The sequence below is a fragment of the Ictidomys tridecemlineatus genome, chromosome X (assembly GCF_052094955.1).
Source record: "Ictidomys tridecemlineatus isolate mIctTri1 chromosome X, mIctTri1.hap1, whole genome shotgun sequence".
NCBI lineage: Eukaryota > Metazoa > Chordata > Mammalia > Rodentia > Sciuridae > Ictidomys > Ictidomys tridecemlineatus.
Window position 1 is genome coordinate 72,196,018 of NC_135493.1, and position 71,307 is coordinate 72,267,324.

The 71,307-nt window shown below is 48.2% G+C and overlaps 1 protein-coding gene across 1 annotated transcript; it reads left to right on the top strand.

Annotated features, from left to right (window-relative positions):
- Window positions 1-28,112: 28,112 nt before the first annotated feature.
- On the top strand, window positions 28,113-41,035 carry Efnb1 (ephrin B1). The gene is made up of 5 exons (XM_005340159.5): window positions 28,113-29,034; window positions 37,531-37,808; window positions 38,580-38,672; window positions 38,852-38,977; window positions 39,198-41,035. Exons 1-5 carry the CDS (start codon window positions 28,907-28,909, stop codon window positions 39,608-39,610), a joined length of 1,038 nt encoding a protein of 345 aa, XP_005340216.1. The 5' UTR covers window positions 28,113-28,906; the 3' UTR covers window positions 39,611-41,035.
- Window positions 41,036-71,307: the final 30,272 nt, after the last annotated feature.

Genomic DNA, 71,307 nt, shown 5'->3' on the forward strand with positions numbered 1-71,307 from the left:
AAGTTCTTTCCTCATTGGCAAAATGGGAGCTAATTAGACATGGTCATAGACTTATGAGAAGTCAATGACTTCTAGCCAGTCTGTTCAGCCATTTTTCAGATGTGGAAAGAGACTCAGCAAGGGGTACAGCTCCTGGTGGTGAACAGGGGGGTGCTTAGAGCCAGACTGCTCCCCTGACAATCGTACCTCGGCCACTTTCTAAACTCATGCAAGTTCCCAGGCTGTGCCTCAGTTTCTCTATTAATAGCATCCACCTTATAAGGTGAGGACTCGAGCTAATATGTTTTTTAAAAAAGGCTTCAAGGAAAGGTATTCACTATTATTACCATTCAAGGTGACCCAGCAAGCAAAGGGCACAGCAGGCCTCCAGGCCAAGGGCTCCTTCACTGTATGGCATTTTTTCTGTCATATGAGGAAGGAATGAGTGGGCAGGGACAGGGATCCTAGGTCCTGAGATTTGCTCAGAGTTGGCTTCTGACCTAGTGTATACAGAATGGGCCTGCATCAGGGCCTTTGGACCCATGGGGGCAGTCCAGCTGATACCTTTGGCATCAGGAAGTCCTCAGCATGTATTAGTCTGTGTTCTGTTGTTATAACAGAATACCTGAGGCTGTAATTTATAAAGTAAAGAGGTTTGTTTTAGTTTATAGTCCTACAGGCTGAGAAGCCCAACAGCACAGCAACTTAGCAAGACCTTATCTCAAAATAAAAATAAACACATAAATAAAAATAAACAGGGCTGCGGATGTAGCTCAGTGGTAGAGCACCCATGGGTTCAATCCCCAGCACCAAAACCAGGCAAGGACTCTGCCACCCACACAAGAAATGTATAAGAAATATACACTTAGGGCAGAGAGAGATTGCACGTGGCTCTTCTGTGCAGAATCCTTGCCAAGTTGTTTCTGGGGATCTCAGCACTGGTTCCAAAGTTGGAGCTGAAACCCATTTGCCAATCTCATCTGTCTCCCCAACCCCAGTGCATCTATAATAGGGGTGGGGCTCAAACCCGAGCTGCCTGCCCCATCATCTGATGTGCATCTGCTGGTACCAACACCATGCAAAACACTAGATTCTGCTGTCACCAATAGAGTCATTGTAAGAAGAAACTGTGTGACCTTACTCTCAAGCTACATGGAAATCATTGTTATGGTTTAGTTAGGAGGCATGCTCCAAGATCTCATGTGTAAGATGATGTAAGAGGTGAGATGATTAGATTATGAGAGTTGAGACCTAGTCAGTAGATTAATCCACTTATATGGAGTAACTGGGTGGTAACTGTAGGCAGGTAGGGTGTGGCTGGAGAAGCTCATCACTGGGGATGTGCCTTTTGAATTTTTCTTTTATCCATAGTGAGGAAAGTTTTTTCCTTGTTTCCTTGCCCTGAGCTGCTTTCCTCCACCATCCCCTTCTGCCATGATGTTCTGCCTCATCTCAGACCTAGAGGAATGGAGTCGGCCATCTATGGACTGAGACCTCTGAAGCCAGGAGCCCCAAATAAACTTTTCCTCCTCTATGTGATTCTTGTCACATCTTTTAGTCCCAAAGATGAAAAACTAGCTAAAACACATTGTTGAGAGCCACAGTCAAAGGGGCCCCAGCAAACTTCCAGCTGCCAGCTGATGATTGGCTCACAGTGGCCCCAGCAACATCTAGCTGATTGGCTCCTCTGCGGTGATGTTCATTGGGCTGTTTCCCTGCCCTTCAGAATGCCAGCTGATGATTGGCTCACAGCAGCCCCCAGCAACATCTAGCTGATTGGCTCCTCTGCTGTGATGCTCATTGGGCTGTTTCCTGCCCTTTCAGACCACGGAGCTGCTCATCGGGGGACTTTTTTTGGCTCCGCCCACGTGACCCAGCCAATTGGCCTCAAGAGCAGGAGGAGTGGGGGAGGTTGAGAGGCTTGTGGGAAGCCGGTGGTGGCAGTTGGGCTCTGAGGGTTTTTCCTGAGGAGCTGTGTGGTTTGGCGTTTGTAGTTCTAAAAATAAAGTTTGTTTCTTTTGACAAGTGGCTCCTGAATTGTGCCCAGCCAGACTGTGGCAACACATATTATCCCCTCTCTCCATGGAGCCTATTACCAGAGTCTGATCCTGAGAGATTCCCTTGAAAGTCTCCTCGTTGAGCATGCTTCCTGGGCTCACATCCCCTCTGAGCATTTCTCTCAGTGGCTCCATCCCCTTTCTTTCTTGTGAAGTTATGGTTGTTGCTGTTATTGTATTATTATTGTAGTCCTGGGGATTGAACCCAGGGCCTTGCAGGTGCTAGGCACAGACTCGGTCACTGAGCTACATCCCCAGCTCTCTCCTTAGTTCTTTTTGAAAGATTGCCCCTGCTGTCTTCCTCCACCAAGCACTGTGTGGATTCATCTCAGACTCCTGAACCTTGGCCGCTTGCCTCTCCATAATCTGTATTTCCCTCTGTGGCCATGGATTTGCTCACCCACCTCCAACTCCAGGCAGGACTGTAGCAGAGACTCTGGGCAAACAAAGCTCACTTGGCTCAAACATTAGCAGATGGGCATGGCTCTGTACCTTAGGGACCCCTGTGGTCACCCACATGAGGTATCATCTGAGAGGTGGACAGGCTGGATCCCAAATGTCACTCCCACCTGTCATTCCCACTGTCCCTACTGCCACCATTTGGGATAAGGTATTGGCTTGTGTTAAATTGCAAAGAGTGCAGGAAGCCTCCTGTCCCCAGCCATGTAGATGAATTGGGGTGGTATTCTCAAAGTCTGGTCTGAGGAACGCCTCATTGAAATCATCTGGGTGCATGCTAAATGTAGAGATTTCTGAGGTTGCTTTCCAGAGTTGGAGGTCTGTCATATTAGCAAAAGGGCTGCTCAGATCTTATCTACAGCATCTGCCCATGACAACCTGGCAGAGGTCTGATGTCAGACTATGTCCCCCTGAGTTTCTGTGTTTAAGTTAGAAGACAGTGGAGAGGCTTCATAAGATTCAGGGTTACAGTTAAGTGTTTGGAGGACACTATCTCCCACTTCAAACAATAGGGACTTCAAGAGGGTATGATAAGTCCACGGTGAAAGCAAGACTGCTGGTCAGGCAGTAGGAAGAATTTCTGCCAATAAAAGTTCCTCCCACCCAGTGTGGTGGGCATATCTGTAATCCCAGTGGCTCAGGAGGCTGAAGCAGGAGGATCGAAAGCTCAAAATCAGCCTCAGCAACTTAGCAAGGCCCTAAGCAAGTCAGTGAGATTCTGTCTCAAAATAATAAAAAAGAGACTGGGGATGTGGCTCAATGTTAAGGTGCCCTCATTCAATCCCTGGTACCAAACCAAACCAAACCAAACCAAAAAAATGAAAAAATAAAAAAACTTCCTCCCAACTGGACATAGTGATGCACACTTGTACTCCCAGTGACTCTGGAGGCTGGGGCAGGAGGATTTTCAATTTGAAAGCAGCCTCAGAAAGTTAGTGAGACCCTATTTCAAAATTATAGAAAAATAAATAAAAGGGCTGGGGATGAAATTTGGTTGTAAAGTGCCCCTGGGTTCAATCCCCAGTACCAAAAATAATAAATAAAACTCCCAGGCCAGGGCTGGGGTTGTGGCTCACTGGTAGACAGCTTGCCTAGTATTTGTGAGGTATTGGGTCTGATCCTCAGCACCGCATAAAAATATATAAATAGGGCTGGAGATGTGGCTCAAAAGGTAGCGTGCTCAGCTGGCATGCGCGGGGCACTGGGTTCGATCCTCAGCACCACATAAAAATAAAAAATAAAAGATGTTGTGCGAACCGAAAACTAAAAAATGAATATTAAAAATTCTCTCTCTTTATATATATATATACATATATATATCAACTAAAGATCCATGGACAACTAAAAATTTATTTAAAAAATAAAACTTTCATTTGCACGGTGGCTTACAATTTATACAACACTTTCACCTTCACACTCTTTTTAAGGATGCTCCATCACAGTGAGGTAGATACTAATTACTTCTGTTTCACATAATTGGTAATAGGGGTTCAGAGAGGTTAAGTAACTTGCCTGAGGTCACACAGCTGGTAAATAGTGGAGGAGAAATTTGACCCAAGTTTCCTATGCCTGTTGTCATTATGGGAGATTCGGCACTAGTTGGGTGAATCCTAGCAGAGATTTTATGCCTCCGAGATGGCATTCAACAAGTTGGGGACCTGAGAGAGTCCTTGTAATACTTTTTCCCTATGGAGGGTCTATAGGATATGGACTCTGGTCCTTATGGGTAATTAACCTTTATTGCTCTCCATAGGGTTCCCAGTTACCAGCAGGCACTGTTTGAAGAAGACTGTCATCCCAGGATAATCTCTAGGCAGGCTGATAAGGCAGCCATATCTATGCTTGACTGGAAGGTCATTGGAGTGGAAGGCACCTATCTCTATTCTCCTCCCCAGGGCTTCCAGGGAAGGTGGAAACATGATTGATTTACCATTTGTGAGGCGATAATTGCCTCTGTGAGAAAGCACAGGGAGCAGAGGTCAGCCCAATACAACCCTGATCTCGAAGCAGGAAAATCAGAGGCAGCTGTACAGTGACTGCACTGAAGGGGTTGGGTCTTCCCTGCAGGTGACCACCCTCTCCATCTGCTCAACATCTCAAGCACCCCTTTTGGGGTAGGAAGAACCCACTGTATGTGTTTGAGCCCAGCCTGGAAGTCAGAAAATCCATGGTATAATTCCCTGTCAGCTATTACCTCAAACTGTGACCTTGGCAACTCACTCCCCTCTCAGGGTGTTACATTCTAAGGGCACTTCTATTTAATGGCTTTAAAAATTCACAATATTCACAATAGGGAAGAAATTGACAGAAAAAGAATATATATAGGGCTGGGGATGTGGCTCAAGCGGTAGCGCGCTCGCCTGGCATGCGTGCGGCCCAGGTTCAATCCTCAGCACCACATACCAACAAAGATGTTGTGTCTGCCGAGAACTGAAAAATAAAATATTAAAAATTCTCTCTCTCTCTCTCTCTCTCTCTCTCTCTCTCTCTCTCTCTCTCTCCCCTCACTCTCTCTTTAAAAAAAAAAGAATATATATATATATATATATGAATATGTGTGTGTGTGTGTGTGTGTGTGTGTGTGTGTACTGAGGATTGAACTCAGGGACACTCAACCACTGAGCCACATCCCCAGCCCTATTTCCATTTTATTTACAGACATCTAATCTCTACATTTAGCATGCACCCAGATTATTTATTTAGAGATAGGGTCTCCTTGAATTGCTTAGCATCTCACTAAGTTGCTGAAGCTGGCTTTGAACTTGAGATCCTCCTGCCTTAGCGTCCCAAACTTCTGGGATTACAGGCATGTGCCACAGCACCCAGCTAGGAAGCAAGTATTTTTTGATGTTTCAGATGGCCCCCAATTTAGGATGGTTCAACTTATGATGGTTTGACTCTATCATGTTATGAAAGCTTACCCATACAAACTTTCCGTTTTCACTTTCAATACTGTATTCAATGAGTTACATGACACCTTTATCATCAAATTCATAACAAGTTATTATAACATTTTATTATCAAATAGGCTTGCTGTTGCATGATTTTGTTTTGTTTTGTCATGCAGTGCTGGGGATGGAACCCAGGGCCTCATGCATGCTAGGCAAGTACTCTTGTGTCAGATGATTTTGTTCAGATGTAGGCTAATATAAGTGTTGCATGCCCGTTTCAGGTAGACCAGGCTGAGCCATGATGCTCAGTAGTTTATGTGTATTAAGTGCCTTTTCAACTTATGATGTTTTCCTCTAGGATGGGTTCATCAGGACAGAACCCCACTGTAAGTTAAGGAGCGTCTTCATGCAGTTGTACTCAGGTACTTAGGGATCTCACTTGTGATGGATGGGAGAATAACATAATGGTCAGGAGGTGGACAGACAAGCTGATGACCTCAGAAAGAAGAGGGAAGAAGCCTAAATAAAGAGACTTGGTGGCCATGATGGGGAGGGCAAAGAAATGATGAAAAGAAAGAGAATCCAAAGATAAATAGGACTGAGCTACTGGAGGGATGTGTTAGCACTCAAAAGTCTACATGACTGCTGGGCATCCCCCCTCTTGGATGTCACATCAGCACCTCAAAGTCACATGGTCCCAACCCAACTTGGCCTTTTCCCCCTCCTGACCCAGGTTCTCCAGCTCATCTGTTCCCTGGTGCAATGTTTTTCCCCTCCTTCCTATTTCTCAAGTCCAACCCCTCCTCCATGTCAGCACTGCCACCACTGGGCCACTATCATCTTTTGTCACTTGCCTGGAATATCACAGTGCCTCCTAATTGCATGCTCCATGTCACTGACCATTGGCAGCTTCCTGTTGTTCTGCAGGTAACATCCAAGCTCCCCATTATGGACTCTGACTTCTGGTGTCTTCCTCAGTCTTATCTCTTGCCACTGCCTGTGTAGCTGGCAACAGTCCCATCTCACAAAATGACTGCCTCCTGCTCATCTCCAGACCTGCACCGCTACTTCCTCTGCCTGGAACATCTTCCCTTCTTCCTCCCTGATCACTTGGTAATCGCCTTCTCACACCTCCAGCCTCAGTGTCTCCAACCTCACCCTCTCTGCCACCCTGTCTGGGTTGTGGCTCAGTGTTTAAGTGCCCCTGGGTTCAATCCCCACTACTTCCCCAAAAGACACACACACACACACACACACACACACACACAGAAAGAGAGAGAGAGAGAGAGTCTGTCTATAGTTGACAAACAAGAAATACAAGTACAAATATATCATGTGAAGCTTTACCAAAAAGCAAGGAACTAAAGATAATGTATGTAGTGCAAAGACAGCGGAAGATCTATGTCTTCAACTGATAGATCAAGAAATAGTAGCTTATGCCTATTCACAGGGATAAATGAAAGAACTGATGACAAAGAAAAGCAACTAAAAGAGGAAAGGGTCAGGCCAAGTATGGTGGCACATGCCTATAATCCCAGTTACTTAGAAGCTGAGTCAGGAGGATTGCAAATATGAGGCCAGCCTGGGCAACTTAATGAGACCTGTCTCAAAATATTTTTTAAAAAAATTAGAAGGGTGGGGATGTTGCTCAGTGGTAGAGTGCCCTTGGGTTCAATCTCCAGTACCTATAAATAAATAAACAGGGAAATAAATATGGGGCAAAGCCCTGTTGGTTATCATAAAACATAAAATATATATCATATATCATAAACATATATCATAAACACTTTCGCTCTTTGGTTTATAGCCATATACCCATACTAATTTGATTTCAAAAGTACTTCTTGGCCTGGCACAGTGGTGCATGCCTGTAGTCCTGGTGATTCAGGAGGCTGAGGCAGGAGGATTGCCAGTTCAAGTCCAGCCTGGGCAACTTAGCAACAAGACCCTATCTCAGAGGGAAATAAAAGAACTCTGGGATGCAGTAGCTTAGTGGTAGAGCACTCCTGCTTTCAATCCCTAGTACAAAAAAAAAATTCTTAAGCTCTGTGATTCAAATCATACCATTATGGTTTAGATATGAGGTGTCTCACAACAGCTCATGTGAGACAATGCAAGAATGTTCAGAGGGGAAATGATTAGATTATGAGACTTTAACCTAATCAGTGGATTAATACACCAATGTGGATTCACTGGGTGGTAACTGCAAGCAGGTAGCATGTGCATGGAGAAAGTAAGTCACTGGGGATGAAAAAAAAAGGGAATGGTATTGATCGAATTATATTATGTGCATGTATGAAAGTGACATAATGAATCCCAATATTATGTATAGTTATAATGCATTGATAAAAATAAATAAAATATATTTTGAAATATACTTTGTCCTTGGTCAGTGGAGTTCTGTCTCTCTGCCTCTTGGTTGTCATATCCTGAGCTACTATCCTCTGCCACACTCTTCCACCATGATGTTCTGCCTGACCTCAGGACCACAGCCCTGGAGTCTGCCAACTGTGGACTGAACCTGTGAAACTGTGAGCTGAAATAAACGGTTTCTCCTCTTAAGTTGTTTTTCTTAGGTCTTTGGTCACAGGAACCAAAAGCTAACTAAAACCCATGTCCACTCCTGGAATGAAATGATTCTAAGTCTTGTTGATACAGGTTAAATTAGATTTTTTTTTTAAGAGGGATGTGTTAGCACTCAAAAGTTTACGTGACTGCTGGGCATCCCCCCTTGGATGTCACATCAGCACCTCAAAGTTACATGGCCCCAACCCAACCTGGCCTTTTCCCCTGAGGATTGAACCCAGGGCCTTATGCATGTTAGGCCATTGCTCCACCTCAAGTTGCAGCCCCAGTCCTAAATTATGAATTCTTTCAGTATCATTCAAAGCCATTCAAAATCTGGCCCTTGCACAGATTAGTGGCATCATAATTGACCTTCTGCTTAAGGTACCTGGAACTCTGGTCATGCCATTCTAACTGCAGCAGCACGGGTGCCATTGTGTTTTGAGCTTTTGCACATTTTGCTGCCTCTGCCTTCTCCTCCCCACCTCCCTGAAGAACCTACTCTCATCTTTCCAGGTTCTCTTAAGGTCACTCCCCAACTCGGGGAGAGTTTGTTCTTTCCTCTGTGCTCTCTGAACAGTGTGTCACCTCTCTACTATTACTCACATCACATAGAATCTAATTGGATGTGACAAGTCTGCTCTCCCTCCTGGATTGTGGGCACCTTGATGGCATTGACCTGCTTTTATTCATGTTTGTCGACCCAGGGCTCAGCCCAGGCTTTATTAAAGGAAATTTATTTTTGAAAGGATAATAAAAATAAAACATTTTTACTAAGAAACTAGGGTAAAACGGTAAATGAATTCTCAGAACTGGTCCGGTGCTGTACTATAATACAGTACAGCATCACCATAATTAGGAAGAAAGAAATATGGACAGTTTGTCTGTTCCTCAAAATATAAAACCCAGAATTACTGTATGACCTTGCAATTCCACTCCTAGGTACAAACATAAAAGAAATGAAAATGTTTGTGCCTACAAAAACATATATACACAAATGTTCATGACGGTTTATGACAGATTCATAAAAGCTAGGAGGAAACAATCCAAATGTCTATCAGTTGAAGACTGGTAAACAAAATATGGTATATCCATACAATAAAATATCATATCCATACAATAAAATATTATATCCATACAATAAAAAATATTATTTTGTGAATTACTAAATAAAACCACTGGAAATGTAATACTAATACATATTGCAATGTGGATAAGCTAAGGGAAGCCAGACACAAAACCCTACACATTGCATGATTCTATTTTGATGAACTATTCTGATTAGGCAAATCTATAGAGGCAGAAAGTAGATTAATAATCACTTGAAGGCTAGGGTAGAGTAAGGGAAATAGGAGTGACTGCTAATGAGTACAAAGTTTTCTTTTGAGGGGTATAAAATGTTCTAAACCTAGTTGTGGCCACACAATTTTGTGAATTACAAAAAAACCCCACTATATTATATACTTTAAAAGGATGGACTATAAGATATTTAAATTGTATCTCAATAAAGCTATTAAAAGTAAAGAAAGAAACTCTTAGAAAAAACATCTGGAAAGAAATCCACCAAAAGGTTGCCATGTGGTTAACTTTGTTTGGGCTATGGGATGTTGTCATTCTTTTATTTTACCTCACAGTGACTTCCATATATTCTTTTTTTTTTTTTTTGGTAGTAAGGATTGAACCCAGAGGTTCTTTATCACTTAAGCCATGTCTACATCTCTTTTTGTATTTTTATTTTAAGACAAGTTCTTGCTAAATGACCTAGGGCTTTGCTAAGTCACTGAGGCTGGCTTTCAGCTTGCAATTCTCCTGCCTCAGCCTCCTGCATAGCTGGGATTATAGATTACAGCTGGGATTATAGAAGTCACCCCCAGCTGACTTCCACATATTCTACTATGGATTTGCTTATTAAAAGGTACTTTGTATTTTAAAATATGAACAAGGGAAGGAAAGAGGAGACTTAAATGTTCTAGTACCTAGTATATACTAAATATCTTAGTCTGTTTTCTGCTGAAGTAAAATGATTAACACTGGTCGTTTGATTGGCTCATGGCTCTCTGGTGGCGGGGAAGATCAAAGAACCACATCTGACATGGGACTTCTTTCTGCACCATAATGTGGCAGAAGGGCTACCACGCACATGTAAGACAGAGGAGGCAAGAGGAGACCAACATTATAACAAACCCACTCTCAGAATAATGTCTTTAACCCATTCGTGAGGACAGAGCCCTCCTTGCCTAATCATGTTTTAAAGGGCGCACCTCTTAATACTGTCAAATGGCTGTTACATTTCAACAGGAATTTTGAAGGGGTCAAACCATAGCACTAGGTTAATCCCCATAGCATCCCTGGGAGGTCATTGTGTTCATTTCAACTTCATTTGTGTGACAGGGAAAAATGAGATGTCACCATTCACTGTCTTACCCTGACCCCCATTTTCTTCTCCCTTCTAAGCTGCTTGGTTTCTTTGCTTGATTTGGGCCTTCAGATTTGTTGACCTGGTCATAACTAAAGGAAAATTGAAAGAGGCCTTGAAAGTCTGGATTGATTTACCATAAAAGTAGTAGAGAGTGGCCAGAAGAAGAAAGAAAACATCCAAGGAAAGATCAGAGGTGGACAGAGGGGCAGAAGAGATAGCCAAGGTTCCCTGTAGGTGGAATTGGCCTTGTGGTGTGGAAAGTGAACTTCAGGATGGTGCCTGGCTCTTTTGATCATTCTGATCTCAGCTCAGACACAACCTCTTCAGGGCACCCTCTATATGCCTGGCTCGAAAGGAACCCTGTCCACCTCTGTCTCCACATCTTTCCATTCTATTTTCCTGTATGATTGTCTCCAGAATATTTATTACTATCTGTGAGTATCTGCATTCCTGACTCATTTCTTTATTTAGTCTCCTCTTGCTGGGCTCTGATACCATGTCACAGCCAGGAACTTCTCTGGCTTTTCCACTGCTGTGCAGGGCTGAGAAACAAGTCTGGCAGCAAAGTGGTTATCAAACAAGAATTATCACAGAATATGTGGAAGTCAGCCAGAGGTGATGGCACACACCTGGAATCTCAGCTATGCAGGAGGCTGAGGCAGGAGGATTGCAAGCTGAAGGCCAGCCTCAGCAACTTAGCAAAGCCCTAAGTAATTTAGGTCACTCATTTATTCCTCCCCCACCACTTGCCCCCTTTCTCAAATGCCACTCATCACTCAAAACCTTGTTCAGGAGGCTGCGGTTGTGGCTCAAGTGGTAGCGTGCTTGCTTAGCACCTGTGAGACATTGGGTTCGATCCTCAGCACTACATAAAAATAAAATAAAGATATTGTATTCACCTAAAAAACTAAAAAATAAATATTTAAACAAAATAATAATGTTAAAAAAAACAATCTTGTTCAATGCCCAGAAAATTCTAGAACTCATACTTCTTGGCTGAAATTGAGCTCCTGATTTTGACACAGGAGCCCTACATTACTCCCACACCTGTTTTACCTCTTCAATTAGATGATGAGTTCTTTGATTCCAAGGTCTGTTTCTTCTACTTTGCTTCAACAAATTAAACTGAGCTTTTCAGCCAGGTGTTGTGGTGCATGCCTATAATCCCAGCAGTTTGGAAGGCCGAGGTAGGAGGGTTGGGAGTTCAAAGCCAGCCTGAGCAACTTAGGAAGGCTCTAAGCAAGCTAATGAGACCCTACCTCAAAATAAAAAATAAAAATGGATGTGGGTGTGGCTCAGAGTGTTATGAAGAAAATAAAATAAGCTGGGTGTAGAGCATATGCCCATATTTGAGGCAGGAGGATTGCAAATTTGAGGCCAGCCTCAGCAACTCAGAAAGACCCTGTCTCAAATTAAAATAAAAATGACTCTGAATGTAGCACAGTGGTAGAGTGCTTGACTAGCATATGTGAGTACTGGGTTTGATCCCTAATGCTGAAAAAACAGATGGGGGACGTGGAGGAAGGTAGGAAGGAAGGAAGAAAACAAGAATGCAAATTAATGGCCTAAACAATGAGTAGGGGAGGTGGCATGGCACCAATTTAGCCTGGATGATTGGATAAGACCCCTTGAGGAAGAGGCAACTAAGCTGAAACCTGAACGATGAGATCTGATTATTCTCCCACAATGCCTTGCATATATAGTATGTAGTACACAGTATATATTTGCTGATTGATCTATCATGGTCTCAGCAAGGTTACATTCCTTAAATATTATCTAACCCAGGTACAATCCTACATAGGTTTAATCTTCTAAGGAGTAGTATACTGTTCTCAAGCAGGACAACCTGAGCCAGTCATGGTGGCGCACACCTGTAATCCCAGCAGCTCAGGAGGCTGAGGCAGGAGGATGGTGAGTTCAAAGCCAGCCTCAGCAAAAGCAAGGCACTAAGCAACTCAGTGAGACTCTGTCTCTAAATAAAATACAAAATAGGGCTGGGGGTGTGGCTTTGTGGCCAAGGGCCCCTGAGTTCAATCCCAGGTACCCCTACCTGCCCCAAAAAGATGATGCAAACTCAAAGAACTTGAGTAACTTCCTCAGGGCTACACTGCCAGCAGGCATGTAGCAAATATGCTTGACTCTAAGGCCGGTGCAGTTTGCTACAATTCTTTGTTCCCTTGATTCTGAAGTTTAAATGGCCTAATTCAGGCTTTTTGAAGCTGTTTGAGACTTCAAACCTCAGAGCTGACTTGATTCTTTCTCACTGGAGATATCAGCTCAGCCTTTGTCATACAATGACCCTGCAGAGACATGAAGTTTCACTGTCTTTATTTTTCATAATCCTAACATGAAGACTAAGATCTTGTATGACCCAAATTCCCCTGGCTGGACAATCCCACACTTTACTCAGGCTTCCTTCTTCAAATCTGGGACACACTCATATTTCCTGTGGAGGGGGATGTATAATAGTGTGATGATATATATTTGCCTTGTTTCCATACTAAGAAGTCATTTTATTCCCTTGCATTATGACTTAGTGGGGTCCTGGGGATGAAACCGGGGGTGCTCCACCATTGACCTATATTCCCACTCATTTTTATTTTTTGAGACAGGGTTTCGTGAAGTTGCCCAGGCTGACTTTGAATTTGCCATCCTCCTGCCTCAGCCCCTTGAACCACTGAGATGTACCTGGCTGCATTATGAACTCCCTCTCCCATTTACCCCCTAATCTGCCTGCCCTTTTACTCTCTCCCATGGGCCAAACAAGCTATCTGCATTTCCATATCCCACAGATGATTATTTTAATCTTATACACCTTCTCCCTCTCTTAGGCTCCTTCACAGTCACAGGGTATGTCTGCTGTCCCTCCAAAGGAGGACAAGACAGCAGTGGCCTGAGGTTTCTCTGAAGTCCCTGAGCCAGCTTGTTGTGAGGGGTGTGCGCCCTCATGTGTTCACCTTCTGTAAATTCAGGCTGAGGTTAGCACAGGGTGGGGGCGGGGGGGCGGGCTTGCTGTGGGAGCCTTCTCAGTGACCTGGCCTTTGCCTGCCTGTGTCATTAGCTCCCTGGCACTTGAATTAGTCTAAGTTTTAGGAACTTCATCTTGGTCTTACTCCAAACAATGTCTCGTGGTCTCCTGGTCACTCCTCCCTCCCCACCCTCAAAACTGCAACTGCAACAACAATAGTCATTGCTATGAGCTGGGGATGTGGCTCAGAGGTAGACCAGTTGCCTAGCATGTTCAAAGCCCTAGGTTCAATCCCAGTAGCACAAAAGAAAATGGCCAATATTTCTATCTTCACCGAGAATGTAGTACATGCCAAGAATATAGTATAAATTAGCTCATCTATTCTTTTTTTTTTTTTTTTTTTTGTACCAGGGATTGAACCTAGGGGCATTCGACCACTAAGCCACATCTCCAACCTTTTTTGTATTTTATTTAGAAACAGGGTCTTGCTAAGTTGCTTGGAGCCTTGGTAAGTTGCTGAGGCTAGCTTTCAATTCATGATCCTCCTGCCTCACCCTTGCTGGGATTACAGGTGTGTGCCACCAAGCCCGGCCATAGCTCATCCATTCTTCACAGTATTCTGACAGGCGTTGCCTTCTCAACACACAGTAGGAACTTAGTAAATAAATAGATTGTTTCTCCCCAGTTCATTATAGGACAAACAGAAGCCCAAGGTGGTCACATGGGTAAGAAGGGACAGAGAAAGAAGAGAAACCCAAGTCAATTTTTCCTCAAAGCCTAGGTTTCCAATGGCAGTATTAAGATGCTTGTAAAACCACTGCAGATTTGTGAAACCCTGTTTGAGAAGGAAGCTGAGGGTTGTGGTTATGGCCATTGGATTTGAAGTCCAATGCTGCTAGTAATCAAGCAGCACCACTTCCTGTCCTTGTGAATGTGGACAAGTTACTTAACCTCTCTGTACCATAGGTTTCTCATTGGCCAACGGCAGTAATAATAGTAACAATTTGAATGGTTGGTCCACTTAAATGAGATAATGTACATAAAGGTCTTAGCATGGGGCTTAGCACAAAGTAATCACTAGTTGAATATTTGTGAGGCAGTGATGGTGACTGACAAAAACATATCATGTACTGTGTCTGTTCCTTAATCTTCATGGAACCCAGGGCCTCACTCATGCTACGCAAGTGCTCTGCCTCAGAGCTACAACTCCAGCCATAGAAAAGCATTTTTTGCAGATATGATTAGGTTAATCATTTTGAGATTATCTGGGTTATCTGGGTATATACAAAGTCCAATGGCAAGTGTCCTTAGAAGAGAGAAGCAGAGCAAGATTTGATTTGAGTGCCATAAGTATTATACAAATATTGTTAACTTTGTAATGTTTAAGTGATTGCATATCAGGAGAAGAGTAAATACCACTCAAGGACTTTACTTCCTCTTCTAGGGAAGGGGCTACTACATTTTTGCTTGTATACAGGATAGTTGCATCATGTTAGTGGAATTATGATCTTGCTATTGTGTTTGGAGATTAAGTATGGTTTGAGATGATGCATGTGGGTACCAAGTTGAGAAGGGATGGATTTTTTAAAAAAATATATTTTTAGTTGTAGATGGACACAATATCTTTGTTTTATTTATTTATTTTTATGTGGTACTGAAGATCAAACCCAGTACCTCACACTCTACCACTGAGCTATAACCCCAGCTCAACAAGGGATGGATTTTTGATGGTTAATTTTTCATGTCAATTTGACTGGGCCATGAGGTGTTCCAATGTTTGGTTGAACATTATTCTGGTTACTTCTGTGAGGTTGCTTTTGAATGAGATTAACATTCAAATATACAGATTGAATAAAGCAGATTGTCCCTCCTAATGTGGACAGGATTTATCAAGTCGGTTCAAGGCCTGAAGAAAACAAAACAAAATGATAAAAGCTTATGCTTCCTGAGTAACACAGAATTCTCCTGCAGGGTGGCCTTCAAATTGGAACATTGGCCCTTTCTAGTTCTATAGCTGCCAGCTGGCTTTAGGACTCAATATAGGAGATAGGCTTTGCAGATTTTATTTTCTGTAAACACATGAGGTGACTTTTTAAATCATCTATCTATCTACTCCATCTCCTGTTGTTTCTCTGGAGAATGCTGACTTATACATGGAACTACTTCCTAATTCATTCTATGAAGTATTACCTGATTCCAAAATCAAACATCTAAATGTCAAAATTTACTATAAAAATACAGTATTCAAGAAGTATCATCGGGCATGATAGAGCATGCTTGTAATCCCAGTGGCCCAGGAGGCTAAGGCAGGAGGATTGTAAGTTCAAAGCCAGCCTCAGCAAATTAGCAAGGCCCTAAGCAACTTAAAAGAAAAAAAAAGGAAAAACATAAAAAGGACTGGGGATGTAGCTCAGTGTTTAAGGGCCCCTGGATTCACTCCCTGGTACACCCCCCCCCCAAAAAAAGTGGACCAAATACCTAAATGTAAGAACTAATATTATAAAACACGTAGAAAAAATCATGGGGGTAAATCCACATGACCTCAAATTTGGTAATGGATTTATACAAATTACACCAAAACACAAGAAGCAAAAGAGAAAATAAGTAAATTAAGTTTCAGGAAAAAAAATCTTCTGTACTTTAAAGCACATTATTAAGAAAGTGAAAAGATAGCTGGGCTCAGTGACACATGCTATAATCCTAGTGATTCAGGAGGCTGAATCAGGAGGATCACAAGTTTGAGGACAGTCTCAGCAATTTAAAGAGAACTTGTCTCAAGAAAAAAAAAGTTCAATCCCCAGTACAATAAACAAACAAAGAAAAAAATGGAGGGGGAGAAAATCTGCAGAATGAGAGAAAATATTTGCAAATCATATGTCTTACAAGAGACTTATATCCATAATATTCATAATACTTACAGCTCAACAAGAAAAATTAACTCAATTTAAATCTAGATAAAATACCTGAATAGACATTTCTCTAAGGTAGATTTATAAATGATCCATAAGCATGTAAAAATACTCTCAACATCTTTAACAATCAGGGAAGGCAAATTAAAACCATAATGAGAAACCAGTTCACACCCACTACAATAACTATAATCATAAAAACAGAAAATAATAAGTGTTTGGGAGAATGTGGAGATATTAGAACCCTCATACATTGCTGGTGGGAATATAAAATAATACAGCTGCTTTGTAAAATAGTCTGTAGTTCTTCCAAAAGTTAAACATAGAATTACCATATGACTCAGCAATCCCACTTCTAGGTAGGTAACCAAGTGAAATGTAAACATATAAGTCCAAACAAAAAAATTGTACATGAATGCTCATAGCAGCATTATTCATAATAGCCCCAAAGTGGAAATAATCCAAATACCCATTAAAAGAGATGCATACATAAAATTATGAAGCTGGAAAGTCACCGGACTGAAAAAGAATCACTGTATAAGGCTTTTTAGATGTTTGGCACATGCATTAATAATTGTGTGCAAAATGAAAATTGAAGTGACCCTCAACACAACGAACAAAATCTCAATTATACAAGAAAAAGTGCATGAAGTTAGGTGGTATCGCCATATAGCAAAACAGTATGTAACCTGTGATACATGCTGCAAAACCTGGGGAACCCCCAAAATAAATACTATGCAGAAGGATCAGGAGAATGAAGGGAATAGGGAAGGGATGTAGAAAGGGAAAGGTAAGTGCTGGGCCCTAAATTAGAGCCAATTATATTCTATGCCTTTATAATTATGTCAAAATGAACCCTAATGTTATGTATAACTAAAAAGAACCAAAGATTTTTTTAAAAGAAAAAAATACTACGTGAAAGAAGCTATTCACAAAAGACAATGTAGTATATGATTCCATTTATGTGAAATGTCAGAATAGGCAAATCCACTGAGAAAGGGTAGACTAGTGGTCTCCAGGGACTGCGGAGAGGAAGTAATGAGAATGGTGGCAATTGTTAATGGATATGGATTTGTCGGGGTGCTGGTGAAATGTTCTGAAATTAGATAATGATGATATTTGTATAACTATACAAATGTACTAAAACCTGCTGATCTCTATACTTCAAAGGGCTATATTTTATGGTATATCTTATATCTCAATAAAGTTTTTGTAAAACAAGGAATAATTTGAAATATGGTAACAGAATAAAAATAATTTTGGCTCCAAACCCCAGGAGTTCTGATAAAAATGAGCATTCTTAATATATGAATTAAATTGTTTCTATATATAATATAAATAACTATATTACTTATAATAATGTAAGAAAAATATGTAATGTATATTATTAGAAAAAAACATGGGCAAATTCCCATGACCTCAGATTTGGCAATGGATTTGCACACATGACTCCAGAGCACAAGAAACAAAAGAGAAAATAGGTAAACTGGGTTTCATGAAAATTTAAATTTTCTGTGCTTTAAAGCATAGAATAATAATCATATATTATTCTTACATAATATAATATATGTTATTCTTACAGATTAATAAGAAAAAAACACAAAGGCAAAGAAAACAAATATGCAAAGCAGAGATGAGATGCAAATAGGAAATAAATATTTGAAGAGGTCAAAAAGACAGCTAAGCCGGGTGTGTTGGTGCACCCCTGAAAATCCTAGCAACTTGGGAGGCTGAGGCAGGAGGATCACAAGTTCAAAACCAGCCTCAGCAACTTAGTGAGGCCCTAAGCAACTCAGTGAGACCCTGTCTCTAAATAAATTTTTAAAGAACTTAAAAAGAGCTGGGGATGTGGCTCCGTGGTTAAGCATCTCTGGGTTCAATTCATAGTATGGGGGCAAAAAGACAGCTAATAAAGGCACTTACTGTATAAATGCCCAACATAACTCATTTAACCTTCACAAGGACCCTATGAAACAAGCCCCCAGCTCCTCATAGTGAACACCACAACCTACTCAGGCCCCGGTGACAGCCCTGCCTTATCCATGGTCTCCACTCACCTGTGTGGGCTAGGATGTGCCCCCACAATGCCCATTTGTGACCTCACTGAATCCAGTGGCCTGACTTCATCCAGGGGGGTTGTTGGAGGTGTCAGGAGAGCATACTGGCCATCCAGCTTTTAGGCCAGGCTGCTGGAGACATTCTTTCCAGAAATGCAGATTTTGCTGTGTGCTAGGAGGCAGTGAGTGAGTTGTCAATCTATTTTTTTTTTGGGGGGGGGTACCAGGGATTGAACTCAGCGGCACTCGATCAGTGAGCCACATCCCCAGCCTTATTTTGTGTTTTATTTAGAGTCAGGGTCTCACTGAGTTGCTTAGTGCCTCACCATTGCTGAGGCTGACTTTGAACTTGACATCCTCCTGCTTCAGCCTCCCGAGTTGCTGGGACTACAGTGGCCACCATGCCCAGCAATTTATCTTCTTTGATGAGCTCCAGGAGATACTCTGGGTAACTGTACATGCACAGCCAGCAGCCTTAGCAATCAGCCAGGCTGGGAGGGGAGTTGTCAGTGGCTGAGTGGAACTTAAGTTGCCTGGCAAGGGCATTTCTGCTCCCTGGGGGAAGACCTCTACACACCTGCCCAGCAGTGGGCCCTGGGAAGCTCTGTTGGTAGGGTCAGCCAGGATTCCCTCTAGGAAGCACTTCTGTCCTACACCCAGGAATAATGGGAGATCCCAGCCACTGAGTACTGGGCCTCAATGCCTCAGGCTCTGGTAATTCCAGCCTGGTTGTTTTTAAAAGCAGGTGTTACCAATCATCTACTTTGGCCATAAAAACCCCTTAATAAACTGCCCATGGAAAGTCCAACGTGAAACCTACTAGCTTCACTCCTAGCAGGATATACCTGGGAGACTGAATAGGCTGCCTGCTCTCTGGGTTTGCCATCTCTGAGGCAGAGCCTTGTTGGAAGCCCAGTGGGAGGGACAGGAAGAGAATGGGGTTCCATCACCTCAGATCCTCCCAGTGGGCTCTCTTCCTCTCTAGCATGAACGGACACTGTTCACACCAATGACTAAGAGTAAGACTCAGGTTGGTGGCTCCTCTACTTGAAGGTACTTCCTGACTTGGAACTGGTGTCTAACTGGCCAGGACATGGAATGAAGGGAAGTCACTCAGGCATCTCTTTTGTCTTAAAGTCTCAGATTCCAGAATGTGCCAGGCTCCCAGGAGAGGCCCAGCAGTATTGTGAACTGAGCTGACTCTTATTGATTCCTGGGAGAGACTGGGAGGAATCTGGTGGAATCTCCCTCTTTGGCCCTGGATTCTTGACCTTTTCAGGTGTTCATTGACTTTAGGCATCTTCTACTTGACCATGGCCTCCTTATGTGAGAGGATTTAGGAGACTGCCTATCTGAGCTGGACAATCTGTCCTTCTGCTAATTGATCAAACTTACCCTGGGTTGAGGAGAGGGGAGAAAGAGGCATTGTAGGGCTAGCTCCTCCATGATATGTGGAATATACAACAGGTCTTCTCTGTGGCCCACATCACACCATGTGATCAGGAACTGAGTCACAGTCATCCGTGTCCCTTTCAGGAATAAAGGCAGTGTCTGGCACATGAGAAATGAAGATGCCTGTGACTTGGAGCCAGAAACACCTGCATCAAACCTCTGAGTCTGCATGTTTTATTAGCTAGGAGATTTTATTTGACATCTAAGAGCACCAGTTTCCTTGTGTTAGGATGGCCTTAGGCCTGAGCCTAAGCAACTACATTAAAAAAAAAAAATTAAAACACCTGCAGTTTCACTAGGCACATCCACAGTGCCCTCCAGTATGGCCTCAAACAAGTTACCTCCCCTCACCCTGATAAAGAGAGTGAAGCCCCTGGCAGGCTGTCCTCGCCTGATAAGAGGGAAAGGCAAGAAGATCATGGTGGAGACCACCAGACCAGATGTTTCTGACCCCAGGGTAAATGATGTCACTGAGAGATCCAGTGGTAGCTGATAAGGATTGAAAGGGGGGTCAAAAGCCCCCAAATGTTGTATAAATAATAGAGATTCAGGGATTCAGCCAACTGAAACAAAGATGCACTGGAGCTGGAGAGCCTAATAAGGACCTAGACTGAGGTCCCATCACTTGTCATCATTTTCCTGATCCTCTGCATAATCCTCACTGCTCTCAAACTCTACCCCCTCATCTGGACCCTGGCGAGAGCCACAACTTCTCCCTATGACCCCCTCCTCAACCAGTCGTCTGAGGAGAAGCCTGTCTTGGTTCTGGACCTGATCACAGTGGTCTGAGTGAGTGTGTATCTGCTGGACATAAAGCCTAAGGCTTGAGACTTTTGAACTTAGCAAGCAGAGGGAATGTCTGTCATTAGCCTGTCATGATAAAGTGTGTTTGCAGTGCTTAGAATTAATCTAGAATTGTCTGTTGTGAATTAATTAATCTAGAGTTGTTTGCTGTGAATTGATTATGTCTATTGCAGTGCCTAGCATTCAGGATTGTTATTTTCTTGATTAGGAACCTATAGAGTGGAACTGTATGGAGTAATTTGAGTGAATAAAGCATTGAAAGGGGCAATGCTTTATTTCTCCCATTGACTGCATACATTGCAATTTTGTCTCCTCCCAACACCTTGTCTGTATATAAAATGGATTTTGTATGAAAAAAAATTAATACAAAATACCTGGAATGTAGTAGATTCTCAATAAATGGTTAGGTACTACCATCCCCATCCCCATTAGCATGCATTCGGGGTTCCCTGTATGTCCATACCTATACTTAGCCTTAATGTAGAAGATAAAGGGTCAGTAGTTTCTGCCTCAGGTTAGTATATAGAGGGAGATCTAAGATGGACACAAATAATGAAAATCTGAGTAGCCATTTCAGGCAGTAATCTCAGGATATGAAGCTTGAAAGAGGGAACAGGCTTTATGACCTTCAAGGAAGACCACCCAGAAATAGATTCTGTAAAAACTAAAATTTGACTTTGGGGATGGAGGAGGAGAAGAAAGGAGGGCATTCCTGGCTTCCTTCTGCCCAAACCAGAACCAGAACTTGATAGCTGTCTTGTCTGTTGGCTCCCTGGGGGTCAGGCTCAGTGCTGGGTCAGCTTAGGGGCCGTAAGTACTAATTTGGCCACTAGAGGGAGACAGAGCTTGGGGAATAGGGAGGTGACTAGGGCGGGAACCCATTTCCTTAGGGACTCCACCTCTTCCATTGAATAACCAGCTTAAAGCCTCCCTTTCCCCACTTCAGAACGCCAACCTTCCCCTCCCTGATCTTGGGACCTTTAATCCCCTCAGTCACTCTTCATTCAGAAACTCCCAAACTTTCTGCTTGCTGTATCTCTGCCCAGGTCACCAAACCTAGAAAGAAAATTTGCTCTCTTTCTCCATGCCCCCCCACCCCCTCCTGCAAGGCCGAGCCATCCTAAGCTCTGCTTTTTGTCCTGGAGAGGGGTTGTGAAAGACAAACAAGCCAAGCCAAGAAGATTTATGTGCCTCTGAACAGCTGGCTTCCTGGTCAGGAAGACGCTGGGTGGTTTGTCAGGCCCTTATCCTCACCCCAAGACTTCCTTGGGCAAACCTGAGGAGGTGGAGCTCTGGGGGCAGGTGGGAAAGGGTTGGTGGGCAGGCTAAAGGCGTAGAAAGAAACTGGGCTCTCAAGGGACGGTACCTTGAACCTGGACACTGGGACTTTCCTGGACTAAATGGTGATGCAGAGCGGGGGTTTCAATGGCAGTGATTCCAGCTGAGTGGGCTCAAGGGTAGCTGGAGGGCTGTGGGCCTAGGTGTTATTTATCTGCCAGTAGTTATCCGACCTGTTGAGTCCAGTCCCTTATCTGTCCTTGGGATGTCCCCAGGGGCCCATGGCCTGTTTCTCAGTAGGCCTGAGGTTATCAGTGGAGAAAATGCAGAACCTGATCCTTTAGCCTTTGTGGCAGGGGGAAACTAGGAAGCCAGATTATAGGCTTGTGAGGGCTCAGAGCTAGTAGGGCTGGAGAGAGGAGGATGCAGCTTCTCCTTCCCTCTGTTCCAGTTGATCCAATGCTTTGCTCCATCTGGGTTTATGGGGTCTAGCATGCCCAGGGTGCTCCCAAAGAAGCCACGAGTAGCATTGGGCAAAGATGCCTCCTGGCCCTCTGAGAAGTAGACCTAGGCTGAGGTCAGTGACAGGTGGAGACAGCTGCTGCTCCCCTCCCCCAAATTCCTGAACTCCTGACAGAGATGAATGACCTGGCCCCTCCTTACACATTCTCCAGGTAACCAGAGCGAGGGAACGACAGGTGGCCTGGCCCAGCCTACAGCAGACGACCTCCTGCTGGGCCACAGAGAAGACCGGAAGGGGGAAACTTCCAGGGGAAGCTGAGCCTGGATCAGTGAGAAAGGGTGTCAGGGGTGTCCAGAGAGGAAAAAGAGCACAGCATCTGGCTACAGTTCCCAACCTCATTTACCCCATGTGCATGCTGAGCCACGCTCTGCTTCTCAGATGACCTGTCCCCTGGCTCCTTCCAGGAGCAGGAAGAAATTATTTGCATGTATGGGGCCTGAGGGATTGGGACAGATGTCTAGGATTCCAAGGTACGAATAAAAGGGTATGAGGAGGTGATAAAGAGAGACAGAGAGGGACCAGGCCCATCTCAGAGATCTGGGCTTCTCTCATTCCTGGTGTCAACCTGCAATCAGCCTGACACGGGGTCAAGCTGGCAACTGGGAGACTGTCGCCATATCAATACCTATAAAACAGGCATGTGGCTGAGGCAAAGAGGCAGAAGGGCGGGGGTAGAGAGAGGTTGAATTTTTGGCCTGTGGGACCAGCTTCTCCATCCCCAGCCACTGCAGTGAAAGAGCTGATCCACTTGGGACTAGATCTAATCTAGCCCCGGAGCCCAATACGGGCAGTAGCCGGGAGGAGGGAGAGAATCAGGACTCAGGCGCCACCCTGAGATAGCCCTGAGACTGACTTGGGGAAAAAACCGTGAGGTATTCTTGGAGGGAATGCAGCCCTGGGCTCAATATGGGGGCCAACGGGTCTCAACTAGAAGGCAAGTAGGGGCAGAGCAAAAGAGCAGAAGAGAAGCTGCTGGTGGGAATTAGCTGGCTAAGCAGTCATGGCCTTTGCAAACTGAGGTTGGTGAGGGCAGGGACACAGCCAGACTCAGCCTGGAACCTCGGTCTTCTCATCTCTAGAACAGGTCCATTAAAAATAACATTAGAGTGGGGAATGGTGGTCCAAGCCTGTAATCCCAGTGGCTCAGGAGGCTGAGGCAGGAGGATTGCAAGTTGAAGGCCAGCCTCAGCCCCAGCAATTTAGTGAAGCCCTAAGCAACTCAGCAAGACCCTGTCTCTAAATAAAATACAAAAAGGGCTGGGGATGGGGCTCAGTGGTTGACCACCCCTGGGTTCAATCCCCGGTAACAAACAAACAAACAACAAAACCCCTTAGAGATATTGTGAGGATTAAGCAAAGATGAAAGCACTCAGCCCGAATGCCCAACTTCCATGTTCAAGAAGAAATGGTAGCTCTTGGCATGGCTCAGTGGCACACACCTGTAATCCTAGCGAATCAAGAAGCTGATGCAGATGGATAGCAAGTTTGAAGCCAGCCTGTGCAACATAACAAGACCCTTTCTTAAAATTAATAGGGCTGGGGACATAGCTTAGTGGTAGAGCACCCCTGGCTTCAATCCCCAATACTGTTTAAAAAAATTTCACTTCCACTCCCTGGAGGGAATGGAGGCTTGTATCTGTGAGGAGGATGCAGGCAGAGGGAGGAGGTCTTCTAGGGGACAGAAAAGAGGCACAGGGCAGTGAGGGATGACAATAGAAAGGAGACACAGTTGCTAGCCTCACTGGGTTGAGTTGTCCTGGCTGGCACTGGCCCTCGGGTTAGGATTGTTGCTCTGTGGCCCTTCATTCAGTCTGCTTTTCCCAGTGTTGGCTCTGACGGTGCCTGGTAGCTCACCATGACTTCTTTCTAAATCCCAGGGATATCATTGTAGGATCACGATTAGAAGTTCAAGTTGTTTAGCCAGGTGACCTAGGTTTGAATTCTGACTTTTTGGCTTTCTGGCTGTGTGTCCTTGGGTGAGTTACTTCACCACTCTGTTTCTCAGCATATAAGGCAGGCAGGGAGAGGTGAAAGACAAGGGCCACAAAAAGAGAAAGGAGGTGTGTGACTGACATGAATAAAGAGGGGGGGTTAAATTCTAAGTTCCATGAGGGCAGAACCCAGTTTTGTCATCTAGTGCTGCATGATTGGGAGAGGTAAAAACGAATGAGAGCTCATGCATGAATCTGTACATACGTGTGAAAATAGGAGAGGAGCTGAAAACCTCATGTGTGGCACACAAAGCATGTGTGAACAGGTGCAAACGTGTGTAACTGGGAATGAGAGCGTACCTGTGGGAGGCTTTGTGGAAGAATAAGAGTTTCCATTTAGTAAGCAGCATGGTGGGCCAAGGCACGACGCTAAGCCCTTGTATGTGCATTATCTCATGCTGCTCTGTGAAGGAAGGATGGTCTCCAGGTAACGGAAGAGTACCGGAGGCACACCAGGATGAAGTGACTCGCCTGGGAACACACGACTGATAAGCAGTGAAATCCCTGGCTCTCAAGTGTAGCCCTCCCTACCTCCCATGGGTGTGGGCAGCTGAGCTCATGAGGCACTCCTCTGTAGTTTTCTGGGGGTGGGGGGCATACAACACCTGAGACTTCCTGCGGCTGCTGGATATTCTTTTGTATCCCTGGGCTCCACAAACTGATTTTGGAGCTGGGTGCTTCTTAGGTCAAAGCTTTCAGGGGCTTCTCTTTGGGAAATGATCACTGCTCCAGTTCAGAGTCCAGGACAGAGGAACCATCCATGGACTTGGATTCTGAGGGATCGGGTGGGGGTGGCATGGTGACACAGTGACTTGGCAGTCTCCGGTGGGGGATAACATGCTTGGATAAGAGAGTCCCCGCCATCCCTCATAGATTCTGACCGTCTCCCAGACTCCCCTGGTGAATAATTTTTCCCTACCTCAGGGGACTGAATCACTCTATCTGAGGCCTGACAAGGTGGAACAGGAGGTGGGAACTTGGAGTCACTGATCCTGCCTGTGGCAGGGAGTAGGTCTAAGCCCTGCTCCTGAGGCCCCTGTGGGCAGGTTGAGGCAGAAATGATGTGCCATGATCAGGGGTGACCAGCATGTGGAGCAGGCCTGGATATAAAGAGACCTCTCCTCACTTCCTCTTCTGCCCTCCCCACCCAGGATTACCTGTTGGCTCAGGAATTACTTCTGTCTTTCCTCCATTTTCCAAGTCTGGCAGCATAGCTTCATCTCCCCCAGCCCCTACCAGGTTTGGGGCCAACCTTTAGAGGGGCACCATGTTGGCTGTGGAGAGAAACAATCTGAGGCCAGTTCTGGGATTGGCGGTAGTGGTCTTAGCTGAGAATACCATTGGGCTGTGGCTAGGAACATAGACGGCCTTTCCCAAGCCTAGGAACATCTTGGAGGACTATGAGTGAAGAGTAGAGTCCCATCCTTTCTGAAAACTGTCGTTTTCCTTACATGATCCAGCCTTGAACTAGGAATGAACCCCAAAAGCAATTAAGCAGGAAGGGGCTAGAAATGTGGCAAATCAGAAAGGTGTAGGGGAATGGGATAGGCTTTGGGGACACATACACCAGGAGTCAAATCCTGCTTCCCTTAGTGACCAGTTCTGTGACCTTCAGTGAGTTACTTCTTCCCCTTGGGCATTCTCTCTTAAATAAAATGGAGACAGTGGAACTCATTTCAAAGATTGTGTTAGAAACATGTCTAACATGGCTCTTGACACATAGTAGGCATTTAGTACATGGCAGATTGCTTGCTCTTCCCTATCTAACTAGAGACATCTCACCATCAGGGCCTTGTCCCTGAAGGTGGAATGAGCTCAGCTTCTTCCTTTTTATTTTCCCCAAAATAGAGACCCACTCTACAGCCCCAGAGATCATTAGAGGATGCAGTAGCAACTCAGCAGCTCAGTGTCCCATTAAGTGAGATAATGGACATGAAACTGCATATAAATGATAGAGCATTTAGGGAATGTTGCTCACCTAATTATCCCCAAAAAGAAACAGCAGGGAGGGCTGAGGTTGTGGCTCAGCGGTAAAGTGCTTGCCTGGCTGTGCTGCGGCCCTGGGTTCAATCCTCAGCACCATATATAAATCAATAAAATAAAGGTATTGTGTCCAACTACAACTAAAAAGTAAATATTTTTAAAAAGAAGCAACAGGGAGACTATCTATCCTCGGAATTCCCAAGGCCAACTCCGAACCCAGATCTTTCTCACTCTCTTCACACCTGGCGTCAGTTCTTGCCAATGCCACGCCTGTCCACGACAGTCCTGGGTCTAGTATTCAAATGTGCCCCGTTTGTCCCAGGCGCCGGCAGTGCTGTGGAAGACCAGCAGGGGGAGACATTAGCACGTGAGTACCTCTCCTGGGGTCCCACGGAGGAGACTGGGTCGGACCAGGAGGGTCTGAGCTATGGGAATGAGCCAAGTTATAAGCAAAGAGGCAAGGAGGGGCGGCGAGAATGGGCTAGGGCTTAGAGACAAAGACCCAGATGGTGTGGTGAGGCCGGGAGAGGCTGGACTCCGGCATCTCAGGGCCAGCATGCCTGCTTTTGCTTTTTTCAAAAGGACCCTGCCCTGCGCCTTTGCCTCTCGAGCTGTCGTTTTCTAGTCTTGTCTTTCTGGGGGGGGGGGATCGAACCCAGGACTTTTATGCGTGCTAGGGAAGCGCTCTGCCACCGAACTATAATCCCCAGTCCCTGTGAGGTCTTTATTGAGGTGCCTTCTTATCCCCGCTTGCTTATTCTGGGGCCTCCCCGGCGCCTTCAGACAGAGCAGGATACTAATTCTGTGTCCAGGGACTCCACAAGGCTCCCCCTCAAAGCTAATGTTCTGAAGGCCTGGTATCCCGGTGCAAAAAACTCCCTTGCCCCTACGGACCTGGTACATTTCCTGAATCTTCACCACCCACTACGACCGCAAGCCGAGGGTGCATTTCCAGGGTGGAAGGAGGAAAGCTCACCAGAGCCCCACGTGAGACCTGTTGGAGGAGCAGACAGGCTGTCCTTGCTCACCCAGTACTTTTGTCCCACCACCCACTGTTATCGCTTTTGTTATGTTCAGAGCAGGCTCAAGGCGCACTTCTAGGACAGAAGGAAAGCCCACCCCAGCACAGAGCCCTTCGTGAGACTGGACAGGGAGCAAACAATCCTTGCCCACCCAGTACTTGAGCCTCCACCACCCACTGCTACCACTTTTGTTATGTTCAGTGCAGACACAGTGCATTTCAAGAGCAGAAGGAGGAAGGCCCACCAGAGCCCCTATGTGAGATGGGATGAGGAGCAAATAGGCAGTCCTTGCCATGGTGGTGGGCCCAGAGTAAGACTTCAGGACGTGTGTGTGTGTGTGTGTGTGTGTGTGTGTGTGTGTGCGCGCGCGCGCGCGCACGCGCGCGCGAATGTGTGTGTAAAGAAAATGATGGAAGTACTGTAGTTTCCTGGGGTACTTGGGATAGGGCTTGTCTGGCCTAGGTCAGTGGGTCAGGGTTTTGACTGGATGTGCAAGGAGGAGAACAGGCCGGCAGCTCTCGAGAAGCGCCAACTTCCCACGGGCAGAGCGCTCTGGGAACTGGGAACCGAGCTAAGCAGAACCCAACCCTAACCGCATGAGCCGCACATTCAGATTGGTGCCATCGGCAGCGCGGCGTCCTTAAGAGCTCCCTGAAACCCCGCCCCCTTCCTGCTAAGAGGGCGTGGCATAGGGCAAGGACCCCGCCACGGAGCTTGCTATTGGCTAGAAAGAGCAGGGTTGGCCTTGCGTTCGCCTGAGCAGGGGAGTAGACAGCTCAGCGGCAGCGGAGGGAGTCTATGCGCGCTGGACAGCAGTGGGAGGTGTGTGAGGCTCGCTCCGGCCGCAGACCCTAGGGCTTAATTGCCGGGGAGCAAGGACTCGGCGACCGGGCTGCCGGGCTACCCGGCTGAGGCTTCAAAGGCGCAAACTGATGGGACTGGCTCGCTCGGCAGCGTCTCCCCGCTCTTTTAAGTACACTGAGCGGGGCCCGCGCTGAAGTCGAAGCTGTCGGGGGGCGCGCAGCCCGGAGTCCCAGTGTGGCCCGGAGGAACGGAGCCCGTGTCAGGGCGACCCATTCGGGAGCCTGGGGACCGAGCTCATTTTGTGGGGATACCCCCACTTCTTCCCAGGGCCGCCAATCCCAGGACGGTCGAGGCGTCGGGGCAGGCTCCGGATCCTCCGCGGGGAGACCCCGTCGGGGAGAGGGCGCACAGTCCCAAACTCTCTCGGGGAGCCGAGCAGAACAAGGCGGAATCACCCGGGGGCGCAGAGCCCCCGTCACGCCTCGTGCGGCAGAGAGGCCAGGGGAGCTAGTCCTCGGAGGCCGCAGCCCATGCTCGGGTTGGGGGCGCCTTCCCAGTGAGTCCTCCTGGCCGGCCGGGCGGAGAAGAGCTACACCGAAGCCGGCGGGAGGGGAGCACTTCAAGGCCGGCGGCTGCGGAGGATGGGCGCCTGAGTGGCTCAAAGCACAGCGCAGCACGGGAAAGCGAGGCGAGCTTTGCTGAGGAGACGCCAGGGGATTCCGAAGTGCAGCCTGCCCCCGGGAAGATGGCCCGGCCTGGGCAGCGTTGGCTCGGCAAGTGGCTTGTGGCGATGGTCGTGTTGGCGCTGTGCCGGCTCGCCACGCCGCTGGCCAAGAACCTGGAGCCCGTATCCTGGAGCTCCCTCAACCCCAAGTGAGTAACTTATCTGCTCTGATCCCTGGGGGTTGGAGGCACTCTAGGGTGAGGCCGCGCGCCCCCGAGTGCGTGTGAGGAGGTGTTCGGAGGAGGAGCGGCGCCCCATTTTGTCTCCTGCTTTTTCTAGTGTTTTCTTGCAGGCAGGCGGGGCAGGGTGCGGCGGGGTGCGGTGGGGTGGGGGTACTTGTGACCCCTCGGCTTCCCAGCCTTCGCCTCCGCACGTCCCGGATCAAGAGGAGATGATCGCACCAGGCAGAACTGGGGAGTCCGGGCGCTCAAGAGCGCACCCGATGCTGGGTGGGAGAGAGAACGCAGTCCCCTCCAGGGCCCCTGGGAACGTGGTGGTTTTCTCCGAGAGCCGCTCCGGAGGCAAGCTTGACCTGGGTGGGGGATGAGGCCAGAACACAGGTTCCTCATTTGTTTAGCTGTGGGGGTAACGCGGCGCGGGACCCGGCGCCTGGGGCGAGTGGCAGCGCCTGTATCCCCACTCCAGCTTCTCCCATTTTCATTTCTTTCTTCCCTGTTTGCCTCCCTGGCTTTTTGCTTTGCCGTCTCTTCTTGTACCCCCCCTCCCTGCCGGGGCGGTAGAAAGGCGGGCGCCGCTCCCAGGCTCACAAAGGCGGCGGGTGGAGAGGGGCGGAGTGGGAGAGGGGTTGTTTGTTGGGGGGGGGGGTCGATCCAGCGCCCGTCGGGGGTCCAATGGAGCCGGCAGCAGAGCTTCTTCGAGGGCCCGCCGGGGCGAAGAGTGGCGGCCGAGTGGGCGAGGGAGGTGGGTGGGGAACGAGCGATTCCTGCCCAGGCAGGTTCCTTTGGTCCCCTACTCTGTGTCCCCGAGATTGGGGAGCTGCATTTAGCTTTTTTTAAGGGATTGGGGGGGGGATATAAAGGAGATCCTTTCTTTTCTTTCTTCTGCTTCCCTCCACAACTCTCTCTCACCTCCAAACAACACACACACACACACACCTTTCAGGGCGGTGGCTCAGTGGTTTCTGCGCTGTTAGTGGGGAGTCGCTGGGGCTGTTGTGGTGACCTCTGGACCTTTTTCTCTTTTGGCTTGCAGGACTTTCGTTGGAACCCGGGGTCAAAATCGCCCTCCAGTTTTCTGGAGGTCCTGGCAGTGTGTGGACAACCCCACACAAGGGAAAACTGGGGGCTTTGACCTGCCCCATCCCTCCTCTCCAACCCCTGTATCTGGAATTTTCACTGTCCACTATTGCGGGCTCCCAGCTAACTTCCCAGGCCCCTGTCTGCCGTGGCCTCTTGGTTTCCAGGGGCCGAGCATTTCTCAACCCTGGAGTGGGAGAAAGTGGCTTCTTTAGTTCTTTTCTTGGGTTAAGATAGGCTTCTTACTACTGGTCGGTGGGATGGCTAAACTAGGGTCAGGGTGGACAATTCTGCTTTGGTACAAGGAAAGAGACTGGCAAGAATTTCTCCCTACCTAGAAACCAAATGGAGTGCTGTGCTCTTCTAACCGCAGAGGCTCAAAGTGGTCTGGGGACCCTGGATTGCAGAGCCCAGGGGAAAAGGTTGTGTGAAGTGCTCAGTTACCCCCTGTAAGGATGGAAGCTGGAAATGCTCTCTGGAGCCTGGAGAGTTGAAATCTGCCTGGGGTAGCCCATCCTAGGGGCTCATGGGAGTGACCTAATTGCTCTCTCGGGTCTCTAACCAGAGATAGCATGCAGCTCCACAGCTGGAAAGGAGTCCTCCTGCAGAGTTGGGGGTGCTGGAAGAAACAAGATCTCTCCTGGAGCTTCCCCATTTTTTTGTGTGTTCTGAGCCTTTAGTGCTCTGGACCGGTTCACAGGTTTGGGGTGGGGATGGGGGGTGGTAGTGGACTCAGTAGAACCTGCCCGAATTCCATCCTGTAATTGAGCAGATCCTGGGAATGGTCGGGGACTGATCCTAGTGCGCTCCCCCCCCCCAGAGTTCCATGTACGCTCAGGGGTCTGGAATGTAGCCGCCGTCTGCGTGTGTTGGCGCGGGGTGGGGGGGGGCAAGAGCACAGGAGGGAGGCACTGCCCTGGGCTCCACTCAAGCTCTGGGGGCTGCTTCTGCCACCGCGCCCAACCCGCAGGCTGCCACAGCCTTTCAAATAAACAGTCTCTCTCTGTCTCTCCCTCTGTACCTCCTGCCCGAGTTCTCCCTCCCTGGCCCATGTCGGTCGTCCTCTCACACCCTCCATGAGCAGCGCTCACCTCCCCTCTCCAGCTCGGCTCGCCTGCTCTCCCTCTTTCTCACACTCCTTCTCACTCTTAGTCACTCTCTGCCTCTTTTTCTCAAGTCCTTTTGTTTCTCGCACATGCCCGTGCTCTCCCTCGCAGGCTCATTTTCTCTCTTCCCTCCTCTCTTCCTCTCCTGGCTTTTGGTCTCTCTCCTAAGCCCTGTCAGGAGCTGGCACCCCCCACCCCTCAACAAAAAAATCTCCCAGTGCCTATAAACCCTGCTTAATTGCTTCCTCATTGGGAAAAAATCAAAATAAAGAAGTGATGGGGCTGGGGGTCTGCTTTCAGGTTCCAGGGCGCACACATCCCCAGCCTGAACTGAAAAGGGGAGCTGGATGGGCTGGCTCGAGACTCCCAGCTTCTGTCCCAAATTGGTGCTGGAGACTTGGGGCGGGGGGTGGCAGTCCCTGGGTGGCAAGAGCTGCTACCTCCTGGGCCCCTTCTGTCAGATTTGCCCCAAGAGTACTGAGTGGGGAGATGGGTTTGGTCCTTCTCGAGTTTGGTAGAAATCAGAGTGTGTGTCTACACGCCTGAGTCCGGGGCTGTGATCTAAATGGTCCCAGAGCGGCCCCCTCCCCCAGCCTCTTCCCCCCCCCCCAGACCTTGGGGCAGCCGGCAGGCCTCACACTTGAGTCCTCAGCCAAGTCCAGCTGCTGCAGTTCAGTCTCTCAGTTCTGTTCTGACCCCTTCCTGCCCCCCACTCAGGTTCCCCCACTTCCAGGGAGGGGGGAATGTGCCTGAGATCACATTACAAACCTTCCCTATGTGGGGGTGGGGGTTCAGCTTGACATGTGGGACCCTTGACTCCAGCATGGGTGGGGGCAGCTGCAGACCCCAATTCTTGCTTGCCTGCTACAAGCCAAAGTGTTGGTCCCAGCCCCCTCACAGCTGTTGTAGCTCACAGTCCTGGGGAGGCCAGCTCAAGGGGCCCCTTTCCGGGGTGGCTAGAGACCTGACCTCTTCTACTCTGGCTGATTGGCCACAGGTGGGGGCCTAAGAGTGATGGGAACCCAGCAGTTTATTAAAGTTGCCAGTTGCTCTGCCTCTCTATCCCTACCCAGGGCAGCCAGGCAAGGGCAAGAAGGGCCTGTGAGGTGTGGGTGAGGGCTGAATTGAGGGTTCCTTTTCTTCCTTTGAGCTCTCTGTCGCATCCCCAGCTCAGGTAAATAGGTACTCCTGGATACTACTGTGCATCGCTGTTTTCTGGGGTTAGGAGTGTGGGGAGAACAGGCTAGTCAGGAGGCTGCTGGTTGCCATGGGAACTCCAGGTTTGGGGGAGGGTCCACCCTGTGATTATTAGTGGAGCTGAGGTGGGGGATGCTCACCAGCCTATTCTGGAATCTTGGCCCTGTGAACCTTCGAAGCCCCTACTGGGTGCGTTATTTTTGTCTTCTGTATTGTAGTGGTTTTGCATCTGGGAGCTAGCAGCCAGGGGTGTGAGCATTTTCTACTCCAAAACGACACTGGTTGGCATGCTATCTAACAGGCAGGCAGCACCTTGCTCCTTACCACATAGTCTCCTCTCTGTAATCTCATCGGATGCTCCCCACAGCCCCGGGGAGTAGGTATTGGTCCCATTTTCCAAATAAGGGGGCATATGCCCAGCAAAGCGAAGTGACTTGTCTGAGATCAGTTGGTGACTTGTCTAAGGGGACAGAGCTGTGCTGTATGCTATTCTTTCCACATCATCCTGCTGCCCCGGAATCTAGGAAACACAAGAATTTGAGGTAGGGCTCCGACAGAGGTGCTGGCCCCCTGCTGCCCCTGGCTTCCACTCTCACCTCAAAGGTAGGCATGCATCTACCCTTGTGACTCAGGCCCTGTGTAACATAAGGAGTGCTCCAGCTTCCTCATTTAACTCCCTAGGCTACCTCCCAGGGCAGCCTGCTGGGGCCACCTGAATCCCAGGCAGCCAGCTAGCAGTGTGGCACTCCCCCATGAGCTCTGAGTAGCTCTGGGCCAGGAATCTGTCTTCCTCTCAGGGACACCATGGAGAGCAAACAACCTGGAGGTGGTGTTAAGCCTTCCCCAGTGGACACTAGTTTTGGCCAGCTGGGGCAGAGGGGTGGCCATAGTTCATGTAGGTGGTGAGGGTGGCTTCCTCTGGGACTCTCCTGGCTTCCCTGCCTCCGACAGAGCTGTGTATGTGCCAGGACCCAGCTGCTGTTCCTGCCCACCCACGCCTGGGCGGGCACTGCTGGGACATGCCAGGCCTGCTCCTGCTGCCTCGGGGGCTGGGTGGAGTTGGGGGAGTGAAAGAGGAGCCTTTAATTTGGGGGCTCCCCACCCTAGCTGAGATGAGAGCAGACTTGAGCTCTGGCTTGGGGTCCGTCTTCCAGTGGTCTTGCCACCCTAGGGGAACAGGCACAGTAGTGGTAGGTCACCAAATCAAGGCTGTATGTGGCTCAGATCTTCTTCTGAGCTTGCATTTGCATGGTCTTCCATCAGACTCCACCTTCGCCATTCTCTGATGACCCTGAGTCGCTGGAGCCTGAGGGAAGGGTGGGAGGCAAGGGAGTTTAGACCCAGTGGTATTCAGGCAGCTTTCTGTCCCTGCTGCAAGATCTCCCCCTATAGATCATCTGCAAAAGGGTGGAGAAGGCCTCTTACGGACAGAAGATACATGAGGGGAGGGCAGGGAGACATTGGTTTCTGACCAGTCCAGGGCCTTGAAGGTTGCTGTCCCCAGATCCTCTAGGCTTTTCATATACCAGGCTTCTTTTGAGCAATCATGATACTACCTGTAAGCTCAGTAGAATGGCTGAGGGAGGGATTTGGGCTACCCTAGATGGGAAGGGGCCAACCATAAGACAGGAGCCAGAATAGTCCTGGCTGCCTCCCCCAGTCCTTTTACACCCTGGGGTGGCTCCCTGGGGTCCTCAGGCTATCAGAGGCTAGGGAGCAAAGGCTTCAGGGGTTACCATGGCGACCTGCTTCAGGCTTCCTGCTGGGCCATGTCAATCCCCTTATTTTCCAGAAAAGGGCTTTGTCTGGGGGTGGCCCCAGGCAGGAAAGCTTGGCTCAATAATGGGGGGGGGCGTTAATAGTCCTTGAAAGGTGTGGAGGATAAAGAGTTTAACTTAGAGACATGTTTTCCTTCTCCTCTCCTACTCCTAACCTGGTAAGAAAAAGGAGAGACATAGAGGGTCTCCCTATAAAGTGTCATTAACATTGCTCCTGGCTTAGGACTTTACTCTCAATGTCCACTCTTGGTGCTCCCTCGCACTTTCTTGGGCTTCTCACAGGCCAAGATGAAGTTTGCCCAGTGCTGGGGCAGGGGGAGATGCTAAGCAGCTACCCATGGGGGCGATTAGGGTCTGGGACATCAGGTCTCATCAGACTCCCCTGCCTTTCCACAATTTAGGGGAAGGTGAGTTTCCCTCTGCCAGCTTCTATGCAAATAAACTAATGAATATTTATGAAGTTTGTTCACTGAGGTTGGCAAGACTGAGGGGTATTGGGAGCAATAGTGCCCCCCCCCACATCCCTACCTTGTAGACTTCTGTTTCCTCGATGTCCTTAGGTTCAAGGTAGAACACTGAGTAGAATTGTTCCATCTGGGGCTTCTGGAGCCTGGGTGGCAATGGCAGACTGCACCAGGACAAACAATTCTCCTAGGTGAGTAAGCCAGGGCCAAGTGGTTAGAAAGGCAAATTGGGGCCTGGGGATATAGTTCAGTTGGTAGGGCGCTTGCCTCACATGCCCAAAGCCCTGAGTTCAATTCCCAGCACCACAAAAAGAAAAAGAAAAAGAAGGAAAGAAAGAAAGAAGTAAAAAAGAAAGATTGGCCTGTTTCTCTTTCCAGTACCTGCTGTGACTTTTTGAGGTACAACCAATGTTTTAGGTTCTCTTAGACCTCTAGGGATTATCATCCTGGTTGGCTTCTGGCCCCTCTAGTTGACTTTGAACACCTCTCTCCTCAGTGGGAACATTCATCTGATCTCTGGAAGTCTCTAAAGTTTCTTTGGGCTCTAAGATGTTTAGAAATTGTCTGTTCCTGCCATCTGGATAGAACCAGTGTGGGCACTGGAAAGTGACAAATGCCTTGGGAACTATAAAAACTTCAGTGAAACTTGTGGGCTTTGCATGGTACATGGAGAGGGGCATTTCCTCTCAAATGTTCATTTGGGCCTCCGTCCCATGCCTACTTCCTTTCTGGCATTTACCCTCCTAAGCATCAAGATGGCAGCTCCCAGCTTGGTGGAGCATCATGTGGCAAGGAAGGAGGGCTGCTTTTCTTCATCTACTCCATCCACTTGATGAGTTCCCTCCTGTGGATGAGGACACAGGGTTTGGCAATGTGAAGGCATTTGCTCAGATCTCCCAGTAGTCCCTCATTGTTTGTTCCCACTGTGTGTCATGAGCCTTCAGAAAATGGAACCACTCTCTTCCCAGATGATCATAGGAGCACGTGAACTGGTGCCCTTGGCCAACACAGCTGGGCAACATGTCTGTCTCCTTCTCCTTTTTAAGCACTACCTTAAGCCCTCCACTACCCTGTTAGAGGGTTTTTATCACCAGGGGAATGAAACCCACCCTGCTTGTCCTGGCCCTTGAGGCCTTTCGGTCTGGCCCTAGCTGATCATTTCCACCTCTTTCATCTTTCCCCTGTCCCATCCACTGCTGTCCACTCTTGCTGCGTGTTGGATTCTTATTGTTCACACAGGATCCACCTTCATCCTGCCCTTTCTATGGAACCATCTCTGACCATCTCTGAGCCATCTCTTTTTTTCCCTCGACTGCCTCTATTTAGCCCTTGCTGCTTGAAACACCATCCTCACAAGTAACCTACAGCTAGCCTAGGGTTATCTTTCACTAGCTAGAGTGTGGGCCTTTTCTGGGCCAAACCAAACAATAAAGTCCTTGACAGTGGGGCTGTTTCTTCTCTTCCTATTTCCAGTCTAAGAAACAAGACTAGGCTCAGGGGTACTTAGTGTTAGTGCCTGATCTCTGCCTGTTGGCAGATTATTGCTAAGAAGGATTTGGAACTGCTGAGTGCCTACTATGTGCAGGGTGTTCTCCAGATGCTGCCTCTTCTCTCCACTACAACCCTGGGAGATAGGGGCTCCTACCACCCCCAGTTTACACGTGAGGAAACTGAAGCTCAGAGAGATCAGGCAGCTCATCCAAGGCCACGGTTCTAGTCAGGCCCTAGCATTGCCATATCATTCCCAAGTCTATTCTTTTTTTCTACATGCTACTGTTGCACTCTCAGCTCTCACCTGCCTAGGCTCAGAAATGGGGAGCTCTGCCTTCTTACTGTGCTTAGGCAAAGACAGAGTCGAACGCATAAGTGGCCGTTGACAGCCACCCTTCCCTGTTATACTCTGGTGCCTGGCCTCCTAGATTACAGCATGAACCCCGGCTCAAAAGGCATCTGTCTGTCTACTCTCAGGATGTGGAATGGGAGCAATGTGGAGGTGAGGGGTCAAAACACAGATGAATGGGGTTCCTGGGGCCCTGTCTTATGTGATTTGATGTCTCTGGGTCGGGCCCCTTCTCCCCCTCCCTCTGTTCTTCTTAGGAGTGAAACTGGCTATTTGTGGATTCAGGCTCTTTTATTATGGGAGTGGGGTGGGTCACCAGTAGGACATTCATGGAGTTGCACCTGGCCAGATACTGTGACTATCATCCGTTGGCTCAAGGCAATGCCTATTCCTATCTCCTCATCACACCCAAGATTAATAAAGATGGGGGAAAAGGCATGGGTCCCAGACAGGTTGAGCTCCCCCAGCTTTGAGCTGGGAGCTGCGGGGGTGGGAGTGAAGGCATGTGTGGGCTTGCTCTGTGTGTGTGTGTGTGTGTGTGTGTGTGTGTGTGTGTGTGTGTGTGTGTATGTGTATGTAGGAGACAGGAGAGAAGGTAGCAGTGACCATGAAGGAATGTGAATGTGTTAGGGAGGCGGGGGGGACAAGGTTGCCACCTCCAGACAGCCTGGGCCTGACACCTTGGTACTCAGCCCATTTGGCCACGTCAGCCCCCTGCGGAAATGCCACATTAGGACAAAGGGCTCCCCCAGCCAGGCAGTGCCCCACCCTGCCAAGCACTCAAAGACTGGCAGCCTTGCCCATGGGCCACCCCTTCCACACCCTGCTGGCAGTGTGGTTCTCTCTCCCCACCCCCAGCCTGAGGATGGGGGAAGGGCAGAAGGCCTACTCTCCATATCCCCACCCAGAAGGCCCAGCCGGGCCCTCATTGCCAGTTCCCTTCATTTTGGGCTGGTCTGGGCCCCTACAACCCTGAAGCTGACCACCTCCTCCTTTCTGGGCAGGTTCCTCAGTGGGAAAGGCTTGGTGATCTACCCGAAGATTGGAGATAAGCTGGACATCATCTGCCCCCGAGCAGAAGCAGGGCGGCCCTACGAGTACTACAAGCTGTACCTGGTGCGGCCAGAGCAGGCGGCTGCCTGCAGCACTGTGCTGGATCCCAATGTGCTGGTCACCTGCAACAGACCGGAACAGGAAATCCGCTTTACCATCAAGTTCCAGGAGTTCAGCCCAAACTACATGGGCCTGGAGTTCAAAAAGCACCATGATTACTACATTACCTGTGAGTCCTCCCACATTGTGTGGCTCTCTTCCCTCCTGCCCCAGTGGAAGCTTCTAAGTGGTGCAATGAAACCACACACAGTTCAGGTCCTACCCTTTGAAGACAGGCGTGCTCCCCTCCTAGCCTGGCCTTGGAATTCTGGCCCCAGCATTCCCTGTGTGGCCGGCCGCCAGCTTGCCTTGGCACCAAAGATTGGGTGGGAGAGGCCTCCAATTCCTGTTGCTTTCTCTCTCCTTTTCTTGTCCACCTAAGATCTAATCTTGGGAATGGCAGAGTTGGCAGAGCCCTTTGGGACCAAGCAACTTCTGCCTTTTTCTTATCAGGTAACTGAGGCCACCAAGGGACCTTCAGTCACATGGGGAGTTAGATATAGGTTTGGGACTCCAAACCTATATCTGGTTCTTCTGATCTTGAATTTCTTCCAGTCCACGTAGAAGCCTCTCTCGTGATGCCAGGTTTAATTGCTTTGCCTCTGAGCAATATCTCTTAGTGGGAAGGCATCTCTTAATGTTGTCCCTGAAAAAAGAGGGACCAAGGCCTGGGCATGGGAGAGGAGCACTGCCTCTTGGGGAAGGACTCATTCTTAGCCTGGCTGGGCTGGATTACAGTGTTCCTCGTGGGAGGGAGGGACGTAGAAAGGTTTACAAGCTGCTTGCCACTCCCTACTCCCAGTTCCATCTCTGTTGGCTGAGGCAGCTTTGAGGTTTCTGGGTAATGCAGGGAGACATTCCCTTCTTCCTGACTTCTCTGACTTCTCTGGCTTTCCCACAGCAACATCCAATGGGAGCTTGGAGGGACTAGAGAACCGTGAGGGGGGTGTATGCCGTACACGTACTATGAAGATTGTCATGAAGGTTGGGCAAGGTGAGTGGCCAGTGTGAGGGTCCAGTTAAGCGTTTGGAATGCATATTTCTGGCTGGCTGGGGTGTTGGGAGTGGGGGAGGAGGACCGGGTTAAAGTAGCTAAGGTCTCACATTTAGATAACCAAGGGCATCTATGCTGGCAGGACCCCTCCCTCTCATCTGTCCTATCCCTGCCCTCAGATCCCAATGCTGTGACACCTGAGCAGCTGACTACTAGCCGGCCCAGCAAGGAGGCAGACAACACTGTCAAGACAGCCACACAGGCCCCTGGTCGGGGCTCCCAGGGTGACTCTGATGGCAAGCACGGTAAGTGTATATGCTCCAGTGCCCTCTCAGGCCCCGTCTCAGAAGAAACCTAATCTGGGCCCACCCTGAAAACTGCCACATGTCTGTAGCAAATGTGGATGGCAGTGGGTGCCCTACGATGGCTTCTTCTGACTCCCAGGCAGCACTATTTACAGCCATCAGTGTCAATGGCACCATCTTCCCCTGACTAACCATTCCTCCCTCCCTTCCCCTTCCTCAGAGACTGTGAACCAGGAAGAGAAGAGTGGCCCAGGTGCAAGCGGGGGCAGCGGTGGGGACCCCGACAGCTTCTTCAATTCCAAGGTGGCACTGTTTGCAGCCGTGGGTGCTGGCTGCGTCATTTTCCTGCTCATCATCATCTTCCTGACGGTCCTACTATTAAAGCTACGCAAGCGGCACCGCAAACACACACAGCAGCGGGCGGCTGCCCTCTCGCTTAGTACCCTGGCCAGTCCTAAGGGGGGTAGTAGCACAGCGGGCACTGAGCCCAGCGACATCATCATCCCCTTACGGACTACAGAGAACAACTACTGCCCCCACTATGAGAAGGTGAGTGGGGACTATGGGCATCCGGTCTACATCGTCCAGGAGATGCCACCCCAGAGCCCAGCGAACATCTACTACAAGGTCTAAGTGCCCAGCGGGCCTCGGGCCCCCGAGGGACAGACGGCCTGGACCGGACCTCTCCTTTCTCCCCCATGCCCCTCCCCTTGCCAGCTGTGCCCACCTTTGTATTTAGTTTTGTAGTTTCTTGGCTTTTATAATCCCCCATTTTCCCTGCCCCCTGGGCTTCGGAGGGGGGTGTTTGTGCCCCCAACCCCCATGCTCTTGTGCCTTCCCCCTCTGGCCAGGCCTCTGGGCTCTGTGGGGGCGCCCTTTCTTGGAGGGCAGGGTTGGACGCTGATGGACAGCAAGCAGGGAGACGGCCCCCTGGCCCTGCCCCCTCCCTTGCCCCCTTTCCCCTTTCCTAGGACTGCTCGTCCACTATCATCACTGTTTATAATGCTTTTGTGTTCATTTTTTTAGCTGTCAACTCATTTTCATCTGTTTTTTTGAAGAAAAATGGAAAAATGTACAAGGCAGCCCCTCCCCAGGCTCTCTGAGCCTGGCCTGACCCAGTATAAGAGGGCCTGGGGCAGAACGTGGCCAGCCAGGAAGCACAGGACGGCATTTCTTTTATAGGCTCCTTGGTATTTCAGGGGGGGTGGGGGGAGGGCAGGCCAGGGCCGTTCCTGCCCATGAGGGAAGAGGAGAGTGCCATTGTGCAAGGTGTCCCGCCCTCCCCTCCTGACCCTCCTTCTACAAAGCTGATCCTGGCAATGGGGTAGTGGCTGCCACCCTTCCACCAAAAAAAAAAAAAAATCCCTTCCTTGTGGGATTCTTGGGCATCTCCTGCCTCCCTCACTCTCACGGTAATTAATGTCTTAATTGGCTGTTGCCTGGGGAACAGGAGAGCTGCTGCAGGCAGATGACCTCATGGGGGGTGGAGGGAGGTGAGGTGCCCAGGTGGCTATTTGCCCTGCAGAGCTGGGAGTTCCCCCAGCCCTGTTCTCTCCTCACCTTCAGCATCCCTCGGCCTGGTGGGGAAACAGAGGCCCAGGGTGGAGACCTAGGCGGGTATAAGGCTAGGTGGTCTGCTCCTTTTCTGGGCTCTAGCATAGTTGGGTGCCCCCCACCCAACCAGCTACCACTGTCCCTGCTCCCCAGACTTGGGCTGGAGCCTGGAAAGAGGAAGAGGCTGCCCCAGGCTGGGCCAGCCCGCCGTGCACTTTGACCCCTGCTCCTTGCCAGCACAGCCGCTAACAGACTGCCACTTGAGTGCGCCTTGCAGGCACTCCCAGAGCGGCCATGGAAGGAGCTGGCCTTACACCATCCACCTCCACACTGCCTCCTAGCCAGCTACCCACCCCAGTGCCAGGTGGGAGAGGGAGCAGAACAGCCAGCCCCTTCCAGGTGGCAGTTGGAAGGGTTTTTTGTTTTTTGTTTCTGTTGCCATTTGTGTAAATACTAGTCTTTTTGGAAAAAAATAATGTAAAGATGTTTTGTATAAACTCCGAATTATTTTCTTGTTGCTTTTTTCTTAGAAAAAAAATGAGAACTAAAAAAAAAAAAATTAACCACATGGAGAAATGGGTGTAAAATGGTGTCATGATGTTGGGGAGTGGAGCGTGAGAGTGTGCACATGTGCGTCGGTGTGCATTTGTGTGTATGCGTGCATATGTGAGATTCCGTGTGTCCCAAGTCACTGGCAATGTGAACAGAGTGGCCATCCTAGCCAAGCAAAATATTTCAAGTGCCCCATGATCCTGCTGCTCCCCTTTCCCTCAGGTTTCTGTGTCTCCTTGTTCTGCCATGGAGCATGAAACCATTTTCTCGTGTCCATCCTGTCACCTCTGTGGCACAGGCCATGGAAATCTGCCCAGTCTGACACCAGGCTCAGCTAGAAATGATTGGTGGGGGAAGTGTTCCCATGGGGACCTGGGTGTGTCTGCAAGTACTGCCACCACCTGGCTGGGGCTAGATCTGGGGCCTGCTAGCAGGCCCAGCCCTATTCCACCTCAGGACACCTGGAGGTTGATAGAAATAACTTCCCAAGAGCTGAGCTTTGGCCGCAGCCCACTGGGGTGGTTTCCGGCTGCCCAGTCCACCTCTCAGCCAGGATAATCTCCCTTTACCTGTCTTTAGAGCTCAGCCACACCAGAGCCCCCACCATGGCTTACGTGGGGCTTCTGGCTGGTAGTGGGAGCCCTCAAGCTAGGGCAGCCCTGTGCACCCAGCCTCCCTCCCACAAGCTGATGAGTAACTTGCTCGGGTCAGAGAGTATGGAGAAGGCCCCAAAGAGGGTTTGGCCTGGATCCCACAGCAAAGACACAGACTGGCAGGGCTTAGGGCCATCCTGCTCTAACCTGGAGGAGCCTGTGGGCCTTGTGGGGGGACTCCCTGTGGAGATGCTAAGACAGATGTCAGGGGAGGAGGACAAGTGAGATCCCAGCAGCTAAAAATGGGTAAGAAGGCAGTAGAGGAAAGGAGGAGGAGGAAGGAAGGGGAGGGTGAGTAAGGGATCCAGAGCAGGAAGCCCCAGCAAACCAGCCAAGGAGCAGGCAGGCCTCTGCGGGAAGTGGGGAGCAAGCGCATGGAGAAGGCAGGGGGAGGAGAGCCCTGGGACTTGCAGGCAGAGGGAAGGGAGGCTGGGCTTGGGCTGGGCTGGGCTGGGCTGGGCTGGGCTGGGGTGCTCCTGGAGCCAGCTGGGGCAGAGGCTGTTTATTTGGTTTCTCATTAACCAAAGGAAGTGCCTGGATCAGATGTGGCCTCTGTTGCTTGACTCCCTGCCCAGAGTGGGGCCTGGCCTGGCCGGAGTAGGGGGAGGGGTCTCTAATCAGGGATGTTTTAGGCCAGATTAGTGCCTCCAACTGAGGTAGAGCTGGCCCCAGGTTGAATGAGCCCATCCTGTACTTCTCCAACTGAGAGTCATTTTGTGATCTCCCACCCCACCCAGGATACCAGCTGCCTCCCCCTGACAGGTGGGGGATGGAGTTCCTGGGGCACCCTGGGAGTCTGCTGTGGGTTCGTAAAGTAAGATGGGAGAGAGAGGGCCAAGAAGAGTATGGGGCAGTCCATCAGAGAGCCCAGAAGGTCTGTGACTGACTAGCTGTTCCCTGGCATGGGCATTGTGACTGGCGCTAGTTGAAGCTCGGCACGTACATTGTGCCAATCACACTGGTGCTTATTAGGCCCTTATGGCATAGCATCTTTCACCTGGCCAGCCCCTGCCACTTGTTTCAAGTACTTTTTACCTCCTTTATCTCATTGGACCTCATAAAGTGTCCTTGTGAGGATGGCAGTTGGGGAATTATTTGTATTTGAGATGAGGAAACAGAGACCCTGCAAGGAGCTGCAGCTTGCCAAAGAACAGATGTCAGTTGAACAGGACACTAGGATTCGAGCCTAGTCCTTGAATATACCATAAGCAAATAGAAGAGTGAGGGGTGTGACTCACCCCTGACTCCCCCACTTCTTGCCTCTGGGAGGTGGAAATGAGATATTGAGGAACAGGAACTTTCCCCACCTCAGTTCCCTTTTCCCATCGGCCTGGGTCAGGGAGGGACCAAGCCTAGCTAGCTGGAGGCAGGAGGTGTGAGCCTCCTCTGGTCGGGCCCCAGACCTGCCCCACCCCCCAGACCTGCCCCACCCTCTACTCTCCTTCCTGTCCCAGCTGGGCCCAAGCGAATGGTGAGTCAGGGATAGAGGATGCTTCCCAGGTGAGGGTGGGGCTGCCTGGCTTCCTCTGCAGGCTGAACCCAGTTCCCTGATAAAGTCAAACAGCAGGTGCTAACCAGGCCTCAGTTTCCTTGAAGGGCCTGGCTTTATAGTACCAGACCAAAGTTCTTGTGACCTTACTGTACCAGTCAATTTTTAGCTCCCAGAAGGCACCTCAGCCAGATGAATGTGGCCTGGCACAGTAGGCCAGGGTGGGCTGAAGAACCCGAGAAAGGACCCTGGCCCAACTGAGGCCATCCTAGGTTGAGCTCTGCTGAGCAAGTGGCCCTCTAGCCACTAGCATCAGTCACTCTCGGAAATCCGGCCCGCCCGCCTGCCTGCCTGCCTGGCCTCCTATCTTGCCTGGGCACGTCACAGTCCCACTAGACACCCCAGCTGAGTCAGCCCCAGCCTGCCTGGGGACCCTCCTAACCCATCTGCTGCTGGCCTCCTGTACAGCTGGCCAATGGATCTGAGGGTTGGGGCCCCAGCTGGTGCCCATTAGGATGACTCCCCTTTGTAGACTGCTGAGGGAGTGACCAGCCCCCACCCAAAATGGGGGTCACAGAGCCTAATATGAAAGCAATTTAAGGACATAGGGAAAACAATAATGACAGCTTCTGTTTCCAATGGTTAATTATTCAGCTGGCAAAGAGAAAGTAAAGAGGGCAAGCTGGGGGAATAAGGGACTTGTGAAGGGGTCTAGGAAGGTGAGAGAACTTTGCCATGGGACCTTTTAATACAGAGGAAAGAGCCCCAGGCTGAGTTCCTGGAGACCTGAGGATCTGTCCCTGCTCTTCCATGACTCCCTTTCCAGGCAGGTCCCTGACTCGTTGGGCCTTAATTTCCATGTCTGATAATGAGGGAGTAGTATTTGATTCATTCAGAAAATATTTCCTGAGCACCTGCTCTATGCCACCTCTGGGCACTGGGGTACGAGGTCTTTGAATGCTTAGCTAACTCTGATTCACTTGTGTGGTAACTGGTTCGTGGGAATGTGGGAGACAGAATGGAGGATACAAAGATTAAGAACATAGGTTCTAAAGTTAGTCTTTCATTCATTCATTCATCTTTTTTTTCAACAAACATTGAATGCCTGGCACAAAGTAGACACCAATCAATGGTCGCTATTGCTTTTTCCATGAGGAATGGAGGGGATACTTGGGCTCTGGGGCTGGGCTTCCTGGGAGCTCTTTCTGCTTTGGTAGTAGACCCCAAGGTCTGTTTGTCCTCCCTCATCACCCACCAAAGCCAACCTTCTGCAAAGTTCCTTTTTTGTGTGTGTGGTACTGGAGGTTTAACCCAGGGGTGCTTACCACTGAGCTAAGTCCCTAGTCCTTTTTATTATTATTTTTTAACATTCAAGACAGGGTCTTGCTAAATTGCTGAAGCTGGCCTTGAGCTTGTGATCCTTCTGCCTTAACCTCCCTAGTTGTTGAGATTACAGGCATGTGTCACCTTGCCCTTTGCAAAGTTCCTAAACATCTACAGAAGTTATCCTGCAGCTCCAATACCAGCCTGCTTCCTCCAGCCCTGGTCCCAGGTTTCTGGGCAAAATGTCCCCAGGATAAACACTCCAAAGACTGGAAGCAGAAGCTGCCCAGACCAGAAGAGCTGACCTCAGCCCTTACCTATTCCTGTGACCCCCCAAGCCAGCCTCTCCTAGGTATAGGGTTTTGGGTGAAGACCTGGCTTCGGAGGAAAGAGATTTCTCCCATATCTCTGGCCAGATTCCTAAGGAGAGGCTTCATATCAATTCTGGGTTCTAGGGAAAAAGAGGGGAGATCCTGGAATCCACACTTGCACCAAATACTCCACATTTGAATGGGATCCTTCAGGTCTTATGGGAACTAGCTGGTGACCTCACCAGCTGCCCTCATGCCCACTCAGGTGGAATCTGAGTGGAATCAGGGGCCAGAAGTGACAGAGCCAGGACTTTTCTGAGAGCTCCTTTCCTGACCAAGCCCCTCATGAGGAAAGAAGCTCAGAGGCTGGAAGAGACTTACCCAAGGGCACACAGGGAGTGCCCACAGAGGCAGCCCTAGGAACCATCTTCCTTGACTCACAAGCAAGAATTGGTTGCCCTTAAACACTGTGGCTTTGTTCTCCAGAATCCCCAGCAGAGCGTGTGTCTTGTGTGTGATTACAACAAACCTATATATATACAATATTTATATTGACAAACTCTAAAGTTTATACAAGGCAATTACTAAAACGACGGCATAACCCTGAGGAAAATATGATCCTGGGAGTTTTAGACCTGGTTCAGAGCTGACCTCAAAAATTCACTAACAGTCTGCCGCTTTCCCTGGGGGCCTCTCTCCTGCGACACCTCACACAGCTCTGAAGCCACACATCCGCACAACATCCTGGTGCATCAGTAGGGGCCAGACCCACTGGTTCATAGCCCAGACCTAGAACTGGACATGTCATGGCCAAGTGGAGGCTGGAAGGTCCTGCAGCTTCACCCTTCTGGATGCTGAGTGTAGCGGGCCAGCCTTCCTGGGCACACCTCAGGGCCCACTCCCCCCCCCTCCCCCTCCCCCTCCCCCCCCTGCCAGGGCCCTTCCGGCCTGCCTGACAGTTAGCTGTCCTTGCCCCGTCTTCAGCCCCCCTGCACACACTAATAGCCATGGCAGTAACATGCTTTCACATGCAAATTGCTATGGAATTCTCAGCCCCTGCCGGTGCCCCAGCCCCCAAGGCCTCCCCCTGGGCAGATTCAGAGAAGAGAATGGAATCTTTCAAGCTGTTAGGGCGTCTAAAGACCTTGAAGTCCAGCCCCCTTATTGGAGGGATGGGAAAACTGAGGCCCAGAGAGGGGACACAGGAACTGCCCAAGTCACGCAGAGAGTTCACCGGGACTGGCCCTCACCCAGGTCTCCTCACTTCCAGCCCATTGCCTCTCCCAACCCCCACACAGCCCCACTACCCCCACCTTCCCCAATCATAGGTTGTTTATTAGGAACTCTGAGGTTCCTCCCTCTAGCACAGATGCTCATCCCAGGCACCCCTCGGTGAGGCTTGGGAGTGTGAAATCCAAAGAAGAAAAGGCCAGAGGTGTCCGTGACTTAGGGGCCTTGCCCAGGGACGGAAGCCATTCTCCTTTGAAACATGCAACAAATTTTCCCTTACTTCTCTCTCTGCCCCCCTCCCCTGATCCTGGCCAAACTGCTCCTCCCAGTCCTCCAGCACGCCTGCCCAGTTATGTCAAGCTCTCCCCTGGGCCCTAGTCGGTTTCCCCAGGTTTGCTCATCTTCACTCTGCAAAGTCTGAGGCCTGCAAGGGCCCAGGAACCATGGTCCCAGCTGGGGTGTGGAAAAAAAGAAAATGCCCCTTCCCTTCGGTTCAGCCAAACAAGATGGGGGTATTTTCTGAAATGAACTTTACAAGGAAATGAAAGGAAACACAAATAAACACCAAATGGGAAAAAAGAGGCACATTTACAGAGCACAGGTGTCTGCTCCCAGCTCAGCTAAGGTCTTACCACAGATGGGCCCAAACTCGAAACATCCGAGTTAGCCTTGAAATCTGCCTTCAGTTCTGCCTGTCACACAGCATTTGACTCTCCATTTCTGACTACCCCAATACCCGGGATCAAATGGCCCTTAACTGCTATTCCACCCTGCTGTCTTGCAAAATGGCTGCCAGAGTGATCTTCCCCAAACTCAATCCTGATCTTGTCTGGGTCTCCTTATCTTTCAGATTTGTGAATCCTTTCTCAACTCGACATGTCTTTCAGGATCCTGGATGATCTGGTCCTTGCCAGTCTCTTTAGCATCTGATTCCCACTCCTCCTCACCACACACATTTCACACCCCAACACCACCAAGCTACTTCACAGTGCCTGACTAGTACAGCCCCCCCCCCTTAAGCCTCTATGTCTTTCTGGGTGCACTGTCTTTAGCCAGAAATGCCCATCCCCTTGTCCCTGGCCTGACAAACTACTGTTCATCCTTCACCGACACATCCGACTTCAAAGCAGGCCAAGTTGGTGCCCTCTTCTCATCTCTTGCTAACAGCCGTGGTATTGTGTGCCTGTGTCTATTTCCCTCACTAGACTGTGAGCTTTTGGAGGGCAGGGACTGTATTTCTTTCCTTGTCTCAACTGGAGTGACACCCAGCACAGAGTTTAGCACGGAGGTGATATCAATGAACCTTTGAAATGCTACTCCAATTGAAGGGGCTTGGCTGGGCTGGAATGGTCATCCCAGGGCTCTGTTCCTGTCTGCCACTGCCCACATTACCAGCAAGCCAATCTGGAGGGTCAATGTCTTGTTATATTACCCTGCAATAAACACTAACATTTATTGAGTACTTATTATGGGGCAGGCACCTTGCTCAATACTTGATGTGCATTACTTCATTGACACCTTATGTCATTGTGATGTCTCATTGAGGTTCCTATCTGGGGTAGGACTGTGATTATCCCTGTTTTACAGATGAGGAAATGGAGTGTCAAAGAGGGAAAGTACCTTGGGCTGGGGTTGTGGCTCCATGGCAGAGCAGTTGCCTCACACATGTGAGGCATTGGGTTAGATCCTCAGCACCACATAAAAGCAAATAAACAAAATAAAGATATTATGTCCATCTACAACTAAAAAAAGTATTTAAAAAAGAGGGAAAATACCTTGCCCATGACATTCCATTCCAGCCTTGGCACTTTCTACTTATGAATTCTCAAGCAAGTTACTTAAAACTCACTGTGCAGCTTGGCATGGTGGTGCATGCCTGTAATCCGGTGACTTGGAGGCTGAGGCAGGAGGATCGCAAGTTCAAGGTCAGCCTGGGCAACTCAGTGAGACCCTGTCTCTCTCTAATATCAAAAAGGGCTGGGGATGTAGCACAGTAATAGAGCACCCCTGGGTTCAATCCCCCAAATGGGAAAAAGAGAGACATTTACAGAGCACAGGTGTCTGCTTCCAGCTCAGCTGAGGTCTAGAAAACAAGAAAAACAAACCACCTCTGAGCTGGGCTGAGGGTATGGTTTCATGATAGAGTGCTGGAACTTGAAGTTCGTGGTCCAGAGATTTGCATTTGAGGTTTGACTCTGCCACTAATATTGGAATATGACATCTCTTCTCTTAAGGCCTGAGTTTCTTCTTCATGTGTTGAATGTAAATGGGATGATGTTAGCAAAACTGTTTTGTGAAAAGTAGCAAATGTACTTCCATGTAAGGAGCCACTATTTCCCATCAGAATGTATGTTCCTTCAGGCCATGAGCCTGGGCCTCAGTGGAGAGCCCCTGAATAATGAACTAGCAAAGCCAGTGTCTCCCCTACTCATAATCTATGCCCCTCCCTGCAGGACTCCAGCAACCAGAGAGCCAAATCACAAGCAGGAACATCCCCTTTGATAGTGGCCTGGAACACTTCTGGGAGAGAAAAAAAAAAAAAAAAGATGTGTTGAAACCCGGGACCCAAAGACTGTTTAGTTCCTGCTCTCTGTAGGGTGACTGTGGAGCACCAAGTACTATTTGAAAGAAGGACAGCTAGATTTTTTGTTTTGCTACTGGAGATTGATTTAGGGGGTGCTTTACCCCTGAGCTACATTCCAGGTCCTTTTAATTTACTTTTTATTTTTTTCATACTAGGGATTGAACCCAGGGAAGCTTAACCACTGAGCAACATCCTTAACCCCGTTTTTAATTTATTTATTTTAATTTTGAGATAGGGCCTCAGAAAATTCCTTAGGGCCTCACTGTAAGTTGCTAAGGCTGGATTTGAACTTGAAATCCTCCCGCCTCAGCATCCTGAGCTTCCGGGATGACAAATGTGCACCACCATATCTGTTAGTATAGATTCTTTCTATACTATGTCATGCTGATGAAGTTTTGACCAATAAAGCCTTTCTGAAGGCCACTTAGATAAAAAGATGCATCCATCAACAGCCTAAAAATGAAGATCTCTTGCCCAGCTATTCCAATGTGAATTTTGGCCCGGAGTAAAGGATTCTCATCACAATCTTATGGATTTGCAGTGGTTTCCTAATATCTGAAAATCGGAATGCTCACAATCTCAGCTACTCAGGAGGCTGAGACAGGAGGATTGCAGGTTCAAGGCCAGCATCTGCACCTTAGTGAGAACTTGTCACAAAATTAAATTTAAAGAAAAGACTGGAGGTATAGCTCAGTGGTAGAGCACCTGCCTAGCATGCATGAGTCTCTGGGTTTTATCCCCAGCACTACAAAAACAAACAAATAATTAAAAAAAAAAAAAAACTTGGAACACATATTGAATGCCATGTCCCCTGATACTTTTTATAATCTACACATGCACACACACAAACATCTCCGGTAACAATGAAAATTTTTCAATATAGCATATATTAACTGTGTGCTTTCAAAATCTTGCCCATTTTCCCTCCAGCCAGAGGTTTACATGTATGTCTCTAAATTCTAGCACATTAGATTGCAAACACAGGGCCTCCACCTCTCAGTAATCCAGTTTCCTCATTTGTAAAACAAAGTTATTGATACCATCTATGGTGTTGTGTTGTTGAGCAGACGCCATGAGATACTATATGCAAAACCCTTAGCAGAGTGCCACACATATCGTAACTGCTTGATTTTATTATTACAATCACCATCTATCTCTATATGACACAGTCACATGTCTGCCTTGACCATTAGATCATGATCTCTACAAGGTAGGGGCTAGGCTTTATTTTTTCTCTCTGGATCTCCAGTACCCAGTACAGAACTTGGCACATAGTAGGTGCTGAGTGACTGGTAAAAGAATAAATTTGGGGGTGGGGAGTAACTGGGGATTGTATTTAGGGGCGCTCAAACACTGAGCCACATCCCCAGCCCTATTTTGTATTAGAGATAGGGACTCACTGAGTTGCTTAGCACCTCGCTAAGTTGCTGAGGTTGGCTTTGAGCTTGCGACCCTCCTGCCTCAGCCTCCTGAGTTGCTGGGATTACAGGTGTGTGCCACCAGTCCCGCAAAAATAAATTTTATCCAATGCCTTTAATGCAGAGAAGAGGTAGGTAAGGTTCAGGACAGGACAAATCATGACTTGGAACTAGAACTCAAGTCTCTGTCCAACACACTGTGGTCCCTTGGGCAATGGGAATGAAGGTGGGATTGGGAGGAACTTTCTAGATTCCTGGAACTGCACTGCCTCGGTTTGTTCTGGGTTTTGAGTCTGGGTTCATTGTGATCAGATGGTCTCCAGGACTGGGCCAGTTGTGCTGACCCCCTCCCCATTCTTGCCCTCAGTTCCTCCATCTCGGGCTCTAGTCTGGTCCAGTCAAACAGGAAGATTCATTAACCATCTAAATATACAGAGCCTAGGGGCCATGTGCAGCCTGCAACAGAGCTGGGGTCCCAGCAGGGCCAGAGCCTGAGGCATGGTGCCTGCGGAGGCAGAGGGCTGGCTGGGAGGGGGGCCTGGAGTGGGGAAGCCCAGAGAACAGCTAATGTGATGATTGATGGGGAGGTGAGTGAAGCCAGGCCAGCTCCGGGTCCTCAGAACCCCCAGTCCCCAGTCCCATTCTTTGCCAACTATCCCTGCAGCACCACCCCCGCCCCAAGTCGAACCCTGGTTCTCCCACCAGCAGTGGTACCATGTCTCTCTGTCTGCAGTCTCTAACTCTTCATTCTGGGTCCCTGGGCTTCAGCAGGACGGAGCCTAAGAGGTGGGCGGCCAGGGGTGGAGGCGGGTCTCCCCAGGCTCTTGCCTGCTTATTATTGTAAGGGCTATTTCTCTAATCAAAACTCCCCAATTACCCAAGGGCCCCTCTGATTAATATTCCATGATAACAGGAACAGGTCACATCTGGCTGCAGGAGCTGGAATTTGACACTCCAGAGCCCCATGATTGGTCTGCAGGAAGAATAATAAACTTCCTTTCTCTTGCCCCGCGTTCCCTTCCTTTCCATTCAGAGGTTCCCTTTTCCTCCACCTCCTTCCCCAGCCCTGCATTTGTCGCCTTCCACTCCAATCCAAAGTCCCTGCTTTGCACTCAGCTTTCCACTGAGGTAGAAGCCATCTCTCCAGTCTCCATCAGCCTCTGGTCACTGTTGTCCCTTTGCCAGGATGGCTTTTGGGCATGGGAGCATTTTATGCTGGGTCATGGGAAGCCAAGCAGGGAGGACAATGTCAGTGATTGTGGGTACTTTAAATATATCACCTCATCGAAATCCTCCTTAGCCTCCTCTTACCTGGAAGATAGTATCCTTCATTTATAGATCAGGGTCTAGAGTGTCTGAGAAGCCATAGGACTTGCCAGGGGTTATACAGAGCTGCTGTTTCACACCCAGGGCTTTCTGCTCCTACCCACCTTGCCCTACTGAGGATGCTTTTGGTCCCCAGAATCTTGGGTTCAGTTAGGATCCATTATATCGCATAGAGCCAGAACCTGGGATACCTGGACTTCCAGGCTTTCGTTGGATTGTAGATGTTTTTAGGCAAGAAGGATCTGTGACCTTATAATGGAATCCCATAGCCTAGACAGGAGAAAAGACTTGCTAGTGCTCATCAGGAAGCTAGTAGTAAATCGGGACCCAGCCCCAGACCTTGGGAGGCTTAGATGAGAAGCCCTTCCATGTGTCATCATGTAGGTGGCTCTGAGTGGGAAAGGTTTCCCATCACACCTGCTCGCAAGGGACTGCCAGCCACCTCCTCTCCTGGACTAACCTAGAGACACTCCAGATAGGGCCTGGCTGCCTGTGTTTGTTCTGTCTTCCCCAGGACCTGCTTGCGAAGGGGTGGGGATGGCAAGGGAGGGCTTGCAGCAACTGCTGGCAGCCAGAAAGGATTTGCCTTCAACCAACCTCACCTAAGGGTGCTCCCTCCCCTCCCACCATCTCACCTGTGGCTTAGTAGCTGGGAGTAGGACAGACCCTCATGTTTTGGGGACACCACCCTTCACTCTTCTCCCTCCCTGCTCACAGCAGTGGGGTGCAGGCTCCATCAGTGCCTGGCAGTGAGTCACTAGTTTGGTTTGCTAAGGAGGGGTAGGGCAGTGATGTGTCTCAGCCATCCTTGACCCCTTTACCTGGCAGAGTCTCTCTCTCTCTCTCTCTCTCTCTCTCTCTCTCTCTCTCTCTCTCTCTCTCTCTCTCTCTCTCTCGTTCCAGGGATTGAACCCAGAGGTGCCTAACCACTGAGCCACATCCCCAGCCCTTTTTGTATTTTATTTAGAGACAGGGTTTCGCTGAGTTGCTTAGGGCCTCACTTTTTCTGAGGCTGGCTTTGAACTGGCAATCCTCCTGCCTCAGCCTCCCAAGCTGCTGGGATTAAAGGCATGTGGTCCTCAGACTCTCAACTTGCTCCTGCTTCTCATGGCCTGTTATTTTGTTCAGTTCTAGTCAAAAACTCCATGAAGCCATGTCCCTAACTCATAGCTAGGTAAACTGAAGACAGTGTGTGAGGAGACTAAGGCTTGACCCAGTTAGTAGCTCCTGGCTTTGTGCCTCCCGTACACTCCTTCTGCCTGGGACTGTCTTGGCCAGAGGGCTAAAACATGGAACTCCTTGGTCCTTGTCCTGCACCTTGGTGATGTCTGAGTCTCACTAAGACACAGGGGAGCCATGAGGCACAGCTATGTCTACATTAATGGAGGCCCACACAGGCCTTGGAAGACCTCTAGCTCTGCCTGGGAGACCAGGGGACCCAGGTCTCTCAATCACTCCTGTCTTACTTTCTCTCTGCTCCTGTTCTTATTGTCCAGATCCCTGCAGCCTCACTTTAACCCCGGCTTCTGCCCCACCCCAGTTACACCCTACCTCCCAGCTGTCCCTTTGATCCATCTTCTCTATGTTGAAGCTCAGCTGACCTTCTTTAAGTCCACATCCTGGTGAGTCTGTGCCTCAGGTTCCTCATCAGCAAAATGGGGGAGAAGACCGCACCTAGCTCAGAGGGTGGGAAGGATTCGCAGAGAGTGTGCAGAAAGCACTTAGACCAATGCCGGGAATAGACTGAGCGTTCAGGAGCATCATCTGATCTGCTAATGCCAAGTGAGTGAGGACTACGTGCCAGGCACTGTTCTCAACACTTCATATGTGCAGGAGTTTACTTAAGCTCCCCAACACTGTGACATGGTATCTCGGCTAACATTCTCATTTCACAGATGAATATCTGAGGCACAATCATATTGTGCAATTGGCCAAAGTTCACCTCGCTAGTAACCTGCAGATCAAGCATTGAACTCACAGCTTCTGATTCCAAATTTGGTCTTTCAATCACTATCTGTAGGATAAAGTCTAAATCATTCCCTCTCTCTCTCTCTCTCTCTCTCTCTCTCTCTTACTAGGGGCTGAGCCCAGGGACGCTCTACCACTGAGTTGTTGTTACCATCCCCAGCCCTTTTTAAAATTTCTTTTTCCATTTTAAAAATAGTTTCTTATCATGTGCTCTAGTTAACATTTATCTCTCTCTCTCTCTCTCTCTCTCTCTTTTTTTTTTTTTTTTTTTTTTTTTTTTGCTACTAGGCATTGAACCCAGGGGCATTTAGCCACTGAACCACATCCCCAGCCCTTTTTAAAATGTTACTTAGAGACAGGATCTCACTGAGTTGCTTAAGGCCTCACCATGTTGCTGAGGCTGGCTTTGAACTCACAATCCTCCTGCCTCAGCCTCCTGAGCAGCTGAGATTATAGGCGTGCACCACTGTGCCCAGCTAAATTTATCCTTTTAATGGCCATGCGACATTGCTTGTTGTGCAGTGCTACAAGCTGGTGATTTTTAATTTAATGGACAGTTTCTTTATTTTCTTTTTTTTTTTTTTAATTTTTGAGACAGAGTCTCACAGAGTTGCTGAGGCTGGCTTCCAACTTGTTATTCTCTTGCCTCAGCCTTCCAGTCACTGGGATTTCAGGTGTGCACCACTGCGCCTGGTTTAAAGTCCAGATTATTTAAATTGCCTTTCAAGGTTCCCCACCCCTATTTCTCCTCACACTACACTGCACCTTGAGAGCCAATGTTTCCAGAACACCAAGAGTACTTACCCACTTCCAAGCCATTTGCTGATGCAGTTCCTTCCTTTGGAAATGATCTCCTCTGTAAAACACCTGTCCCCCCAAACCACCTTTCTAGGGACTTCACCTTTGGAGATGGGTTCGAAATACAAGGACAGGTGGTGTTCATGGGGGTGTGGGGGATTTGGAAGGGTTGGTTTTAGAGGGTGCCTTCAGATATGACCATCCTTGTGAAGCTAGATGGGACCTTAGAGGTACTCTGAGCCAATGGATCTTAAGCATTTGACCACCTAGAACTATCCTTTTGAATATTTGCCCCGCTTCTCTCTTCCTCCTGCCCTATCCTGAGGCTCTGAAAGATCTTGTCTACCAAACACCCTGCATTTAAAAATATAAAAAAGGGTTAGCAATAAAAGTTAGTCTTCTGGGAAATCAGACACCATAGTTGAGAGGAGTATGGATTTTGCCTCCGCCCCCCCCCAACCCTGCTTCTTCTGAACTTGAGTTTGAACAACTCCTTGCGACTTCTGGGCAACTGGATGCTTGCACCAGGCCTCCTGCAAGTGAGAATCAGATCAGATCGGTATTTTTTTCTCCGCTCTTGATATGGTTTTATTGTCATGCTCTAGGATTGACTGCAACAGACAATTGATCCTACTGCCCAATTATTGTCAGAAAGCAGGACTTAAGATCAACTACCCGAAAATCCAAATCAGCAGCATTGGCAGACGGCCCCCAGCATTCAATTGGTTTCTCTCCAACAATTTAATACAGCAGGTCAAATCATTCAGTTACCTGCGGGTGCAATTTGCAACTAATTCATCTTGGAGGGTTCACCAGGAAGCTATATTGCCTAAATTAGATGTTCTAGGGGTGTTTTATTGAGAGTTTTTAAATGGCCACAGTGGCAATTGGTAACGCCTGCTTTGAAAGCGTTCCAGACAGAAATGGCTGCAGGCCTGGCTTGATGGCAGAGAACTTCGCACACGGGAGGGGATTTAGAACTATTTTCAGGGGGAAAGACTGCCCTTGGCTGCGGGTGCCCCTCTGGGCCCCTTTGTGAGAATCACCCCTAGTCCTTCTTGATCCCTTTAAGCCCTGCTTCTGCCTGGCTCTCTGGCCAAGTGTGGGGGCCCTGCCCTGCATCAGCAGCTCACAACTGTGACAGCCCAGGATCTCACTCCAGAAAACCCAGCCCTGGAATGCCTGACAGCCCAGCGGCACTGGGAGCTCAGTTGGGAAAAATAATATGGAGGATAGACTGCCTGACAGGCAGACTGTCTAGCCTTGTTCCTCGAGTCTCCCATTATCTCCAGCTTAAGACAGCAAGCACATCAGAAGGCTGGGTATCGGGACCACTGCACTGTGGCCTCTCAGGAGGCAGGAGAGCTTAGTGGTTAGGAATCTGGGCTCTGCTATCAGACACCTGCATTTGATTCAAGCCCTACCACTCCCTGCCTGTGTGTCCAAGGGCAAGTAATTTCACCTGGCCTCAGTTTTCTCATCTGTAAAATGATAATGACAGTGTTCACCTCCTGGCTTTCCTTGAGGGATTCAATACCTATATATAGTAGTAAATGGTGGCTATGATTATTTATTGTTATTCTTGGAGAGTTGCCATGGATCCTTGTAGTAGGTGGACTGGAGGGAAAATCGTGAGAAAGCCCACCTGTGGTCATTGTAGGCATGTGGTTGAGGACATTGTGTGGTCGCTTCTCCCAGGGATCTCTTTATGAGGGACCAAGAAAAAGATGTGATTCTTTTGCTGACGAGCGAAAGCCGTGCTTCTCGGAATCCTTGGTTTATTTTTATGTTACAGATGTCTTGAAGCTTATAATTGATGATGTTTCCCTCTTTTATGTGGCTACCAGGGGAGTTGAAAGCCAAATCAGGCCCTAGTAACTGTATAGAAGTTTGCAAAGCATTTTATGTGCATGTCAATCTTACCCCTGGATTTATTATTTTCCTAACCTTATTTTTCTTTATCATGATTTCTCTCAAATACATATTTTATCATTTTAGAGTTTATGGCACTCTTTCAGTTGTTCCAAATCCTTTGATGAATAACATGTGATATAAATGATTGTAAGAGCCACCATCCTGTGGTGAATGTTTACTGTCACCTGTGCTTACCAAGAATAAGTCCATTGACTCTTGTGATGACCCTATAAGGAAGGGGCCATTATTATGACCCCCCATCTTACAGAGGAGAGAGTTGATTTTCAGGAGGGTTGAATTACTTTCATCAGGACATATGGCTTGGTAGGTTTGGGAATGAACTTGTGTTAACTGAGTCCAGAATGGTACCCTCTCTTAGCTGCAGTGCCTCTGATAGGTCGGAGAAAGACAGGTACCCAGGCAGGTGTCTAGGGGATGCAAGTGTACAGATGACAGATTAGATAAATTGATATGAGCAGCTATGATAGGTGTAGATGGCAGGTAGTGAGATGAAGATATGATTGGTTTTCCCATATAATAACCAGAGTTGCTTCATTGAGGTGATATAATTCTAGCCTGAGGCCAAAGAACTTGATGTCTTAGCATGCACTACCCTACCCTAAGAAAATGTCTTTTTTTCCCCAGAGGGTTTTGCAAATTGAGATTCAGATGGTTGTTCTTTAATGCCTTTCATTAATAGGGGTTCACCCTATTCCTTCTTTCTTTATTTATTTGTTCTGATTACTTATACATGACAGTAGAATGCATGTTGACACATCATACATAAATGGAGGATAAGTTCTCATTCTTCTGGTTGTACATGATGTAGACTCACAATGGTTGTGTAGTCATATATATGCATAAGGTCATAATGTCCAATTCATTCTATTATCCTTCCTACCCCCATATCCCCTCTGCAACTATTATGTGGCTAGGCACAGGGGATGCAGAAACAACTAAGAAGACATCGTAGGTCCCTGCCCTCAAGGGGCTCCTGATTCACTGTGCGAGACATGTAAGAACACTACAGATCATGAATAGATGCAGTGGAACTGAGGTCTCTTTGGGAGGTTTGGGTAGCACCAAGGCAGTCAAGGTTGGGGATCAGGTGAGAGACCAGAAGTGCTTGAACTCATCATCTCATTGGGAGACTCTTCCAAGAGGAGAGTGGAACAGAGTGGAGAATGACTCAGAGTTTGCTAGGCTACAGGGGTGCTGGAGGACAGACTGAGCCACATGGGCAAAGACACAAGGGCAGGCATGTGGGAGGACCTGCAAGTAACCTCTTGTAACTAAAGGGCAGTGTGTTGGTGGTCAAAGAGGTGAACCTGGAGGGAGGGGGAAGGCCATGCCAAAAAGGACCAAGGCATTTGAAATATATCATGTAGCTTACAGGGAGCCCTTCGAAGGTTTGAGGCGGGGAAGGGACCTGGTCCATTCTGTTGTGGAAAGTCATCCACACCCTTAGAGCAGTATGGAAATCAGTCCTAGAGGCAGATTTCTTTTTTCAAATTTACTTTTATTTTTGATATCAAGGATTGAACTCAGGGTCAGTCAATCACGGAACCACATCTGCAGCCCTCTTTGCTTTTTATTTTGAGACAGGGCTCCCTAAGATGTTTAGGGACTCACTAAATTGCCGAGGCAAGGCTCAGACTTGAGATCCTCCTCCCTCAGCCTCTTAAGTCACTGGGATTACAGGCATGCACCACTGCACCCGGTTACCAAGAAGCAGATTTCAACCCTGCCATGCCACTACCTGATCTAAGCTGCTATTATGTATGTTGCTCCTTCAAAAAATACCTACTCAACATCATTGTAGTCTGTTCTGATATAACAGAATACCATGAACTAGGTAGCTTATAAACAACAGATATACTTCCCATAGTTCTTGAGGCTTGAAGTTCTTGAAGTTCAAGATCAAGGTTTTGGCAGATTCAGCGTCTGCTGAGGGCCAGCCTTTTTGTTCACACATGTAGCTTCTTGTAGTGTACTCATATAGTAGAAGGGACAAGGGTCTCTCTTAGGCCTTTTTATAAAGACACTAACCCTAATCAACTCCCAACAGCCCCACTTCCTATTCCATCACCTTGATATTAGGTCAGTTAGGATTTCAACACATGAATTGGGAGGGGGAAGACATTCAGATCATGGTTAGTAAGCACCTATTAAGCACCAGGCACTATGCTGGGCATTGGTGAGATCACAAAACACAACATGAACAAAGCTCCCTGCCCACAAAGAACTTATAGTTTTAATGGAAGGAGATAAAGAATACATAATAAACACAACACATAAACAATTTACATAATATGTTAGAAGATGATAAGAAATATGGAAAAATTAGAAAAATAAGGAGAATTAGAATTGTGAGGGGGGAGGTGGCATGTGACTTTACAGAGAAGGTGACTTAAAACTTGAAAATAAACTAGATGTGGTGGTGCACACCTGAAATCCCAGAGGCTCAGGAGGCTGAGGCAGGAAGATCTCGAGTTCAAAGTCAGCCTTAGTAACTTAGTGAGGCCCTAAGCAACTTAGTGAGACCCTGTCTCTAAATAAAATATATTAAAAAGGCCTGAGTTCCATCTCCAGTTCCAAACAAGCAAACAACCCTGTCTGAAAATAAAATAAGAAAGCCTGGGGGTGTAGCTAAGTGGTAGAGTGCTTGCTTAGCATGCATGAGGCCCTGGGTTTGATCCCCATCCTTGGAAAAAATAAAAATAAAAAGTTGAAGATACAAATGCACAGGCAATGTGGTGACTCTTGTCTGATGCCCACAGACTTTCTCAGCCCAGGACAGCAGACTTGGGATCTGGGATCTGACTCTCCTGGTTTCAAGTTCTGGCACCTTGGGTGAGAAACTACCTCTGAGAGCCTCCATTTCTCTGTGCTCCCCACTGCCCCAGGCTATGGTGAGATGATGGGCATAATCATGTAGTTGAACAGGCAGGGCCTGGAGCTGAAGAGGTTACCATGGATCTTCTCTCCTGCATCCCTTCCTAACCCTTCGTCAGTCTCAAGGTTCTTTGCAGATAAAGAGCCAGTAGAAGAGTGGGAGAGTTGGTGTGGGAGAGTTGCTGATAGTCTCTTGTTCAGGGGAGGAGAGTCTCACAGCTCCAGGAAGGATGAATCTGGGCCATGGGTTGGGCCTGTGGAATTGTGGCTGTTGCCTCTGCCATACGTCACTGGGCACGAACCCACAGTGTGGCACAGCTGAAGGGAAGGCTGCAGCTCAGCCCCCATGAGACAGATGGGGATGCTGAGGTCCGGGCAGGACAAGGAACTGTCCCAAGGGCACACAATGAGAAAGTGAGAAACACACCTGGCGCTGGGCAGGGTGATACAGTCCTTTAATCTGAGGAAAAAATGGATGAGGCTAGAGCTTTGTGGTAGAGTACCACTGGGTTCAATCCCCAGTACCACAAAAACAAAACAAAACAAAACACCCCCAACTCGGCATTGGTGTCTGGTACAGGATCTAAGCCTTCTGATCCCACGTGTGTCATGGCTGAGCCTGGACACCGCTTTGACCCGGATGAACTTATTCATGGTTATGGCCTGGCTTGTGCTTTTCCCTACAGAGGCTTCTTTCTGTGTGAGCCTGGAGTCAACTGTTCAAAACTATAATAATGGATAGCATTTTGTGTTCTTCCAAGGATTTCCATTTGTTATCTCTTTGAGTCTCCCAAGAAGCCTATGAAGTATTATTACACCTAATTTCATTGGTGAGGGAACTGAGGCACAAAGAAGTTAACTGGCCTGTTCAAAGCCACACATTGGGAAATGAGACAGCTGGCTGACCTTGATAGTTTTACTCATTACTCTTTGTAGTTAGCCACTAGGTTATGTAGGTGCGAAATAGGTGTATGTGTGTGTGTGTGCATGACTTTGTATGTGAGTGTGGCTGAATGCATGTATATTGGGACGGGTTCCTGGATAACTCCTAATTGTTCTTTCATGTTCTACCAAAGGCTGCCTGGGGGGTAAGTGTAAGAAATCTCTCTGACAGGCCTCCATAGGGATTGAGGGGCTGCCAGTGATTCTGAGTAGCTGTGACTTCATGTTAAGATCCCCTTATCCCTCTGTTATACACTTGTCAAGAACTTACACTGAGCACAGTGGTGCACACCTGTAATCCCAGCAGCTTGGGAGGTTGAGGCAGGAGGATTGTGAGCTCAAAGCAAGCCTCAGCAACTTAGTGAGGCCGTAAGTAACTCAGTGAGATCCTGTCTCATATATATATATATATATATATATATATATATATATATATATATATGGGCTGGGGATGTGGCTCAGTGGTTAACTGCCCCTGGGTTCAATTCCCACTACCTATAAATAAATAAATAAATAAATAAATAAATAAATAAATAAATAAATAAATAAAATAACAAAGAACTTGCAGAGATAAGGGGTGTGGGGGGGAGGCCAATCCCCTTGTGTGCTACAATGTAGTGGTTCTCCAACTGTGGTCTCCAGGTCAGGAGCATCAGCAGCATCTGGGAACTTGCCAGAAATGCAAATTCTTGGGCCCCACCCTGTGCTCTGAATCAGAGAGTCAGGGTGGAGCCCAGCAATCTGTGCTTTAGCAAGGCCTTCAGGGCTTCCAATGCATGCTCTCAAGTGTGAGCATGAACTCCATACAGGGGATTCCCCCTGCAAGTGTGCCGGGGTGCGTGCCTCTGTGTGCATGCACATGTGTGCTCAGGGCACTGTGCTTTACCTTTTCCAAAGGGCCTTCTCACCTGTAATCTTCTTCAAGCCTCTCAACAACAGGGATGCTGCCCAATTCTCAAGGAAGAAGCTAACATCCAGGAAGGTGAGGTCATACAGCAGGCAGTCCCTGACAGATGCCAAGTGGGGCAGTTTTCTCTGGTCTTCTCCTGCACACAGGCCACAGTGACTCACTTAGCTCCTCCCCCCACCCCTCCCCTTGTGCTGGGCCAGGGCTCCCCTTGGCCACAGCAGGTTCTCAAGGGAAAAAGGGTGATAGAGAATGGTCTTCTTTGGCTTCCTGACCCCCACCCCCCATGTTCTCTTCCTCCTATTAGCAGTACCTGTAGAACAAGTTCCCTCTTCCCCAGGTGAGTTCACCTGGCATGGAAGGGCAGGGTGTTTGAGAAAACAGTAAGGCACTAGGAACCCCATGGCTATTTTCTAGGTGATACCTAGAGGCAGATCCAGGAGCAGCAGAAAGTTCAGGTTTAAAGTCCCCTCTGTATTTTCTCAGCTGAATTATGGGGGGCTCCACTGAGGCTGGCCCAGGAGATACACTCCATCCCCACTGGAGGTGAGAGTGGGGGCCTCAGGCTAACTCCTGACCAGGCCCATCTTCCACCCCAGCCATAGGCCTGCTCTGGGGTCCATGTCTTTCTTGAGGGGGGGCGGTTAGTACCACGGGATAGAACTCAGGAGCACTTGACCACTGAGCCACACCCCCAGCCCTATTTTGTATTTTATTTAGAGACAGGGTCTCACCGAGTTGTTTAGCACCTCACTTTTGCTGAGGCTGGCTTTGAACTCGAAATCCTCCTGCCTCAGTCTCCTGAGCCACAGGGATTAAAGGCATGTGCCACCATGCCCAGCTGGGGTTCCTATCTTGAATAGCCTGCTTGATGGGTTGGTGGGTGTGAGGATAGGACAGGGACAGGGGGAGATGTCCACATGTGGTTGAAGAAGGTATAAACATATTTTGCGGATGAGGAGAAATGAAGCCCAAGAAGGCTAGATCAATTGATTCTGTCAGAGCCCAGCTGACTGATTCCTGAGCACACTTTTTTCATAGTCCTTGGTTTCCCATGATCCTCATGGTAGCCCCTAAAGGAGGCAGTGTGGGTCATTTCCCCCAGTTCACAGGATTAGAAACTGTGACTCAGAGATCGGGAGCACTTGGATCACAGGGTACAAGCTAGGAAGTGTTCTGTTTCCCTTCTGATAGAAGGTCTCATCTTGATCCCTCTAGTGCCCCATCAAAGGCTATGAGATTTCGAGGATTTGGGAGCATGTCAGGAACAAACTTGTCAAAAATCAGTGACAGCAGCAAGTGAGTTGAAATTATAAAATGGTCGAAGATAAATACTTCCAGTCAATGGTTTTCTATGTAATGGTAATTTCCATGCACTATGGGGAAGTTTTTTTATTTGTTTGTTTGTTTGCAGTCTTTGAGCATGTTTGACTGTTTTCTGGATCTAAAAAGTTCTATTTGGGGGAGGAAGAATTTGTGAATCCATTTTGAACTCATTCTTCGCACCCCGTGTCTTCAGCAATGTTGTAAAAACTTTGAAATTTTACCTATGATTCTAAGTAATTTACCCAAAGAAGCAAATAAGTTGAGAATGAAATGTTTTCAACTATTGGCTCCTGTTTCTAGAAGTTTCTGCAACCAGGGATGAAGGTGAAACCTTTACAGGCAATATAATTTGCTTTTCAACTATTTTGCCTTTAAGTCATTTATTTATTTGTTTGTTTGTTTGTTTATTATTTTGCCAGTGATGCCAACTTTATCTTTAGGCCACAGTCTTTTAAAAAATTATTAGTATTTTTTTAATTTAAAATTTTCTTTTTTTTTTTTGGTACCCGAGATTAAATCTATGAGTGCTTAACCTCTGAATCACACCCTAAGCCCCTTTTATTTTAGATTTAGTTTTTAAATTTTGAGACAGGGTCTTGCTAAGTTACTTGGGGCCTCACTAAGTTGCTCAGGCTGCCTTTAAACTTGCAATCCTCCTGCCTCAGCTTCCTGAACTGTTGGGATTACAGGCCACTGCGCCCAGCTTATTTTTAGACTACATTCTCATCAGTTCCAATGTATGATCTTTTTTTTAATGGAAGCAGTTTTCGATTACCATCTTTCCAATTGTGCCATGATAATTGTTGGCTGCCACTGGGCATGCCACTTCCTGGCAGAACTGAGGTGATATATAGTTTTCGGGAACAAGCTTAGGCCAACCTTTGTTGGTGGAATGGTACTTGAAAATATCAGTGTACAAAATGCCAGCTGTTCTAATGTCCATACACAGGAGACATAAGGTGGGGGAGGCCTCTAATGTCATTGTAAAGAACTGGGAAATATTGTTGGATACTTTCTGCCATTTCAGTGTTTGTCTATATTGTCTGGGGCTTGGTGCCTCCAACCCTAGCTCTCCTTCCCAAATCAGAGCTAGCATGCTTATTTCCAGTCCTACTCAAGTGGTTTTGGTACTTGGATGGCTGAGGCCAAGGGGATCACAAGTTCAAGGCCAACCTGGGCAACACAGTGAGACCCCATCTCAAACAGAACAAAAATGAAACAAAAAAATTGGTTTAAATGTCTCTCCTGGGTGGCAGTGGTGAGGATTCTAGGTCCAGACTAGTTACTTCTCTAGCCTTGCACACATTGATCCTTCCATCAAAATGAAATCATGGGCCAGACACATAGGTGCAAGCCTGTATTCCTGGTTACTCAAGAGGCTGAGACTAGAGGATCATGACTTTGAGGCCAGCCTCAACAACTTAGCCAGACTCTTCCCCAAATAAGAAAATTTAAAAGGGCTGGAGATGTAGTTCAGTGGTAGAGTGCCCCTGTGTTCAAGTCTCCAGTACCAGGAAAAATAAAAAGACAAACAAACTCTGCTTCTCAAAAAAAAATTTAAAAAAAAGAAAGAACAAAAAATAATCAAATGCTGGAATCAAATGCTAATGAACAGGAAGTAAAAATAGGCATCAAAATAAATTAGAGAAAATCTCCTACAAATTAAAAAACAAAAACAAAAACCTACTCTCAACATGTTCAAGGTAGTAAAAATGCTTAAGGTTGACAAAAAATTCCTAAAGCATCATAGTGCATCAAAATCACCAATATCTGGAAAAACAATAATTCCAAGTATTACTTTTTCTATAGTCTATCATTCCAACTCTTCTTTCATCATTTCATCTGGAGCCAGAGCAGATCAGTTGGAACAAAGGTCATCATCTCATACTCCCTGGGGACACCCAGCCCACTACTGGGCCCATGGTGGAATTGAATTCATCAGGGACTTGGGATTCTTTCTTCATATGCCTGCACCACCAAGACCCATTTCTAAGGAGAGACTCTGCCTTCAGAATCCAGAAAACAAACACCTGTGGATCAACCAAGGTCAAATCAACCTTATGGCCATTATGGATTCAAAGTAGGTTTCCTCTTCTCATGGGTTTTTCTGCACTTGACAAATTTTCCACCATCCACATGTACCACACCTGAGGATTCAACCAACTGCTGATCAAAAATATTTGGAAAAATAATTGCATCTGTCCTGAACATGTGCATGTTTTTTCCCCCCTTGTCTTTGTTCCCTGCACAATATAGTATCACAACTTTTTGCATATTGTTTACATTGTATTAGGTATTATGAGGAACTCCAGATGATTTAAAGTACATGAGCAGATGTATATAGGTTGTACAGTAATATCACACCATTTTAGAGAAATGACATGAGCAGCTGAACACAGTGGTGCACACCTGTAATCCCAGTGACTCAGGAGGCTGAGGCAGGAGGATCACAAGTTTGAGGCCAGCCTCAGCAATTTAGCGATACCCTTTCTCAAAATAAAAAGTGCTGGGAATGTAGCTCAGTACTAGAGCACCCCTAGATTCAATCCCCAGTACCATAAAAGAAACAAGAAAGAAAGACAGATGAAGGTAGGGAAGAACAGAGGGAGAGAGAGAGGGAGGGAGAAAGGAAGGAAGGAAGGAAATGCAGATTTTTGGTATCCATAGGAGGTCCTGGCACCAATTCCCCATGGATAGTGTGGACAACTGTACTATTTTTGTAATTAGCAAGCACAAACCCTACAATAAATAGTACAAAACACATATTAAAAAAGGCAGAACCAAACCCTATATCTAATATTGAGCAGGGCACTTTGGGGTTGGGACAGTGAATCCCTGTCCTGGGTTGTCTGGTGCTGCTGGGAGCTTTACCTCTCCAAGCCTCCCTTTTCCACCCTGGCTTCATTTGCTAATGGAGCCATGGGGGGTGCTCCAGTCTCCTAATTACCACAAGAATGATTAGCAGAAGGGGAAAAATAGTAAAAATGAGACTGGGTTTAGGGATAAGATAGCCCAATTTGTGACAGCAAGGACAATTTTTCAGCACTTGTTTTCTGAGTGCCAACTATGTGCCAGCTGTGGTGCTCAATAAGGCAAAATTGTCCCCCATAGCCAGGTGTGGTGGCACATATCTGTAATCCCAGCAGCTTGGGAGGCTGAAGCAGGATGATTGCAAGTTGGAGGCCAGCCTCAGCAATTTAGCTAGGCCCTGAACAACTTAGTGAGACCCTGTCTCAAAATAAGAAATATTTCAAAGAATGGGCTGGAGATATACCTCAGTAGCGAAGTGTCCCTGGGTTCAATCCCCAAACCAACCAAACAAAAATATACTGTAAACCTTGAGAAGCAGAGAGACACAGAGGCATGAGTTTAGGCACTTGGACTAAAAAGAATGGGTACTGCACTTAGTGGCCCTGTGACTTGGAACCCAAACCTTAAACTTCTAGAAGGGTCAGCCTCATCATCTATAAGATGTGGACACTGATTATCATACTGTCACCCTAAGTATGTAAGCTGGCCCCAGAGTCTTGGCTCCTTATCGCTGTGTTGTGATAAAGTGAGCTGGTGTGATGAGTCAATGGGGCTTCTATACATGAAGCAGGCCTTGCACACAGTAGCTGTTCAACACCAGCCAGTCCACTTCCCTTGCAGGTCTCCCAGGCCTAGGGGGATCGCAGAGGGGGAAGGAATGGGCTCTGTGCATCCCAACAAATTATTTCCACCCCAAAGACTAAAAACCTCTCTGGTGACACCCTGTCTCAAAAGAAAAAAAAAAAAAATCTCTGGTAGAGTTGCCCTGCTTCAGTCCCTAGTACTGGATTAAAAGACAGAAGAAGGAAACCCATTCCATTAGATGTAGGTGCACATGTCTCCTGCCAGGGCCAGGCTGTGGGGTCTCTTCTCCTGATTTCTTCTTCCCCAAACTTCAGGCAAGCTGGTTGTCCCCCTGTCTCCCTGCCCCCCCACCCCAGTTCAGGGCAGACCTCTTCTACCCCTTCCCTATGGCCTGTCTGGGCCAGTGTGTTCCCCCAACCCTGGTGAGGCATTAAAAATTGAAACCTCCTTCGAAGAGAAAACAGTTTAATAAAAGCTCCATCCATTTTTCATGAGAGGATCAGGAGAGGGATGGTGAAGAGGATGGGGAGAGAAACAGCAGGGTGGGCAGTGAGGGTCCTGGGAATTCCTTGGTGGAGGTCAGCAGAGGGTGGGGTGGGCAGTGCCACTGACCCTTTCCCTGCGGCTCCGATGGCCCTAATGCCCTGTTTTTTCTCACTTCCGGTCAGAAGTTTAAGGTGGGGAAAGATGACTTCCTCTTTAGGACAATGTCTTGTCTTCTTTTCAGGGAAGACCTTAGAGGACTGGGGCTGCCCCTCATCAGAAGAAGGGGCATATTAGATGACCTCTGTCCTGGGGGACTCACCTCCACACCAGAGCACAGTAAGACCTGTCACTTCGACTCTGGAGACCTATTTGGCATCCACAAAAACCGGCAGAGCAAGATCTGACCAGAGACCAGTCTGGACACCAGGCAGGGATCTGAGTTTCAGAAAGAAGCCCAACAAAGAGATTAGGGGATGAGGAACCGGAGAGAATTCATTCCAAACCCTGGCTCCTGTCCTTTGGACCCTGGAGCCTTTTCTAACCACAAGAGACACAATTATATTCACTCCACCCTTCTTATCTCTCCCACCCCAATAAAGACAGATCCACCCAGGAAGGAGACCCCACAGCCTGGCCCTGGCAGGAGACATGTGCACCTACATCTAATGGAATGGGTTTCCTTCTTCTGTCTTTTTATCCAGTACTGGGGACTGAAGCAGGGGCACTCTGCCACCGAGCTATATTCCCAGCACATTTTTATTTTGACATAAAATCCCACAAAGTTGCCCAGTTGGTTTTAAACTCGTGAGTGGAATGGATTTCTACCTCTGTCACAGAGCTGGGTTTTTTTTTGTGTGTGTGTGTGCATGTGTGTGTGTATGTGTGTGTGTGTGTGTGTGTGTGTGTGTGTGTGTGAGAGAGAGAGAGAGAGAGAGAGAGAGAGAGAGAGAGAGAGAGAGAGAGAGAGAATATTGCTTGACTTCCACTTGTCAGGGGTGCATGATAGCCAGGATGTGACCAAGTGTCCCTGGGTGGGAGTATCCATTCCTACCACATCCTGCCCTTGAACAGGTATGAGCCCCTCCCTGAACACATAGCAGAAGAATACAGGTGGAATGGGTAAGGTGGGTGATAAGGTAATTTGAAAGAATGCAAAGGAAAGTGAGCCCCAGAGAATTGAGCAAGCCCTGGGGCCTGGAAGACAGGCAGCCCTGGATGGTCTAGCCCCAGTTACAAAGCAGTTTCCTAAGGATACTAGGAATTGAGAAAGAGCTCGCTTTATGATCCTCCACAACCAAGGAAGGTGTATGACTGCAAGTTTGTATACGGGCAGGGGCTCCTGCTTCATCAGCGTAGGTAAGATAGGCTTTGGGGGACACTCCTGGAGTAACACTGGGGAAGAGGCTGGAAGACAGATTGAAGGACGCTTCCCTGGTTTGGGAGACCAGCTTTCAACCAAATATCTACACCAATATCAGCAGAGCTTCCTCCCACCCCTTTCCTGTCCAGGGAAGTCAGGTCCCCAGGGTCCAGCCTCCAGGTAATTAGAGTAGGAGGTAGGGGTCTTAGCTGTGGAAAAGGGTTTAGGATCAGTGTTGGGGATACTGGCTGGATCTTCATCTGAGGTTTGCTCCAAATCTGTGTCCATCCTAGCCATTCTTCCAGCCATCCAACACATTTTTCCTGAGCCCAAAACTCTTTTGTGTGGAATTTTATCAGGACACTGAGCAGGCAGACAGGGCCCTCCCTGCTCTGTAAGACCACTGAGCCTAGTGCATTCTTAACATTTCTGCTCCATGACTTCACATACCCTGCCTCCTCCATGGCCCCTGTGTTAGTCAGCTTTCTGTTAGCTGTGACAAAATACCTGAGAAAAAACAACTTAAAAGACAAAAGATTTGGATCATGGTTGCAGAGATTTTAGGCTATGCTTGCTTGGCCCTTTTGCTATGGGCCTATGGTGAGACAGAACATCATGGCAGGGAGCATGTAGAGCAGTGGAGAGAGAGAGAGAGAGAGAGAGAGAGAGAGAGGGGGGGGGGGCTGGGGACTAGACACAAACTTCAAGGACACCCTCCCAGTGACCTACTTCTTCCAATGAGGCCTTGCGTCCTGAAGTTTCTATCCCCTCCTAATAGCACCATAACTGGGAGTAAAGTTTTCAACATATGAACCATTGTGGAACATTATAGATCTATACCATAACAGAACTGGAAGGCAGGTGGCAGCTCTACAGGCCAGGGAATCAGGAAACCCAAATTTCCCTTCACTTGTGATGACAGGCAACTTACTATCCCTGCCAGGGTGCTCCCCCCACCCCACCCCTGCAGTTATACCGGGAGAGGTTGTACCAAGATGGCTTCCAGATACATTCTCAAAGATCCAGGGTTGATCATTCCTGTGGAATTTTACCCTTAGTCAGTGACTCCTGGGTAGCTTTGGGCAACGGATGGTATCTGTCTAAGCTCAATTCCTTTGGTTATAAAAAAAAAGCATATGAAAACTGCTTTCCTCATAAGATCTTCAGGGGCATTAACTGTGGGTTCTCATGTATGCCAGGCCCTGGAACAGTGCCTGTGGACCTTGAACAACATGGGGCTTGTCCTAGTTCATGTTCATGAGACTGAGTATTTATAAAGACACCAGAGATTTGTTTCATATAGTTCTAGAGGCTGGGAAGTCCAAGGTCCAGGGGCCCACATCATCAAGGGCCTTTCTACTGTGTCATTCCATTGCTAGAAGGCAGAAAGAAGGGCCAGAGAACAGGTGAAAGAGACTGAGAGAGGAGGGCTGAACTCATCCTTTTATCAGGAATGCTGTCCCGTGATAACCACCCCGGTCTTGTCATGAAGGCATTAATCCATTCGTGAGAACAGAGCCCTCATGGCCGATCACCTCTTAAAGTCCCATCTCTCACACTGTTGCATAGGAGACTGTTTCCAACATGTGAACTTTGGGTACATATTCAAATCACAGCAGGGCCATTGGGTTAGGTTAGTGGTGGCATCACTGACAGTGTCCCCAGTCCCAGAGCCGACCTTATCTCCCGCTGCACTCTGAAATGTAGAGACGGGAATAGGGTTTGGTGGTTGAGAATGCCGGCCTGAGACTTGAGGAAATTTTTTTTTTTTTTGGTGGCAGGTGGGTGGCGGGTATTGGGGATTGAACTCAGGGGCACTGGACCACTGAGCCCCATCCCCAGCCCTATTTTGTATTTTATTTAGAGACAAGGTCTCGCTGAGTTGCTTAGGGCCTCACTTTTTCTGAGGCTGGCTTTGAACTTGTGATCCTCCTGTCTTAGCCTCCTAAGCCACTGGGATTATAGTTGTGCCCCACTGTGCCTGGCTTGAGGAAATCGTATTAGGGAGCCAAGGAGAGAGGTCACACCAGGTACAGGTTACATGTACTTCCTCACAGGTACCTGAGAACTATTCAGGAAGAATCCAGAAAGCCCCAGGTCAGGGAAAAGGGTGTTTGCAGTACCCCTTCTCCCCCACTCTGTCCTGGTCATCCCTTCAATTTGAACACCAGTGCTGGACAATAGCTGTGGCCTGTAGCTCTTTGCTGGTCAAATATGGCAGGACAGCTGGGAACTGAAGGGGTACAGCAGGAGGCCAAGAGCCAGGGCCTGATCCCCCTTTTCCCTCTTCCTCCTTCTTAACTGCCCTCCTCTCTCCCCACCCCAACCCCTCAGAGGAAGGAGTGGGCCTCCTCCCCCATGTCCAACCAGCCCATCCCCCAGGGACCACACTCTAGTAATTATCTCCCTATGGCTGGCTCCCTGCCCTAGGCCTGCAGATACATTCTGGATTTTCCCATCTGAACAAACCCTCCCCTCCACCCTCTCGCCCTGCCTCCTGCTCATGACCCTCTCACAGCCAAGTGGCTTGGACCATGCGGCTCTGCTCCTGTCTCCTGGCCTGGCCTGCCTCCCACTCCCTGCTGTCACTGCAAAAACCAGTGATGTCTGGGTGACTGAAGGTCATCTCCTCCCCTCCAGCCTTGGGCCTTGACAACCCCCACCTGGTGTTTGCCTTGTGTCTCCTCAACTCCTCGACTCCTTGTCTCCTCGCAGGGGTTCTTTCCTGGTCTCCTCTACCCTGGGCTCCCCTGGCCTTCTGTTGGTTTTTCCTCAGGCTTTCTAAGACACTTTTCTATTCTCGTGGCCTCAGTTCTCTCTCTCTCTGGAGGAAGAGTGGGCATTTGAGGTCCTGGAAGAGGTCAGAGATGACCCTTTGTTCCACTGGGAGAAATGAGGGCCAAAGAGGAGGCCAGAAGTTGTGGCTTCAGTTGGAGCTCCCAATGTCCCTTCTATCCCTCCTCCCTCTCTGCCTCCATTCTTCTTAATTTTTTTTTTTTTTGCCATACTGGGGATTGCACCCAGGGCCTCATGCGTGTTAGGCAAGTGCTCTACACTGAGCTACACCCTCAGGCTTCTTCTTGGTTTTTATTTTCCTAACATCTTCAGTGCTTACTCCCTGCTAAGAGCTTTGCTGTCTTGGAGGATACAGCAATGAAGAGGTGGGTGAGATTGAAGCATAGCAAAAAAGATGGACACAGTAAGGGCTAAGCAGCAGACACAGGCAGGGCCAGACCACACCAGGCCCTGTAGGGCATGGGCAGTACTTGGGGTTTCATTTTGACTGAGATATGAGACCAGTGGGGGGTGGTGGTGAAGCAAGCAAGTGACTGGATCTGATTTGCATTTTTAAAAGAAAAATCACTGTAACCTCTGCATTGACAATAGAGTATGGCAGAGCTGGGTGGCGAAGGCAGGCCTGATGATGGAAGCTCCTTCCATACTCTTGATAACTCTGGAAGAGCGAGGATGGCAGCTTGGACCAGGGTGGTGGAGGAGGAGGCCGTGAGGAGTGGGTGGATTTGGATATATTTTGAGGGTAGAGCAGCTGGACTTGCTGATGGATTAGATACAGGACATGAGAAAAAGGAAGCTTCAAGGGTAATTCCTAGGTTTGAGGCTGGAGCAACTGGGTGCACAGCGAGGCCGTTTGCTGAGCTGGGGAGCACTGGTGGGGGAG

Coding starts and splice junctions, on each gene's coding strand:
- Efnb1 (XM_005340159.5), top strand. CDS start 28,907: ATGGCCCGGCCTGGGCAGCGTTGGCTCGGCAAGTGGCTTGTGGCGATG. Junction 37,809..38,579: donor CCATGATTACTACATTACCT/GTGAGTCCTCCC, acceptor GCTTTCCCACAG/CAACATCCAATGGGAGCTTG. Junction 38,978..39,197: donor TGACTCTGATGGCAAGCACG/GTAAGTGTATAT, acceptor CCCCTTCCTCAG/AGACTGTGAACCAGGAAGAG.